This window comes from Colossoma macropomum, unplaced genomic scaffold, assembly GCF_904425465.1.
Source record: "Colossoma macropomum unplaced genomic scaffold, Colossoma_macropomum, whole genome shotgun sequence".
Lineage (NCBI taxonomy): Eukaryota > Metazoa > Chordata > Actinopteri > Characiformes > Serrasalmidae > Colossoma > Colossoma macropomum.
In genome coordinates, this window is record NW_023494788.1 from 13385943 (window position 1) to 13458031 (window position 72089).

Below are 72089 nucleotides of genomic sequence, written 5' to 3' on the forward strand. Positions count from 1 at the left end.
GGGTTTCGAATTCAACCACTAAATAGGTCATATTAAAAAATCTCTGGTCTGTGTAGAATGCCTATGTTTTTATTTAAATATTGAAATATTGCCTGAAATATGTGTCTTTTGTTTCCAGTTCAGTTAAGAGTGAAATCATTAGTTGTTTTGTTTGTTATTTTGGCGAGTGCTCATCCCTGAAGCCATCACCTCAACTTGTCTGAGCTTTGAAGAAAATAAACCTGTCATTTTCTGGTTTAAATGGTGTCCAGTGTCTGGTCTGGCAGCAGGTCTGGGGAGAGAGCCCACTCTCACTCTCTGTTACGGTCTGACCCTAGACCGGGTCGTAACAAGCACTTACAGTTGACCAGGGCAGCTCTAGCATGGCAGAATAGGTCATATAGGTTATGTTATGTAAGGAAAATAAAGAACATTGTAAGTGAAATGAAATTTAGCTTCAAAAATCAGCTGAATTTCAATTTCTTTAATGTACTGTAATTTTTTTTAATTGATACCTTATTGGGTGAAAAAAATCATCAGTCAAATCAAATTATCATCTCCTTACCCAAATAACACTGCGATTAAAATGTATTTAGTCTTCAAAATATTGTACTTCTGTTTGGATTATGATTCCAGTCAGCCTTTCCTTGGACTGTGGCTCTAGGTTCAGACCCAGTTGGATCGCATTAATGGAGCAAGAGGAAATAGAGCAAGAATCATTCCTTGATATTTCTTTCAGACATTGCAGCATTTAAAATGCCACACAGTATACCATTAAAACCTTCAAAATCCACAGGGGGGATTGTGCAGTTTTAATACAACCCACAAATCCACTACTGTAAACCAATACACACACTAAAGAGTCTCGCTGAGAAACTAGAGCTAATAATTAAATTAATGTTGATTCAGTCAACCGCAAAGTATTTGCTTGCAGGGGAGGCACTGCCAAAGCAACCAGAAGATGGTTTGAGAAAAAAGAAGGTTTCAAATTGAACATGAACGACTGAAACTGTACAGTATTTTGGTTCTGGGAAGTTTTTGTTCCTTCAGATAAATTTCCACAGGGCCAACACGGCAGTCGGGTTAGGAGAGTTGACCCATAAATCTACAACAGCAGTTCCAAAAGGCCTCTCTTGTTCCCCTCTATTCCTTCATAATGGACCATTAGCCATGTGGTATTTTCTTGGGGGCTTCTTCCTCCCCCATAGTAAGTTCCAGTAGGTACCTGTTTCCTAAATCTTATGTGCCTTCTCATTCCTCTGACTACTCAGACCTAGTACATGGATTATAAGCTTACTAGAGAAACAAAATGAAGCTGGCAAGATCCCAAGATACTGCATGATGATGGACTGCTGCGATGCACGTCTGTCACGTCAACCACCACACCACACATAAAACATCAATTGAGCTCTTTTTGTTTGCACTCCAAGCAACAAAAAATGAGGAATCCCAATGTATAGCTGATATAACTAATACAGTCATATATATATCTAAATAAATGCAGCTTTACCAGCTTATTGATATCATAGGTCAGAAGGGAAAAAGAAAATATCATGCAAAGATCCTTCGAATGCTCAATATCAGTTGTCTCACATTATCTTTGCTTTATGTAAGCCTGCAACCACATAAATAACCAAAAAAATCTAATTTTTATGCTCAATTTCAGTCTTATTGTGCCATGCAGATGTAATTTCAGTGTTAGTAATGAATCAAGTTTCCCTTCAATATTGGATATCAATTTAGTCTAATTTTAATTAATATCCAACAGATGTACTCTTTTATTTTATAAAGAAATAGAAAAACATAAAGATAAAACTGACAAATGCTCACTTTTGTATATTTAGCAAATGAGACTGAAAGTAGATTGACAGTCTGATCTATTTAGTCATTAAGTATTTCTTATTAGTTGTGCCAAGGCAGAGATGAAATATGACATGTTACCCTGTGGAGGTCTGTTTCTCCTATTAGTTTTTTTATGGCCAGGTCCAACAGGCATTGCCATGGGGCCCTATGTTTAATGTTTAACTCAGCTACAGCCAAGGAAGCACACATTCCTTTTCACAAAATACTCTGAGGGGAGCAGTGGTATGACCGTTTTTCCTTTGAATTTTGATACCATTCTACCTGTCAATACCTTGGAGTCCTAAACAAAAATGAATATAAGTGAAATTGCTGCATTCCACATTAAGATATTTGATATATTGTTTCATATTTTTTCAGTTTGCCATTTAAAGTATTAAAACATCAAGGCTTTCTTCTGATGCATTGGTTTCAGGGTGATTCTTGCGCTCTCTCTCATCCACCTACGTCCTTTCTTAATGTCAGTCTTCTTTGATTTATTAGGACTTTTGAGTATCCCTCCATTGACCTTATGTCATCAGTCTTAGGGCTTAAGAATAGCCCATGCTTTTTTGAATAAGCTGCAGCATCCGTATCACTTGGTGGCTTTTCCATATCATACCATATGGGTTGAAGAATGGGTTACCTTAAGGGGAAATAATCAAGTGTGTTTTTCCAAACTCCTTAGAGGCAGAGAAGGTCTCCCTACTGTCTGGCACTATTTCCTGCATTTATGTTTATGTTAACTGGAGGACAATGTAAGTTACCAAGGTGCATCGTTCACACTAGACTAAATAAACCGTATCCAGTTGAGTTCATGGCACACAATAGGATCAGTAAAGGTTAAACCATGTTCACTAACCAGACAAAGGTGGCTAGATCTAGAAGTTCTGCAAAAATGAAACAGGTGGCTTTGTGTATAAGAGTACATTCATGTGGTCACCCCATAATTCTAGCGGAATCCCTCAAATAAACAATGGGAGAGCATCCTTCCTGTCCAGTCCATGAATCCTCTGCAGAAGTCGGAGCAGTTGACATTAGATTTCAAACTCAACTATGGTCAAGGCACTGAAGTCCTCTTGGAGGCCTTCTTTGTTATTTTTCTAGCATTTTTCTTGGAATGGATCACCCCACTTATTGTCTGTGTTTATCTGACTACTTGCATTTGGCAGCTGAGAAGTATGCCTTTTAATGCCTTTTAATCTAATCAATTATGAGCTTTAATGCAACCAGTGACATATTTCTGGGTGAGTAAAAGACAAATTCCTACAATACTACAACACATGGTCCTAACCATGACATGATGTTGCTAAGAGAAGCTCACCATTTAGAGTAAAAAAAGGACTCTGAAGACAGCAGATGATAAGTGTGGATAGTAGCAGTCACTTGGCAAGGATTTGCCATGTGAATCACAGGAGCTGAAGGCTGTGGCATGTCTTAATGAAATGGGCCTGAGAATCAGCGTAAATGGTACTTTGTGGCTGACATAGGATTAGCTTTCTTGTGCAGATACCTTGAAGCGATAAAGGTTAATAAGCAAAAAGAAATGGGCCTGGAGGCGTACTATTTTAGCATTCCACAAAGCAGTTACTTTGCACAGTTGAGACAGTTTCTCAGTATTTTACCATACAGAAAAGAAGCTCTCCTCACGCTTTACAACATTTCTACTAAAAAAGAAAAAAAGACATATCTGGAATATAATTTTTAACACATCTCTGGTATGCTCTGGTATTTTGTATCTCTGGTATGCTCCATCCTGCAGTGTAACTGGACCACATCAAGGAATAGGAATAGAAAAGTAAGAAAGCCTGTGTACTTTAATGTTCCCATCACATGGTGGAGGATACTGAGGCCACTTCAAGACATTCCAGTAGGTTGAGAGGCCAAAGAAAAGCCACAGAGACCTTCCAAGACTGACTGCTGGCTACAATATAATGTGCATGGTCAGAGACTGATGCAAGCAGCCTTTGGCTTCCAAACAAAGTTTTGTTCTCAGAGGGAAACATTTCACTTTTGCCATGAATCCATATTCATAATTAACTAATTCAAAAATGTCAAATGCTAGATCTAACAGCCTTCTTCAGATTCCTGAGTAATTTCTTAAGGGAATGGTTCACTGACATGCCATTGCCTCAAGGCATGGAGATGAAGTTAATTATTATGTTGTGCCCAGGTTCAAGATGCTAGAAGTGCATTGTAAATCAGCTGGTTGGAGACCTAGAATAAAAACATGTTTCTCATAATACAAATGCCATTATGTAAACATCTCAACACAAATCTGAATAAAAAAGTGCTGGTGTTTTGCATCTCAAGGATTACGTTAATTCTGTGGAAAGTGTGATGAGTCCTTGGACCCCTCAGCACTTGGCTGTAAAGCAGTGGAACTGTGTTATCTGGAGTGTTAGAGCTCCATCTAATACCTTTGGGATGAGGTGGAGTGGCATTTGTGATCCAGAACTAATCATCCAACATCAGTATGTAACCTCACTAATGCTCTTGTGGCTGAATGCAATCAAATCCACAGAGCAATATTCTAACATTTAGAAGCCTTCCCAGATACTGCAGCAAAGACATGTTGGTGAGCAGATGTTTTCAAACTTTTGGACATGTTGTAACTGGCAGGACAGTAATAGAATCATGCCTGGTTCAGTCATTCTATGTAATCAAATATTCATATAAAATTTTTTACCAGGGACAAGAGTTTTACAGCTGCAGAGTTAGTGTGTGCCAGTATCTGTTAAATCTATAAAACAATATATCTTTAATAATGTGCTACAATCAAAGCATTTGTACATTCTTTGTACAGTCACTCAAAGCTAATTATTATGGTGTTCATAGTGATTCACTATGTGTGCAATTCAAGTACTAAACTGAAGATATCAGCCCAATCAGTCATTTTAACATGGGATCCAAAGGAATCTAGCCTGAAAAAGCAATTTCTCACATATTCCAATTGAATTTACTATTATGAGACATTCCAGATTTTATGAAAGTAGTCCCCTGAGGCCAAATTCAGACAAATATTCTGACATACTCTTCTATTCTATTACCATTTTTCCACATCCACATGGAACAGGTCATTGTTCCCTATGCTACATTTCTGAATCAGCCTTGTCTTTCAGTTATCCCCAGAGCAGAATGTCCAGTAGTAGGTGCAGTACCAACTCCCCAAGACTGCAACTTTTTCTTTTTTAAAGTCATACAAGAATACAAGAATATATAATACAAGAAAATCTGATAACACAGGAGAGGCAAGATTCCACCTGAGGACTAATGGGAGCACGATGGGAGGATCTAGATTAAGTTTAAACTCCACCCTTTGGGCTTTTGTTCTGCAGTGATGACTACTTGGTAGGATACCCTCAGCAGAGTGGTGCAGTGGTTAGGTTGTTTGCCTCTCAGTACAGGGATCGCAAGTAGTCCTGCACTGGGTAAGTTTGCACAGTCTGTACGGGTTTCCTCCAGGGTCAGAAAAATGAAATAAATCCTCTCAAGTAGCCAATCAGACTGTTGAATTTAAGTAGCAAATCAGATTGCAGGATTCAAGTATCTAATCAGTATGCAGGAATCAGCAAACCAATCATAAGGCAGGGTTCAAGGGTTCAAGTGGATTTAATGTAGCCAATTAGAATGCAGGGTTAAAGTAGCCAATGAGACTGCAAGGATTCAAGGAGCTGTTCAGAATTCGGTTAGCCAGTCAGAATGTGGGAATTAAAAATCCAACTAGATTGCAGGTTCAAGTAGCTAATCAGAATGTGGGGTTTAGCTAACCAATCAGAATGCAGGGTTCAAGTATCAAGAAGCTGGAAGAGGTTGATGGAAAAGTGGACATGTGAATGTTAATTAAGTAGTGGCAAGAACTGTGCTATGACATTATTGCCATGATACCTAAAAGGACTACTGCAGCCTTTTAGAAAAAGAGATAATAGACGTTGTTTGTGTTCATAGGTTGTTAAAAGTATGTTAACATTAGCGACACTTCATCTGCTAACAAAGCCTGAGAATATTCTCATCTTGACGTCTGCTGGCCAGCAGCCCTAATCAATTCCTTGGTTTGCTTGCCCTCTGCCTTCTCACAGAGAGACAAATTATTAGCCTGTGTGCACCTGCATTAAGCTTCAAAACTGCCAGAAATCAGCTGAAGCAGGCTTTTCTACGAAAGCACATTTTCACTATTTGAAAAAAAAAAAGCCATTTAGTGAGTCATAAGAATAAGATAGCTTCCCACACTTATGACTTAGTATCTCATAATTATGACAAAGCATCTCATAATTATGACTTGCTATCTCATATTAAGGAGTTTACATCTCATAATGATTTCCCATTTAAAAATGATAAATGTCATAATTATTTATGACTTAATTAGTCATAATAATAAGATAATAACTTGTGATTATGACTTGACTTACTATTTCATAATAATTGGATTCTATCTTACAATAATAAGGTTCTATCTCAAAATTTTTAATCTCATATGACTTAATATCTCATGATAATGAGACTCGTTTCATAATTATGGCTCATTATCTCATAATTATGACTTAGTATACCATAATTATGACTTACGACCTCATAGGGAGATTCTATCTCATAATTATGATTGGTATATCATACTCACAACTTGCTATCTCATAACTATGACTGTCATAAGTATGACTTAGTATATAATAACTCTGACTTTGCAAGTCATAATTATGACTTAGTATCCCATATTTACGACTTAGTGTCTCAATAATGAGAAAGGTTAATTATGACTAAGTGTTTCACAATAATGACTTAGCATCTCATAATAATTTAACATCTCATATTCATTATTATGAGACATTAGTCATTTTTATAGGATAGCCGTTATTATGAGATACTAAGTTATTAATATGAGAAACTTTCTCATTATTATTAGACACTAAGTAATTGTTATGACATACTGCGTGGGCTTTTTCAAATGGGTTTCCATACTTTTCAGACTGGGAGGATGTAAAGGTGGTAGAACAGGAACAGAGACCACTATGATGAAATAAGAGAACAGCTGACATGTTCCACCCCACCCAAGCTAAACAAATCATGCTGTTGAATAGACAAACATGACACCTGATCCTGGGATCATCAGTCAGTCTGACTAAATGAGCCCGTGTGGACTGTCCCACCTGAAAAACGGCATGTCGGTAACGTGATGCCGCCCCTTTAAAACGCAGAGCGTCAGCCACGGATGCTAAAGCACACCTGCTCCCTGTTAGCCTCTACCTGCCAGAGCGGCTAGTGTGAACTTCAGGCTGTCTGAGTACTAAAACACGAATTCGCCTGCTGACACAGGTAACTCAGGAGAGTTTTCCACTTGAAACACAAACACAGGAACTGGCAGCGGTCTGTTTTCTAAACAGCCCCCAGCAAGACGTTTGAGCGGACCGGTTTATGAGAGAGGGACCTTCTGCTGCTGTGACCGGGTTTTTTCTCACGGCACTCTGAGGCAGCATGCCGGTCCAGATTCCGGACGACACCGATTTCGCCTCTTTCAAGGAGCAGTGCGAAAGCCAGGAAGGATGGATAGCACGGTACAACAAAGGAGGAGTGACGGTCTGGTGTAGAGACGAGGACACCAACACAGTGCAGAAACTGAAGGCAAGTGAATGAGGCTTCAGTAGGCTAGCATAGCTGCACTGCGGAGGCTACTGGACACGTAGCCTAGCTGGGCTGAAAGGGTTAATGAAGAGAGTGAGAGAGAATACATTATATTTTAGAGATTTTTAGACATATTTGTATTTTACATTCTATAGCTACAAAATCAAAATTAAAGCTTCGGTACAAGATGCTACTGAACTAAGTGCCGGTAGTGATACTGGAGGAATAGTTAGTTGTTTTGCTGTAGAACTTCTGGTTTTAATTCAGACATCCCTAAAATTAAAGCTCATTCTTATGGTCACAGTCTGGTTCTATATATATATATATATATATATATATATATATATATATATATATATATAAATAAATATATCATATAAATATATGAATTAAATAAAAGATGCTGCTTCATATTACATGGCACTGCTCTAAGTCACTTAATAAATGATTAAATGATGTGGATTTAAATATTTATAAGCTCACAGAGAGAGAAGGATGTGGGCACTGTGACAGTATATGAGTAGTCAATTTCACACTACTATGTGAAGAGGCAGAAATATCTCGAGTGCAGTGAATTCCCACGGCCCTCCCCCTGCAGTTAAGTGCTACTATAACCAATCCAGCTTGCTGTGCACTTTATAGTCCTCTGCAAACCCCACACTCTTAGTGCGGTATACTCCAGAATATGCCTCACTCTGAATATGGCACTGAAATGACTTGCTAATTTAACATTTTTAAATGTGTTAAAATGGAGAGTTTCTCGTATTCTCACGAAGAAAACCAGGAAGAGTGTTAACATAGTCTCTTAAAGGATCCAGGATATATGCTTTGGACCCAGGCCAGCTCCTACTACAGCTAAACATTGCATCTTGTTTTCAGGCCAGCTCCTAACCAGGAGTAAAGGAGCCTTATTCAGGTTTAGTTTGATGTATTGTTGCAGAGGGTGATTTGTGGCTGTGGAGGAAATAACAAGAAGAGTTAGGTGTCAGTGGCACGAGAACACGTGATAATTAATGACTGGTCCTAAAGACTTTGGAAAAACAATAGAGGGCCCAGTTCTGAGCTTTGTGGTACGCCAGTTGTAAAATATTGAGAAGATGAGTTGGATGCTGTACAGGAAACTTGAGAGGAACAGTTTTGTAGGTAAGAGCGGAACCAATTAAGTGTTTTGCCGCAGATACAAAGAGATACCAGAGATGCTAGAGTTGATAATTGCCCAAATCTGGATTTGAGATCAAGAATACATTTCTTTCTATTTAGGAAGTTAAACGAGTTGAATGAAGACTGTCCAAAAGACTCACTGTACACGCCAAAAAAAAGTTCTGCAGCTGTTGTGTATGTGAGAGCAGCCATTATAATTCAACAATCTAACTAATGCAAGCACAAAAAGGCCCTGATTTGACTTTCCAGGGCAGGGACCGTGTCCTGTGTCTTCACGGTAGCATTTTAATGAGGCGTCTTAATGAGGTTGTCAAGGGCAGTATCATTGGCCTTTTTGTAGGTCCCATCTTTATACATGTGTTTGATAGTGTATTTAAGACAGAACGTTCCCACAGCAGCCTTCCAGAACAGTTTCCTTTCAGAAAAACCTTAGAGAAACAAACCTTAGAGAAGCAAACATGAATGTGCATATGGTCCATTAACGAGGGCTCAGAGAAGCTCACTGTGTACATGGAAGCAGGTCATGCCTGACCATGGTAGCTTGATGTGCCACAGTATCAGAGATGAAAGGCTCGTCTCTCAGAGCTAGGCCATACCCATGAGACGCGCTGAAAAATTAAGAGCGGAAAAGCATGGTAGCGACAGGCTCAAATGCTCAGATGAGGAAACCTGAGTCCCTCCTGCTGACTTGCCAGAGTCAGACTTTTTTTTGACATAGACGGATGCTGACCTCTCTGCTGGTGCCCAAAGGTCACTGCTGTGAGAACAGTCATGGATGAGAGACCTTTTACTGGGGCTGTGGTTGAGTGGGAAATTTATTTAGACAGTACAGCCAAAAGAAGCAAAAAAATTAAAGATGATAGACCTTTGTTAATAATTCATGCAACTTTCTGGGGCGCCGATGCGCTGCTTGCCATGAATAATTGAGTTTTTGCAGGCTTTGACGACATTCCATTCATAGAGACCGAATAGAGCTTGCTCTGGAAGCCACTGGAAATGGGGAAGGCCTGTTCACCCTGGGGTTGGACAGAGGGTGTTGAATGAATTATTTACTTTACGTCAGGGGTAGAGTCGATTGGGTTACATGGTTGCTTGCCTTCCAGGCCCATACAATATCTGATCACATATCACTTGATGTTCTCAAGTATTATGTGACCGACAGACCTATAGAGGCAGGGTTAAGGAATAAGAGTGGGTAAGTTTAGAGTGGAAAAAAACACAGGTTTCACTTGGCACGCTTTTACCTGAGAACTTTCAACCCCACTGTGCATTAACATATGCAAAGTCTTGTCCCGTGACATGCCTAGATCGTACAGTAAAACAAGTGCTTAAACAGCAGCAGTTTATTTCTATGGTGTGTGGGTTGGACCTGGAGTTACAATTAACTATTTTCATTCTGGCATAACAGACAGAAGAGAAGGTGCTGGAATTTTCAGTGAAACATATAAAAACATTTTCCTCTTTTATTTGTAGATGAGAATTGTGTGCAAGGATGTCCGAGCCGAAACGCTGTATGATGTCTTGCATGACACAAGCTACCGGAAGAAATGGGACACCAACATGATTGACACATTTGATATTGGGAGACTGACAGTCAACGCAGATGTTGGATATTATTCTTGTGAGTCACTGCAGTATTCACTATTCTCTTTACTCTGCTCTAAATCCTTATTTGTCTCTAAAGTAGCTTAGAAATACATGACTAAATCAATTTAACATGGACTAGAGGAAAGGGGTGGACGACAGACTGCATTTGGAACACACAGAGTTTGTGGTCACAAATAATTGTGCAATTCAGTTGCCACGAGTACAATCAATAGACAGTTTATTGCCAAAGTCTCTCTTATACACACAGTGCTCTCTGTAACTGTGTTGTGCTTAGTCTAATTCATAGAGCATAAGCTGTAGACCATCCAAAGGCTACTGAGTTGTGTTACAGATGGAATCAGTAATGTGAGAGGTGTGTAACGGGTAATTTCAACATTCAAAATAGGTCCATGAAATTAACCTCCTCTTAAATGGTAATGGCTTGTATGTGGCCTGCACTTCAGTTCCTCTATCTGTTAAAGCTGAATTCCATTATATTTTCAAGAATTCTGCATAATTTAAATGTTCATTTAGAACATTCAACATTCAGTCATTCAGAGCGGTTTGATGTGAAATGGTGCATTGTGGGGACACTTATTGATTCATATTTTCTTTAAATGTGTGGTTATAGGAACCAAGGGATTACATTGTCTACAACACTAATTTGGACATTTTATATACTTTCAAAATATAGCCATTTCATTTGCTATCAAAATGTTGATAATGCTAAAATAGTGGTAAATTTGAAAAAAAAAGTTTTCTTTGGGTACTGTTTTGCCTTACGACTCCCTTGTGTACCTCTGCACAATGAATGGATAAAAAAACATTTTAGGCCAAAACATTATCTCAAAACCTTTGGAAAACATTGTCTCAGGCATCTTTTAGTGTAGGTGATTAAACACGTCAGGCATCTGGTTCCTATCACCACTGCAGTGAAGTTTCTTTCGAATGGTGCATTTCACATCGAACCACTCTGAATGACTGTTTATGTCTTAACAATTTAATTATGCAGAATTTTGGAAAAATTTCCTTTAATTACATAATTGACATGTGTCACATTCATTTTTGAATATAGTAGTTATTGGATTATAAGATTAATAGGCTTGCATTTTAAGGAGTTAATTATAAAGATAAACTTGTGAATATTCAGTTGTATGGTAAAATTGGTTAAGCTACATGAAAAGAATTTTGAAATCAACATTTAAAGGAGATTCAGTTGTATAGAAGTTTGCACACAATATGTTATCACTGAAAAGATATAATCAGAATCAAGATGCAGGTTATTTTGTGATAAATAGTGCAGGTCACTAGGTAATCTATTTTGCAGATGAGGGCTGGAGCCACATAAAACAATGCTTTAATGTGATCTCTCATTATAACTCTAAATCATGTCCTTTGTGTTCAAAGGGAAATGCCCGAGTCCACTGAAGAACAGAGACTTTGTCACTATGCGCTCATGGCTTCCCCTTGGCAATGACTACTTGATAATCAACTACTCGGTCAAACACCCGGTATGTCTGTGCTCAATCTGGGCTGAGAGCGGTGCAGATGTTCTAGTTTTATGAGACACTTTGGCTGAGCCAGAAATACAGTACTGTGTATTGTGTAAGTTGGCATGTAGGACAGCTGTCTTGGCCTAAAGAAGGCTGAAACTGAAGAAGCATGGGTCAGTGGGAAAAGTCTGACTGAGCTATCGAGTAAGTGGCCAGGCGATTTGATCCCCATGTTGTAATGAATAATTACGTCTAGCGTCCTGGGAATGTATTTTCTGTGGTTTTGTCACAGTAATGAAATAAGTAATCAGTGTAACACAAACAGAAGAATCTGCATCATCTCTGTTGTAGTAAAACGTGTGTGGATGTTAGCTAGTAATGATTAGAGTTTAACAACTGTGTTTCATTATTTTTATTTTTATTGAACAATTTACTGTCAATTCTTTTCAGCAATACCCTCCAAAGAAAGACTATGTCCGAGCTGTGTCTTTACTCACTGGCTACTTGATCCAGTCCAATGGACCAAACTGCTGCACCCTTTACTACTTAACACAAGTAGATCCAAGAGGTGAGCTTTTTTCATTTACTTTTTCCTTAAACTGTAGTCTTATTATTCAGTCGTTAATCTTAAAGGAGAATTCCATTGATTTTTCAAACTTCTAAGATGTAAGATGTTAAGATGTACACAAACTCATTCAGAGTGATTTGATGCGAAATGCTCCATTCTAGATAAACTACAGTCAGAATTGTTCACAATGGTGGTGATAGGAACCAGACATCTGAATGCCTCTAAAAGCTACCTCACAGAAAGTTATTACACAAAATGATTCCAAATACACTGTGTGATGTCTGAAACAGTGTTTACCAACAGATCTAAGAGAAGGTTTTGGCCTAAAACGCATTTTTAAAATCCACTCATGGTAGAGAGGAACATATAGTGCATAAGGCAAAGTAGTGCAGAAAGAACTTTTTTTCAGATTTACCATTATCAACATTACATATAAAACTCAGAAGACACATGTAGGTTCACTGGTCATTTTTTTCGATAGCAAATAAAATGTCTATATTTGAGTTATGGCTACAATAGACATTGTGACAGCTGGTTCCTGTCATCATCATTGTACAGAAATCTGAGTCAGTAAGTTTTTCTACAACTTAACCATTTCACATCAGACCACTCTGCATGACATTATTTACATCTCAATGACTTTGTTTTGCACAAAATTCTATGTGATATTTTTTTATTTGATTTTACATATCCGCTAAAGGTGTTACATAAACTTTTCTAAAATATAGAAGTCAGGGCTTCATCTGCCTGAATTAGCATTATGGAGAAATATAACTTTTATTTATGCAGGGTTAGAAATGCAGTAGAATTTATAAAATGCATTAATCCAGTATTGCTTAAACTCTTCTGGAGTACAATAAATAAATGCAAACGTGCCTGATGCTGATATTTCATGCAGTTCTCTGCTGATATCTATAATAATTAATAGATATTCCATTATCATCATGTATCCCTAATGATAACTAATATGTTAATTGTGTCATTAAGTAGAGTGACCAGTAGCAGTGTGGGCCTACATACAGTCGTCATAAAATTTTGAACACCACTGGTCAGATGACATATTTTGTTGATTTTCTGATTGAAAATAAGTTAACACATCCTCTACAGAGAACACACTCAAATATGGCATTTTCTGCTAATTTTAGTGCACAATTTCTGCTTGCCAGGGAGGACTACTTCTTGAATGAGGCACAATGCAGGCTAGCCGTAACTTTGTGACAGGCCACATTTTATGTTTGAGTTTTTCCCAATAAGTTAAATTCAATAAATAAAGATTAAACATGCTCTAAACTGTAAAGAAGTGTGTTCTCTGTAGAGGATGTGTTAACCTATTTTCAATTAGAAAATCAACCAAACATGCAAAGTGACCAGGGGCACCCAAACTTTTGCATATGACTGTACTTGCCATTGTAGTTTAAAGGGTTAATTTGTTGAAGTTGCAGCAGCATTTAGATGATGTTGGGCCACTCCTCATTTGCAGGGGAAAAGTGCATAAATGTTCGTTTAAGTTGAGGGAGTGTACATTTGCCTGTTTACACAAGACTTAGAGTGTTTAAGGCTCCAGCCATGTAGAAATATTGCCCTGTATACACAACAAATGCATTGCATACCCTATAAGTCAAAGTGTAATACCACTTTGGTACAATGATTCCTTTTAAAACACTTGTCTTTTAGATATATAGTATGCATATGTTGCAGTTGCTTTTCCTGGTATAGCCTGGTTACCATGTGAGTTCTTTTTTTTTTTGCATTCAGTCCTCCTTCTCTTCTTTGGAGTCAGTGGACAGATACCTAATGATAAACTCCAGCTCATTATGAGTCTGCTGATGTCATCCTTTCTGCTCCAAGCTGATAATTAATGTCTTCCGCTGCTGTGTCCTGACAGCTGTTTGTAGCCGGTGGGACAATCTCCAGATTTTAGTTTAAGCGCATTTGCACAGTAGGCTCGGGTCTTTTCCATGATAACAGAGACAAAACTACAGCTTGCATAATACTCAGAGGAGTGATTGTGTCAGTAGTGTTGGTTGAAACCAGACTTTACCTCCTGTACTCTTTGAACTTTCCTGCTTCCATGCTGACCAAGGCCTCAAGCTAAAGTACATAGACATATGTTAATGTCCCATTAGTTGAAATGTCTCTGTGGAATTCTGTGTTTGGTAAAACTAGTGATCTTTTTTGATTTCTCTAACAGGTTCTTTACCCAAATGGGTAGTGAATAGGGTCTCTCAGTTCGTGGCACCCAAGGTAAGACTATACATATTTGCTTAATAGTGTGCTCAAAGAGGATTATGGTATAACACTTGGTATGGTATAAATGTTATACAATAATCAAAATTATAACATCACAATACTTCAAGATATTGTCCCGATACATGTTATTTAGTTTTTCTGGAATTTGATAAGTTAGAACAAAAAAATGCCAGCAGTGCCACATTTTAAAATTGATATTAAAAACTCAACATAATGATTTTTATTCAGCATTTCACATGCTGCACTACTTGACTAAATCCAATTATACAGGGCTAATTACACTGTCTTTGTAATAAAACTATATTAATATAAACTAATATAAACTATAACTACTGGTGATGTAATATATCATGTTAGTAATGTATATCATCATATTGCCCACCCCGACTTCAAAAACAAATAGGCAACTAAAGTGATATGTAATGTGGAATCTGCCACTATATAAACATATCTTTCTATGAGAACTGTAGGTCTCATCTGCAGTTCAACTTTTCAGAAATGAGGTTTCTGTTCAGGCCGCAGTGGACCTCTGCTGCTATCTGGTGGTCATAGATAGCAACAACAATTGCTTCCTTGGAAATTCTTGTATTTTTCTTAAGGCATAGGTTCCCAAGTCTGGCGTACACACTGTTCTGTACATTTTAGTATTTCCCTGAATAACTACACACACTTCAGCTCAGGAAAGCCTTTTTTATCCACTGGTTAGTTGGATCAGGTGTGCTTAGAGCAGTGAATAGACTAAAATGTGAAGGGCACTCCAGGACCAGTGTTGGGAGGCACTGTCTTAATCGATTTGCCTTGATCCCTTGAAGTCTGTGTGTATTTCTAAGTCATTAATCACTTATCCAGTAACTAATATGGATAATTTAATAAACCTTATGACACTAACATGTAATGTAGAGCTATCAGGATTCCTCTATTAAACACAGATGAGATTAGAAGTAGAGATGGCACAAGACCATTGTTTCTTTTTTGATACTGAAACTGAAACCTTGATTATTGGCCAGTCCAATTTTTCTCCGCTAAAGGGCCCATACTTCTGAAAGTATTAAGTACTTTAAAGTACCTTAGTTAAGTACATTAGTAAAGTAAATAAAGTATTTTTTCTACCTTTTTGAAATAAAAGCAATTTTAGTATGTAAGAACTGTTAAAGTTTCAAAGCAAATTGTTTTACTCCCAGTCAAAACTAAGCAGCAAAACTAATGAAACGAAGCTGCAAAAACAGCCCATTTTGAATTCACTGTTTTTTTTTTTTGTTGTCATAAAAATCAATATATTCATTTATAGTCAATCACTACTTGGTCTTGGTTGGGCTTAATCTTACTCTGGGAATGTGGCCCCAGTGCTTTTGCTTATTCCTTGTTTACACTAAAACCACAAAGGCTGAAGTTTTGATCTAGTGCTATTTGAACCAGCTGTACGTAAGTTCAAATGTATGTCTGTTATGACCTAATTGTTTACTAAATTCAGCTTTATGGATTACTATATCAAAATGAGTTGTACCAGTGTTCCAGTCTTTACACTGAGCTTAGTATCTTCTAAATGTTTACACCTCCCTCTAAGCAGTGTATGTTTTAGAGAAAGCAATATAAACCACACAGATAGCACAAAAACACCAAAAACATACCTGAATTTTTGGTTAACTAAGCTAAAACACTAAGTATATACTTAATATAAGTATACTTAATATAATTTACTTAATATAAGTATAAACAAATAAACAAACAGTTACTACACGTATTCAGTTTTATTCAGCTCAACTTTGTTTTCAACACACAGTGTTGTGTTCTGTACCAGATATTTTTTCCATGGAATGCAAAAAGTCAAGTTTTCATGGCAGCAAGTTTATTTATTAGTTATGAACGTTATCCTCATGTTAAAGTGATGCACGCATTGGTTAGTTGGTACTTGATAAGACATGATTTAAAGGGGAATTCCTCTGATTTTCTAGAATTTGTGCGTATTTCAATCAATATCAACAAACTCATTCAGAGTGGTTTGATGTGAAATGCTCAATTCTAGAGAAACATATGGAGTCAGAATTGTTCACAGTGATGGTGATAGAAAGCAGCATTTAATTCTTCTAAAAGCTATCTCACATAAAGCTAGTGCACTAAATAGTTTCAAATGATACCTGAGACATTGTTTTTATGAATGTTTTGAGATAAGCTAACATATTTTTTAAATAGATGGAGGGCGGAGGGGTACACAGAATGGTGCTGTAAGGCAAAATCGTCCCCAAAGGAAACTTATTTTTTCATATTTACATTTTTAACAATCATCAACATTGCATATAAAAAATCTGAAGATATGTGTAGGTTAAGTATTTGTTTTGGATGAAACAGTGCCAATAATTGCATTGTAGACTTTGCATCCTCTCGTTCTGATCTCCACCACTGTAAAGAATTCTAAATTAGATAGTTTCTCTGCTGTGTACTATTCCACATATAGCCTCTCTGAATGACTCTGCTTACATCTCAATGATTGAATTATGCAGAAATATTGGAAAATCAGTGGAATTCCCCTTAGTAAAGACTTAAAGCATAAACATAAATAAACACGCAACAATGTTCTGATTAACCCCTTAAAAGGCCAGGGCCCACTGGTGTTTTGTTACACACTTTTATAACGTGAGAAAAGCTTGATCAGTTTTTTTTTATTGTAGTCCCTGTAGTTACTGAATCATAAGCCTCAGTATGTAATAAGCCTGGGATTTTAAAAGGGTTAAAACAGTAACCCCATGTCTATGACTTACATGGATCTGCTGTCCTTCATAGGCCATGAGGAAGATCTACAAGGCTTGTGTAAAATACCCAGAGTGGAAGCGGAAACACAACCCTAACCTGAAGCCGTGGATGTACCCGGAGCAGAACACTCTCCCCTGCATCAACGTGGCTGACCTCACCGTGCAGAGAGCTGACTCGCTGGAGAACATTGACGAGAGCGGCCTGAGTGAAGAGAAGTCCCAACACAACAGCGATGATGAGGAGACCTAAGCCTGCAGACTTTGTGCATTTACATGAGCGTGTCCGAGTGTGTATGTGTGAATGTGAGTGTGGATAGATATACACAGGTACTTCTGCTGAATGTGACCCAGTTATTAGTTGTCAGTTGCACCTTATGCATTCTTTGCATTTGCATTACTGATGACCTTAACAATGCAATGTTTCAAAGTTTCCATATATTTTTGACAATAATGATTGTGAAGCCAGATTTAGCAGGATGCTGGACCTTTAACATCACATTGCACATATCACAACTAAGTTTGGTGGTTGAATTCAGCATTTACACTTACGCATTTATACATAAACACTTCAGCACATTGTTTTAGGTTAGAGTTATGTCTTTGAGTTACCCTTGAAAAGCCTCTCAGTTAAAGTGATTGTTTAGCGAAAAATCAAATGTACACATTTTCCTCCTACCTTAGATGTGGTCGCTCTTTCAAGACAGGACTGTGGCATGTGGTTTGTACAGCTGTAATATGTAGGTTATAAGCTTTAATTACTTATTATCTACATTAGCTTTGTAGCTCCAATGCAAATCTAAAACGCAAAATTCAAACACCAAATTTGTCTTTGTTGATTGACTATATTGGAGGTAATTGTGTACATTTGATTTTTTGCCAAATTATTGCTTTAAACTGCTGTGACTCTAGTGTAATTCATTGCTTGTGCATCAAGTGATCTCCATCTTTTTTCAGGCATTATGCTACTTGAAAACTATCTCATTCAAGTGTCATTTTTCCAGTTTTTACCTCTTCTAGGTGACCAGCAGTCTTCGTTCCAGGGTTCTCTAACAAAGAGAAGTGAGAGTTATACAGAACTCTGTGGCTAGCTGCAGGGATTTCCACTTCATTAGCTTAATATTTGCATCAAACCCATACCTTACAACAAGATCTCAGGAGATAAAAATGGTAAAAATAGTGCTTTTCACTGTTTTCCTGTTACAGTATGTGTGCTTTCAGCTCTTTGAGACTGGATCACTTTGTGCTGTAATTTCCCACCATCACATTAAGAATAAACAGTTTTATCTTGTATTTCTGGGAATGTTTTTGTGCATGTATGACATTGTAATATGAAGGTGGAGCATGGCTGTTTTCTACAAAAATCACACATCAGGGCAAATCATTCTCTGCAGAGCTCAGTCAAACATGCTTGGACAAATGTTCAATGCATTTCTTTTGCACGGGACCGTTTTTTGCATGTAGCACTGTCACTTATGGTATGATCCTTGGTAAAGCTCTTGTGCTGAGCTCATCTGATCTGGACACTTTGAGGCATCTTGATGAAATGAGCATTTTTGATTTGCATGAAAAACAGGTTCTTCTCTTTATTAAATACAGCTAATTCAAATATTACTATTTTTACTGCTTTTTTAAAAGAGTGCTGAGGGAATTCGCTTTTCCTTTCTCCTCCATTGGGCATAAAGGGAGGCTTATGCCTGCCCACAGTCTTTTTCATCCAAATCCTACAGCTGGCGGCCACTCCTCAAAATCTCTATTGTCTCAGACATTTCCTGCTTCCCATTTGAAGCAGTTCCTGCCTACATCAGTCAGATTGTTCTGTGAGGAAGGAAACTGCACAAGCACAAGCCCCTCTTGATTTCTCACACCATAGTCCTACGACTTCTGCAGCATTCATAATTTTCTCCATCAACACTATGAGTGTAAATAAAATTTACTTCCTATTGTCTAGAATGTTATTGTCTTGTATGCTTGTATATTTGGAATTATTTGCAACACCATATGGAAATTAATACCCTTAAATTCACATAAGAGATTGTGCATGTCCAAGTGGATGTGTGTTTATACTTAAGCAGGACTTTGCCATAAACACCTACTTCTCCAGAACAATCTTGTCCTGCATCCAAAACTCTATACCAGCAAACTAGATAGTATGTTTGAAACAGTGCACCATCATTAGCAGTGCTTTCTTTATTATAGAATGTATATAAAAGAAGCAACATGGCAAAAATATAGCCTTGCAATATTTCAAGGCATTTATAATACATGATAAGTGACACAATGATTAGTTTTTCTGAGGTTTGATAAGTTGGGACAGACAAAATAAATAAATAGTGTCTGATTCAAAACGATGTTTGTTCAGAGTGGTCAGTGCTTTTTTAGCACTGATATCCACAGATGACACAATGTGATATAATTTATCACACTGACATATATCATCATACTGCCCACCCTATTTTATAGTATAGAAGTATTTGTTTTTGGACGCAGCCTTAGATATCTTAAAGGGGAATTCCACAGATTTTTCAAAATTTCTGTATAATTCAGTCATTGAGATTGAAAGCATTCACAGTACAATGTGAAATGATGCATTGTAGAGAAACTTGCTCGCAAAAAATGCCATTTTATTCACTATCCAAAACAACAAGCAAACCCTGCATAGATCTTTTTTTATATATGATGTTGATCATTGTAAAATAGTGCTAAAGCTGGAAAAAGACATTTTCTTTGGGTACTATTTTGCCTTACAACGCCCTACATCTACCCCTCCACCATGAACGCCTTTTAAAAATATATGTTTTAGGCCAAATCCTTCAATCAAAACTTAAGTAACATGTCAACATATTCGTAACCGTATAATGTAGTAACTTCCTGTGAGAGAGCTTCTGGAGGCAGTGACCTCCTCAGACGTCTGGTTCCTATCACCACCACTGTGAACAATTCTCACTTGGTAAACTTCTCTAGAACGAAGCATTTCAAATCAAAACCCTCTAAACGACGTTATTTACATATTAAGCATTTAATTATGCACACATTTTGAAAAATTGGTGGAATTGCCCTTTTATGTCATAGCCTATAATTCGTCTTTTATTCAAAATCAGGGGGTTAGGTAATAACCTGTACCAATTGCTACTCACAAATAGTAAAAGAGTAAAGTAGGCCCTGCTATAATCGATTATAAAACTATAAATTTGAGGTTAAGTATAAGATTAGCCGTTGATTGTTAGCGAGTGCTGGGGCGCAGTCGGCAGACTCCTACACGCCCTTCCCTTTAAGAGCTCAGTCAGTTTTCAGAGTTGAGCAGCTCTCCGCTCTGAACTCCTCACTCTCTCTCACTCACTCCGTCTCTCTGTCTAATCACTCCGCCGCTTCAATACTCTTTTCTCGTGAAACGGTATGTACTAAACGGATTTCAGTCTCCTCACAACGTCAACACTGAAAATGTAACAGAATAAGGTAAGAAAAAGAGTAACGTCTAATAACCTGTTTGTGTTTTAAATGACAGCAGTTAAAACTCAGATAACGGGAACCTTCATAATGAGCGATTTTGCTAATGGTCTAATAGTGTTGGAGCTGTTTTGGTACCGTAAATTAGTCTAACAGATCCTGTAGGAGTCCTTTTGGTGAAGTTCGCTGATACAGTCCTGCTCTTCATCTGAACTGTTTTTCTCACGGTAGCACTGTGGTAGTTTCACTGTGTTACAGTCACAGCTTCTCATATTAATGTTTAGAAATAGTTCATTTAATGTAGGTGATTCGAAATGATATATTTAGCTGTTAAATAGACTGTATTGCACGATAGCCGTGATTTATTTTTAGCTAAAGTTAATAAATTAACCTGGGTTTAGTGAGAACACAGTACATGTTTAGTGGTGTATATGCTAATAAGCAAGTTGCCTTTAGTGTTGAATGAGTTAATTTGTGGGTTAATATTCAGTTGAATTATTTTCATTAGATATGCGTTTGTAAACTATTTGTCAGACTGTCTAATTAATAAACTTGTAATAAACTTTGAAATCAGTCTGCTGTCTCCTGTTGTGATGACAATGTGCCTTTTTTGGTTCCTGACCTGAGAGAGTTCACTGAAAAACTAGATTTAGCTGTGTTGACCTGGTAACTCTGTTGGTACTGAACGTGGGCTGGATTTCTCCCACAGCTCTGAATGGGAGCTGAGGGATGAGGAATGTTTTCAGATCTTGCTGAGATATGACCGCTCACAATGGTCACTGCAGTATTTCCCGAATGATAAGGGCCCAGAAGAAATGAACTGACATGTTTCTCTCAGAGAGGCATGAGAGAAACTTTGTCTCCTGTCATGTGTTTGAATGCCTTGTTTTGGACGTGTCACAACATGACATGTTTTGTTCACTGTGTTTGTGTGTGTGCATCTATGTGTATATATGTGTGAAACAAGCGCTGAAATATTACAGTTGAAGTTACAGAGTGGAAGGGTTTTGTTTATTCCTGTATGTTTAATGTAAATCTCATTAACTGTTTCAGCCTATGGAGCTTTAAAACATCAAACATGATGGTGGCTGAGCCGCCATCAAATTCGATGCACACTGCCTGGAGGGTTTTTTTGTGGAGAGTTTCGCAACATGACACTTGTTCGGTTTTGACAGATTCCGTGTCACACCTCGAAGTTAGGTATCAATATTTTTGGTAAACTCCTTAGAATTGGTTTTGAGACACCCTTGTTTTACAGGCAAGTGTTGTAAGGAAAGCTTTAATTTCTCATCCAAGCTGTTTTTGATATATATAATTTTTTTATTGTTTGTGCATTTAGAGCTTCTTACACGATAGGTAATTGGCAAAATATGATGACAATGTTGTGAAGTCTTTAAGCTATCGCTGTTTGTCTTCCTGTGAACCCCAGTGGGATGACACTCCTTACTTAGGAAAGCGTGTTTTCAGAAATTATCTCCACAGTTTCAAGCCACTATTTTTAGAACACCAAAAATGTTTCACAGCGGCTGTTTACCACACCATTTCCTGTAAATATGCGGCACTGTTTACTTTCTAAAATGGGTTAGATAATTGTATGGAGTGCTACTAGTAGTTTGTAATTGTGTTTTGATTGAGATATCCTACAAACAGCAGTGTAGACATTATGTGTGTGTTTGTGTGTTGGCAGGAGTGTGGATACAGTCATATGCAAAAGTTTGAACACCCCCAGACAAAATACATTTTTTGTTGATTTTGTTAAAAATAAATCAACTCATCCTCTACAGGGAGCATTTAAAATATTCATTTTTGGGCAAAATTTTAGTGTGCAAAAAATAAAACATAAAATGTGCTATAACTTTTGCACAGCACATGGAGAAGTGTGTTCTCTGTAGATGATATGATAACAGAAAATCAACAAAACATGTCATTTGACCAGGAGGAGACCAAACATTGGTGATCAAACAGTGGTGTAGATAGAGGTAGTGTGTAGTATTTAGGAAACATTTTCAAATGCACACTATAGCCTATTGCTGACAGCAGTGCAAACATCATCCTACCTAATCCAACCAAGACTGCAACACCCTTCACTATAATGACATAACTGAGTTCAGTTGAGGACAGCTGAGATGAGAAAAACACACAGCAAAACACAGCAAACCTAAAGAGCTAACCTAAATCACCAAGCATCCTCGGCTTAAGCATACTGCCATTGCAAGCATGAAAAATGTTGATGTAGGTCTAGCTTTTCATGACTTGTTGTGTGGAAGTAGATGTAAGATTTGACACTTTGACACTTTTTTTGCCGTTGTAAAAGAAGAAGTTCTAAATTAACAGACCACTGATGACAGTGACAAAGCAAATTTTTAGCACTACCTGACATTTTTGAATTTTTCTTTTGACTTTAGTTAGAAAACAGCCTAATGTACTGTGGGAAGGGGATCTCACTTTTACAGATCTCTAGGCATGTCTTTTGACCATAAAATGGAGCTTCAAATTCAGAATCAATGGGAAATAACTGTGGGCTGCTAAATAACTAAATGCTTGGCGAGGCAATGGTGGATAGCCAGTGGTGAATAGCCACTGAGGCAATGGTGGATAGCAGCGGTTGCTAAATGGTGATTGTAAGGCTGAGAAAATGAGGCAGAGCTTTAGACTGGTCAATTGGACTGTACCTCACACATTCAGGACTGATGCAGAGAGTGTAATTGTGGTCATAATACAATGACTGCACTGGGGTAGCCCTGTCATCTGTCTGGATAGGCCCAGGCTTACCCATGGATAAGCGCCTTACTTATTCTAGGGGTACATTAATGCATTGTGACCGTGATATCACTGTTAAAAAATATGATAATGTGCATTGCAACAGAATTGACATTCTGTTATTTATGCCATCTAATACCATCACATTATCTGAATGCCAAAGTTCATAAATTACTAGCACTGATCAACAATCCACTCCACTGCTTTCATGTTATACACTACACCATTCCCAGCTCTAGTCTCTTTAGTGGGCTGTGCACCAACAATACATGCATAATTTTTCTTCATTCACATTTAAAATTTCATAAAAATGAAGAATCTTTGACCCAGTATAGTGAATCACCCCTACTTTATACCTTATAATGGCAGAACACTCTCTTCCTTAAGAGTGAAAGTGTAAATGAACCTAAAACAGAGTGGTTTTAGTCCAATCTGAGGAACAGAGTGACAAATATATGGCCGAGCGAGGGGCCATATTACCACACAAGTGAGTTCTGTCATCTTAGCAGTGCTGATCAGCCAGCCCCAAACAATGACATATTGTGTCGCACAATAGTTCTTCACTGTTATTTATACACACCCCCAGCAGCCTGCATCCCAAACTCCTCCTTGATTTCTCCCTTTCACAAATTGCTTTTGACTCTACAGCTTCCACTAATTGTTCACACTGGAAGCACTGGGATGTTTGAATAGGATATACAAGTGGAAGATGTTTGTGGATGTTTTTGTACTTTGGTTACATCAGCGCTGACAAGGCAGAGGCATCTCTAGGTTATACAGTGTACAGAACAAAGTCACGTGGCTTCGAGTGGTTGTTGATGCCGAATATCAAGAAAGAAGGAAGAGAATGCCATGATTTATTTCACCTGTGACTGTCGCTGGAATATGGCATGCTACAGCTTGTCTACCTGGTCCTTTTCCAGGTATTCAGAGCAGTTATCACTCAGGCTAGTGTTTAGAACATGTTGTTGCTGTCAGAACAAAACCTTGAATCTCCAAAATGGTAACTTTATAGGAGAGAGAAAAACTGTGCTTAACTTTGAATGGAAGTTAATGACATTTCATTCTAAGTCATTTTGACTGAAAATTTTGGCATAGTATAAGTGACGGCTGACATGTTAAATTTATGTACAAAAAGGCAAAAATAAAGATATTAGGTTTTGTTCTGACAGCAACTGTGTAGTGATACATTCTAGGTTGTCAGCAAATAAACAAAGAAGAGCTAAGAAGTTCTGCAAAGTTGTGCTCAGAGTTTTAGCCCAAGTAGTTGCCACAACTATATGCAAAAATCTGTTCAGTTGAAATGTTTGCTTATGGCTTAATAATTTAGGGCATAATAAGACATTAACTCAATGTCTAAGTCAATAGGAAATTTAGCCAAAAAATGGAATTGACTTTAATAAAAATTATTATAACTGATTATAATAGAGTAACATTGTAGAGTCAGTGCAGTTGAATCACTACCTTCAGATCACTGCATCACTCTGCATTGATGCATTTTCACACTTCTGTCTGCTGTGGTGTTATGTTTGACAGAAGTCAAGTTCAAAATAAGGCACATAACCACAGAGACAGTGTTGCATGCAGATTTCACATTGCCAGAATGAATAAATAAGAGACCAGCTATAACCAAAACTCCATTCAGAGCAACCTAAAAACCAGTACTTTAAAAGATCCCAGGTTTCTACTTAATCATTTAATTAAAAGCAGTAGTTTGCCGACATTGTTGTCATAAGCAAAACATCTTACCATTGTGTTATGTATGGATAAGTCTCTATTTACATACATGTATGCATAGCATGAAAAGTAAAGGGAAAGTATCTTCATATGTAGACTCAGATCTTTCATTATAGCTACAACCCAGAGTGAGCGCTGATGTCCCGTCTCAATGAAAGGCCTTTATTGTGTTTGGGACAACTACTTTAATTTGTAGCACTTAGATGCTTATTTGAAAATAGGGGTTCTAAATAGGGTTCCTGAGGCTGAATTCACAAAAACCTTTTAAGAAAACATTTCAGAATGTTCTTAGGATAAGTTATAAGCATGTTCATAAATTTATTTTTTAAAAAAGCTGGATTATTCATTTAACTGTTAGGGTGTGGTGCAGGCTAACTGGCTCAATGCTGTGGTTGTTATATTGTAAACTCATCTGTCTGCTAAAACACAAATGGTTTCTGTCTGTTGGCTAGATCGTAAAGATACTATAGGCTATATTAGGTGACCCCTCCTCATTAGTCATAATTGACATAACATTTAGTCGTAATTGAGAACTTTTTTACTATTAAAATATATATATATATATATATATATATATATATATATATATATATAAAATCATTTTCAAGAACCTTAGTCATAGTTTATTTTTGGGAATCTTGAGAAAATAAAAGTTAAGAACAAATAAGTTAAGAACATTTTGAGGAACAACAAACATTCTTAGTTAAATCAAAAGAAGAAAACAGTCAGAGACAGTAAGATGAGCTGTATAGGGGTTTAAATCTGAGTTAAGTGACATTTCAGTATTACATGCAGTAGTTTCTCTCAACAGCTCAGTTCCTGCTTGTAGCCTCTACTTTTAGACTGGGGTTGGATGAACTCAGGTGACTGAACTGTTACAGTTATTGTGGATAAAAAAAATTACATATTTACAAATTGCTCTAACTGCAAAATTATAAGACATAATTTTGTAAATTGCTTAATTTCTCAGAAGTCTGTGGACTGTGCTAACAGTGAACAATTTAGCTGACAGAGGGTAAAACTGAGAGGTTTTAGAAAAACAAGGTTGTTTATAGCAGTGGTTCCCAAACCTGATCCTGGAGGACCCCCTGCCCTGCACATTTTAGTGTTTGTTCTGCTCCCAACATACCTGATCACAACTAATCTGCTAATTAACAAGCGCTTTTTGAGTTGAAGTGTGTGTGTTTTGGCAGGAAAGCACAAAAATGTGCAGGGCAAGGGGTCCTCCAGAACTAGGGTGAACATCACTATGTAAGATTTGAGTATTCGGAGTCCTTTCTGGTGAAAATTTGTAATTGTACACGGCGTCTGCAAGAGCATTTTGTAACATGGGTCGAGCTTCATACTCTCTCAAGCAGATGAAACTGATGATTGCAAGCATATTGAAAGAGTGTTCAAAGAGAACTCACTTAATGAAGTATGTGTCTTCTAAAGATGTAATCTACTGTTGTCATAATATCTTTATCAGTACAGCTGATAAGCCGTACAAACATCGAGCCAGACCTTCTTTTCGACACTGTGCCTGTTACATTAACAGGTAAAATGTATGACATGGTCCAATAAACTTCTGTAAAGTTCAACCCAGTGCTAAAAGCTACTATTTCAGACTTTAAAAGGTGACCCGCAGCAGTGCACCAATGTTTTAGCATGTTTTTTTTTTCTCTCATGTCTCAGTATTGCTACTTTTTCTATTGCAACGAAAACATCTTACATACAGTGCTTTGAAAAAGTATTTGCCCCCTTCATATTTTCTTCTATTTTTTGCATATTTGTCACACTTTAACGTTTCATCAGACTACTTATAATATTTGACAAAGATAACCCAAGTAACACAAAATGCTGTTTTTAACTGATGATTTCATTTGTTGAAGAAAAACTGCAACCAAGCCCTGCATGGCACTATGTGAAAAAGTAATTGCCCCCTTAGCTACTAGATCAACCAGTTTACCGAATTCAATTGACTATTGGGTTCAATTTCACTAGCCACACCCAGGCATGATTACTACCTGACCTGTTGAATCTAATCATCACTTAAATAGAACCTGTCTGGTAATGTGAAGCAGGTTAGAAGGTCTCAAATAGCAGCACATGATGCCACGTTCTAAAGAGATTCAAATACGAATGTGAAACAAAGTTATTGAAATCTGCCTGTCTAATAGGTGTTCCAAAGTCATTGCTAAGGGTCTGGGACTCCAGCACACCACAGTGAGAGCAAGTATCCACAAATGGAGAAAAGTATTGATCTTTCCCAGGTTGGTGGCCTACCAAAATTTCACCAAGAGCACGTAGACAACTCTACCAGGAGGTCACAGAAGAACCCAGATAAACATCTAAATCACTTGCCTTTTGCTCTCTATCAGAAAATCCTGAAGGAAAATGTCCGCCCCTCAGTTCATGACCTAAAGCTTAGGTGCAGGTGGATTATGCTGCAGGACAATGATCCAGAGCACACTCGCAAGTCCACCTTTGAATGGATCAAAGAAAACAACATTAAGGTTCTGGAGTGGCTGAGTCCTGACTTGAATCGCATTGAGATGCAGTGGCAAGACTTTAAACAGGCAGTTCATGAATGGAGACCCTCCAGTGTAGCTGAATTAAAACAGTTCTGCAAAGAAAAGTGAGCCAAAATTCCTCCACAGTGATGTGAAAGACTCATCGCAAGTTATCATAAACAATTGATTGCAGTTGATACTGCCAAGAGTGGCACAACCAGTTACTAGGTTTAGGGGCAACTACTTTTATACATGGGTGATATAGGTTTTAAATAAATGCTTATCTTCAAAAATCATAATGATCATTTAAAAGTTGAATTTTGTACTGTATTTTTACTTGTGTTGTCTTTATCTTATATTAAAATTTATAAACGTGACAAATTAGCAAAAATAGAAGAAATCAAGTGAGGGGCTACAAAAACATACTATTGCACGTAATTGCTTTACCTATTTAAAAAAGCTCATGTTTTACAGAGCATTTAAACTGTTTCATTAAGCTCTGATCTGAATTGCCTGCAGAGCTAGAGTTGTACTTTAGTGTTAGCAATAAAATGTCTGTGAGAGACTGATAATTAAACTCAAGGTTACTGACAAAGAAATGTCTCTTTGTGTTATCTGTGTTCCATGTTTTGGTTTCAGTGCAAGGTCCTCCTTATATCGTTTATTAGACATTTCTCAGCTTCCTATTACAGCTTGCAGTAACACGTAAAGGGTGTTTGCCCTCAGTATAACATTAGGAGACTGTGTTGATGTCCAGTTTATCTACACATCAGGGGCATTATCTCTCTTCCTCTGTAGCGGGAGAGAGGAGGGAGTGGGTCTGTGTTTGAGGGACAGCTGTATCCTGTGTTTTCTGTAATGCTGAGAAAATCCAGATTGGTCATTAAGATAACTATTGGTTGGACAAGAGGAGGACGGTTCATCAGAGCCCAACTTAAATGCTTGAATGAAAACATGAAATAGTCTTGATTTGAAAATGAAAAGCTGATGTGATGTGAAAGTGTAAAACTGATGTGGTGTGAGAATGTAGAGCTCATGTGGTGTGAGAATTATAAAAGCTGTTGTTATTCTCATGCCATGCAAGTCTGATTTCAGCCACCATCTTTATTTTCTCCACAGTCAGCCTGTAAAGGCCTCTATTCTCAGAGTTCTTATCTTCAGACACCCTTCCCCCCTCCGTCCCCACAGCCGTCTGTGGAGGGAATGTAGTCACCAGACAAACATTGTCCCATTTAAACTGTTGTCTCAACTGCTGCCATCACTAGATGTTAGAGATAGATGCTTCTGACAAAGTCTGACACACTGCCATTAATGATGAAATGCAATTACAGATAGGCCTGTTTTTGTCTGTTAATGCTTTAAAATGGTACATGCAACTTTTTGCATGGTAGAGATTTGTCAGTCATCACTGTTTTTCCTCGTGTTCATTTTCACAACATAAAAATTCGCTTTAGCCAAGTCTAGGTGATTCACATCTAAAAATGATAAACGTAGAAGCTTTAACATTCGCTAATTTGTTGCCTTATTTGAATACCTGAACAAGTAAACAAATGCTGTAATAAGTTTGGATATACAAATACAAATATTATGTTGGGTTCAAATTTACCTGGTCAACCTGTGTTTCTGTCATATATTTAAAAAAATGTGGGTGAGTCATTAATAGGGACGCCCACTTGGTGCAGCTGTCCAGTGCTTTGCCTTACTATCAGGAGATTGTGAGATTGAACCCATGCAGTGCTGTGACCTGAAAAAGTCAGTAATTATCAGCAAATTATCAGTGATATTTTCACAGGTACAGATAAAAGCCCATGTTGGCAGCCGATGTATCAGTTGGGCTGTGCTACTATTGCAAAGAACATTTTGAATAATTTCAAACATGCACATTTCTTAATGCAGACAAATATGATTAACATAGAATTAGGGGTGGACAATGTGATGATATTTATCATTATCATGATAAATTACATCATATTATGCCTTTCTGAACATATTGCTCAGAAGCGTTGCTATTGGGACAAAACCTCTGCATTTTTGTATTTTTTTCAGTTTTTGACATCATTTACATAGTGTCAAAAGTTTATGATAAATGGACCAATACAAAAGCTTCAGAATTAATTGGAATAAATAAATTCTCCAATAACTTCTATTAAAAGTTAAGATTGTTTTTTCCTTCTCCTGTTGTTTTTTTGCCATGTCGCTCACCTCTATATAGAATAGATCAGGGGTGCACAACTCCGGTCCTGGAGGGCCAGTGTCCAGCACAGTTTGGTTGTTTCCCTACTCAGACACACCCACTAAACCTGGCAATTAACAGGTGAGTTGAATCAGGTGTGTTTGAGCAGGTAAATCACCAAATTGGGCTGAGTTGTGCACCCCTGGAATAGATATTCACTTTCTGTGGGAGCCTTATTTACCAAACTGTCAAAGTTATACTTTAATATAAATTTGTACACACCACATTCACAGACAATATATTCACACAAATACAAATGGCACTAAAGCACAACTTTCATTCTGGTATATTTCATTAACACAAGTAATGTTGCACGTCCACTGTGACTTCCAACTGTAATGTGTTTTTCCCTTGTCTTTAAGTACATAACTGAAACCATTAGCTTACTACTGTAATGTTTTGTCTAGGCAGAAGTTGTGGTTTTGGCATTCCCTGGTATGAGTCTGCTTCTCCTTATTGAACAGTGGCAGTCTATAGCTCAGGCACGTTTTGCTATGTGTTTGTTTCCAACGTGTGAGAGCCCATGCAGGTCTGATAAGGCCGCATTTGTAAGGAGGTCTCTTTGTTGTTCATGTGAGCTCTTAGCACTAACAGGCCTAGGCACTGATTCAAACACATGATGTGGTTAAGGTTTGATGAACTAAAACACAAAATCCTGTGACTGTCTGGTTCACCGTCTGGCTGCTGAATATCATCAGACTTTAGTTCCTGAGACCAAACCACTTTTGATCCAGTTGATCTAGCCACAGAGACTGCTTTTAGTGGTTATTTACCAAATATGGAGTATCAACTACATTTTCACTTCAGTGTTCTGTTACCTTTCTCAGTGTCTGTTGCACATTACGTAAATCCCAGCATTCAAAGAACATAACATGGATGACTGATTTAGCCCTGTGATGACAGCCTTGCTGTTGAAGGGAGATTTGTGCATTGCTAGTAAGACAGAAAAAGACAACACCCGGCCAGTGGCTTTCCCCAGGTCAGACTTTATCTGCCTGCTTCATGAGCTTCCTGCCTCCCTGCCCTGCGTAGAATCCGGTGTATCAGTGAGCGGGAGCCAAAGGTTAGCGTCCAGAGTGCAGACAAAGGAAATCTAGGATATGACTCATGGCCCTTTTCAACGGCCACCTAGGGTCTGCTTTCTCGCTCACCCTCAGCACTGGGTGATGGCACTGACGTTGACTATAAGCTACTGCACTGACTAGCTTACAATATGTATGGCATAAAGTTTGTTCTGCTGCTTTATCTTTTGTCCTAAAATATCTATGTTGAAGAAAAACACAAGAGTGATATCATGTTTTAGACATGGTGCCAAATGTGGAGTCTGGTACCCTTGATCCTATTATTTATGGATGTGTAAGAGTGAAACTCTGCTGTTTGTTCTGGCTTGTGTGGGCTTATTGAAGTCGAACCGCTCATTTGGGATGCACACCGAGCCTTGTAAATCCTTTGTCTGTAGTGTGACACATCTGAGGGGAGGCCTCCACCCTTTGATTAGAGAGAGTTTGAGGGTTGCTGGAGACTCCACCTCTTGGCTAGGATAGAATATAGCTGCTCTCTGTTCCTCCCCTTGGTCGGGCTTGGCAGCGGTCCACTCGTACAGCCTTGAGATTCTCCTTAGGGCTGTGTTCTCAAGCACTGTCAACCTTTGGGACACAGAAGCCAGGAAAGTATCTCTCCTATGGCCAAGCACATTCCGAACATTTTGCAGGAAGTGTCCGCACAGGGGGCTCACAGAGTCATGCCCTCCCCGCCAAGTAGCCTTTTCCCGCCCATGTAAAGCCTCTTCCTGGATAGCCCCCAGTATAGTTAATGTTTCTCTCAAATGCCCCAGTGCCTCATGATTTTCCTTGAATGATTTTCCAACAGTCCTGTTTCTATAAAGGGACTTTCCTAAAAATAGATAAGCAATGAAATGCTGTGATGTCACTTGATATGCATATGTGGTCTTTTTGTGATTCACTACTTTTCTAGGTTTGCATTTGTGTTGTGTTCCCACATGTTCAATATGGAATGGCTGGTTAAATGGAACAAAGATGTGCCTTTGTTTGATCAATGACATCAGTCTTTGTTCTAAAGCAGTGGTTTTAAGTGGTTGGAAGAAGGGTCAGGGCCTCATCTGGAAATGCCAGAATGATGCACATTTCAGTCTGCTGAAAAAAAGCAGTCTGTCATGAAAGGCCATTAACTCTCAGCCGCGCCTATCCGCCACTCATTTGTTAAGAATTAACCACATATGCTTTTATGCTACAAATAAGTAAAAGCATATTAGTATTAAGATCTTCATACATACATTGCTACAAAAATAATGCTAGGCAATGGGAAAGACATACAAGCACTGATGCATTGTCTTTGCTTCCTTTCTTAGATGAGGGACTGGCCTCCTCCTCTCTTGGCCAGTGTTACAGCTGCTTTACATGCAGGCTAATCCCATAGCCCATGTACACTATGGCAACAATTGATCCGGGCTCAGATGCAGAGGACTTGTTGGCTTCCATTCACCTTGAGCGGTATCTGGACGACTTCAGACAGGCAGGCTTTCTACTGGCCCGGGACTTCTGTCATGTTGACAATACAGCTCTGAACAGGCTTGGCGTGACCGCCACCGGCCACAGGAAGCGGATCCTCAAACTGGTCGAGCACATTCAGCTGATCTGCCAGCATCAAAGGAAGGACTCCCTGTTGGACCGCTGTAACTCAGAGTCAGCCATTCACGAGGTGACGCCTGACGAGTTAGCGCCTCTTTCTCCTCAAGGCAATGTAGACACGACCTTTGAAGTCATGCGAAACAGCTCAACTCCGAATCTGTCTGCCCTTGTGAAACGTTCACACTCAGAGCGTAGCTCTGCCGTTGTGAAGCCAGTTCCTAAACCTAGAACTGTATTCAACAAACAAAGGGTGCAGCAGCCTTCTCCACCCACACGACAAGCAGCACAGATCTGCCGGAGCTCCTCTCAGGATTCTCAGAGTCCTGTAGTACTGGAGGTTTCTCCCACTGAGGAACCCATCCCTGGGTCTGTAGGCCCAAGACGGAACTTGTGTGGAGGCAAGTTGACTAGCAATATCTCAGCCCCAGAGACTAGCGGACCACTACCTCCAGTACCCCCAAGGTTCAACCGAGGGGTTCCCCCTTTTAACTTCAGAAGAATGTCTGATCAGGATCAGCTACGCACCCCTCCCCTGTCCTCCTCGCCTGATTCCCCTTCCAGTTATCAGTGTTCTCCTTTCACCAGTACACCCGGATCTCCTCCTAGCCCTCCATGCTCAGGCCTGGAAATGATCTCCAATGAAATCTACTGTGGCACTTTACCTAGCACTCCACCCACTCTTTGGAGCCGCTCTGTACCCATTCCTCCCCCACGACAAGAGCTCAACACATCTACTGAAAGCAATAGGTAAGCTTACCACAGAATTAACATTACAGTCAATGATTTGGTATTAACCCAATGCAGTTATCCTCAGGGTTCAACTTCTAACCTCCAGATTTGTATGTCTACAGCACTTTAAACCACATCTCACCAGAACCACCTAAACGGACATTTGGTAGGTTCATTAGATTTACCCTAGTTAATGTATCATAAGCGCTTTCAGTTTTCTCTCTGTTTTATGTTCAACGTTCATTAATATCATTTTTGTCTAAAATAGCGCCTGCAGACGAGCAAGATGAACTTATCAGTCCATACTGTGAAACTGTTTTCCAAAGCAAGCGACAATATCAACATCCTGAGGTGGGTGTAGGAGACAAGTAGATGATAAATGAAAGGAAATGGTCCTGCTGAAAACCATTTGAAGAAGCTAATTTACTTTTTCTGTGTTTTATTTTGCTAAGGTTGAAAGGCCCAAGGGTGGAGAAAAGGTTGGAACTAAAGAGGATAAGCCAGGAGAGGATCATGGGTAAATACTGTTTTGAAGCCAGCATGAAAAACAGATGTATCAAGCCACATTTAAAAGCTAAAAAAATTCATCTCATGTAGTGAAATGTTCCCAGTTGACTTATGCATGCAAATGTTACAAGAACAAGCTTAACAGAACACTGGCAAAAATCCCATTCAGCATTATGAGAAATATACAAGTCAGTTTTTTTTATCTAAATATGTAAATTTAGTATGTTATTAAATTAAAAAAATATATTTATTTTGTATGCATGTGAAAGGTCACACTCAGGACACACTAGCTAAGTATCACTTATGTCTACATCACTTGCTACTGTAGCGTGGTGGAAGTTACTCTAATAGATTTGCAGACATTTTCTATGTCATACACTACTGTTCAAAAGTTTGCAATCACAGTTTTCAATAATGCAAAACCTATTTTGTTGCAGATACATATATAAAATGATTTTAATATAATGCTTCTGCCCTACAACTTTTTGGTTTCAGCTAATTTGTAGAAAGATATGAAAATTGAAGAAATGTTAGATGTGTCTAGAATGATCTATAGATTATTCCAACATGATTGGTAAAGCAGTATAACACTGAGATTGAAGGTTTAATTAATTTAACATCCGCAATATCTTGTATGTGAATAGTGGTGATTAAGTCCCAAGGTAGATAACATATCAATGAATTACAATGAATAGATAATTACAATATATATATATTTTTTTTTTTAATTTACTAACGTCTTGTTGTTCCTAAAAATTGAATTATTAAATAAAATATTCTAGCCTCTCTCTGCAGGCCCCCTAGTAGGCAAAATTGACTGAAATATTTTCATTTAATATTCTCAAAATATTGTTTTTTTCTCTGTAACTCTGTAATCACATTAGCTAACACTGTTTGCTTTCTGAGGGTGGAATATTGTGACTGTACTGAGCTGCTAGCGAACAATGAGGAATGAAAGAGGAATGAGGAATGAAAGAGGAGCTGCTGAGATAAAACCGACAGCACCGCAGCAGCTTTCTTTATATTAAAACACTGTACATCTTCAATAATAAAAAGAAATCATTTAAACACACAACAAAAACACTTTCATATAAGTTGACTTGCTTGCTGACCTACAAGACCAAAGTCCAGTTCGCTTCAGGTTTTGTAAATCATTTGCATCTAAACATATGTCCCATCAGTGCTGCATGGTTGAAATGAAGGACCTCCTAAACAAGTTTAATGGCTACTATGAAAAGGGGTTAAAATACCATCTGATGTCTAGCTTACAGTACTTTCAGCCACAGAAGTGCATTAGTGAGGTATTTATGTTTTATGATTAGTTCTGGATCATAAATGCCACTCTAACTCATCCCAAAGGTATTAGATGGAGCTCCATCACTCCAGAGCACAAGGTTCCACTGTTCCACAGCTCAGTATTGGGGGCTTTATACTTCTCTGACGTTTGCCGTTGGGCATGGTGACCTTAGGCTCATGCTTTTTGTGCACAATTGAATGCTTGTTTCAGCAATGGGTGCACCCCACAACTTCTAAATTCACTAATTAGGACTGTCTGGATACTTTTGGACAGATAGTGAGTTTATATGTAAATGTGTTTATTTTTAACCAAAATTAGTTGTTCACTTTGATTTCTCATTATGTTGAATTGGATTTTTGCTCTGTATAGCTTGTCCAACTTTGCATCAGTAGTTACAAAAGGACACGTTCATTGGTGGAGCATGTGTAGGTCAATTGCACTGGATGCTGACCTACAACCACCCTGTAATGTTAAATCTGTCTGCCTGTTGTTGCTGCCTCTTCAGGTCCAGTCTCAAGCGTCATTCACACACTTCTTCTGGCGACTCTCCAGGCTACTGCACAGTGGGTGATCCCTCGTCTGCCTCACGCTCCTTCTCACTGCCTCCCCGCACCCTGTTCCCCAGTGAACTGGATGAGGATCAAACCATCTCCCCTTATGCCAGCTACACCTCACTGTCTGAGCGGGCTGCGCCTATCATCAGTGGCTGGCTGGACAAGCTCTCCCCTCAAGGGTATGGCCTATCAGGCCTACTACTCTCATCCTGTCTCTGCATTTCCTCCCTTCTCAAGGCCTGTCTCTGCCTCCTGTCCGTACTTTCCTGCCGGTGTGTCTACATCTCCTTACCTTTTCTGTTTATCTTAGATAAAAGCCTTCTTTCTTCTTCCTTTGTGCATCAACTCTTTTTTGTATCCCTTACAAAAAAGTCATGCAAATTTCACATTTGACACATGGTTTTAGCACACTACACATGTTCAGAATGTGTTACCACATGAAAAAAAAGGTGTGATTACTTGTTAACACGTGATTTTTGCACACCTCACATGACAAATAAATGTGACTTTTCTGTAAGAGTCTGTCTTCTAATTTGACCTTGTTGAATTGTTGTGTATTTTACAATGAGATGGTTTAAAGTAAGCTGTTGTTTTAGTGGATATCTTTGTTCTCTTTGCCAGGCCACAGCTGATATCTTTGTTTGTCTGTTTTAGGAATTATGTGTTCCAGAAGCGCTATATAAAGTTTGATGGAAAAAACCTGATGTACTATGGCAGTGAAAAGGTATGAGGAGATAACAGTAGCCATGATTGCATTACACTGTGAAACAGGTTTTAGGTTCATTAAGCTTACTTTATTTGCACTGTCAATGTGGATTTTCATTTGAAACCTTTTGTAGTTTAGGATTAGTTTTAATCTGTGGCTTGATAGCATAACTAAATGAGTGAGAACTGTTACCTATCAATTTGTCGTCAGAAAACAAACAAACAAACCAGCATAACATAGCACTATGTTTTTAGCAAGTTGAAAGGTTGCAATGTTCTAATTCCTCACACAAATGGCCTTTCTCACTATCTCTCTTTCTTAGGACATGTACCCAAAAGGTGTGATTCCTCTGGCCGCTATACAGATGGCTCGTGTAGCTAAAGACAACAAGTTTGAAGTAGTGACAAGCCATCGGACATTTGTCTTTCGTGCTGACAATGAAGGTAAACACAGTCCTCTCAAAGCTGAACTCCATTCCAGTGATAAGTAGTGGTAATCTCAGTATATACCATGGGCACCTTCCGTCCTCGAAGGCCTTAGTTCAGCACGGTTTGGTGGTTTCCAGTTTTAATGTTTAGTAGATGTGTTCAAGCAGGGAAATTACCAAAATGTGCTTGGATCCTGGCCCTCCACGACTGGAACTGGGGGGCCATGGTTTATACAAAACAGAAAATTCCTTCTCCATGGTCCTGTTGGAGGCCTGTAGCACTAATGACAGAGAGCACCAATGCTGTGTCACCTCTGCAGTGCCATCTTAAAATTAAAATGATTATTTAATTATTTTTCTGTGCCAATTATTCTGGCCTCCACAGTCAAAGCCACTTTAGAAACCAATATCACACTGAAAAAAGGAATGCAGTGAATTTGTGAAATGTGTACATCATTTGTCCTCATTAATAAAATATATAAAATATATGTAATTTATGGTATGAATATTAAATATATAACATGTAAGCACATTAAACTAATTTATATTAATGTATAAATACACAAATACAATTTTAACATTATTTTGTCCTTCGGTTTACTTACTTTTCACAATTATTGTGTTGAATTACATGTACATCAACAGTAATATACACTACTGTGCAAGTCAAACATCACCCCTCATTAATTTGATTTCCAGTCAAAACATCGATTCAGTACAAGTTATTCATTTTTCATGAAATAGGTGATTAAATACAAGATGAGCATAGCAAGGGGAAAGTCAAATGAAATGAAGTGAAAAAAATATTGAAGGATATAGATTAAATGGGACTCCACCAAAACTGTCACCATCAGATAAAAAATACTTTTTTTTAAAATATTTTTTTTATGAAAAAAATCCCACTGTGAGAAGACAACTCAACACAGTGGGTCTGAAAGGATGTGTAGCCGTCAAAAAGCCCTCACTGAGAAAGGAAATAAGCAAAAAACATTTTCAGATTAAACAATGAAGGTGCTGATGTTCTTAGAACAATGGACTGGCCATCCCAGAGTCCAGACATTACTGAATATCTTCACTGATTACTTCAGTGATGAGAAGCAGAAAATGCAACTTCTAAGACTGAACCTTGGAGGTATGAAAAATATCTGTGCAGATTTCTTTGAAAAAACTGAAAGCAAGTCTCTTGAAAAGAATGCAAGCTGTAATAAAGGCAAATGGTTGACCCACTACATACTGGAAAAAATGTATATTATATTCAGTTGTTAAGGCCTCTTTTTTCTCATGAATATGTTTCTTTGTTTCTTGATGCTCAAAAAAGTAAATAATAAAAAATGAAGTGGCAGGTTTGTCTGGAAATTAAATAAATGAAGGGTGGTCTTTGACTTTTGCACAGTACAGTATTGATTTATTTTATTTATGTGGAAATCTAAAAAGTAAATTTAGTGCATCGTATTCTTCTGTGCAGAAGGCTTGGATTTGAATCTTTTCTTTTTTTTCTGTTTGGTTGGACTCTTTGAATTTGCCCATGTCATTGCTCACCACAGTACAGCGGAGCAAATGGTGCAGTGTGCTGCAGGAGCGAGTGAAGGAGCAGATGGTGTTTGGCAGGCCACGCTTTGGTCCGGGCAGCCACTGCCAGAAAAGCGGCTTCTTAGAGCTCAAAGGGACCAAGTCAAAGATCTACACCGCCATTATAACAGAACAGATTTGGCTGTACAAGAGCGAGCAGGTGATTTGGTGTTCACCACTCATACAGCACAGCAGTAAGGCTTACACAACTGTCCAGGAAATGCACCCAGGCACAGCATTCTCTTCTGTTGTTGTATACACTCTTCCTTCCTCAAAGTGTTCTAGGCCATTGCAAAATTTCCGCGTCTTGGTAGCCTAATTTCTCAATGATGTGGTAGGTGAAGTATATACTGGAAATCTGACATAAGAGTACCAGCATTCTAAATGTTTAAAGTGTTTTTCTTACACTCTGTGTGGCTTTTTGTAGTGTTTTAAGACTGGAATTGGAATCAGTGTAATAGAGGCCAGAGGTGCGACAATCCGAGATGGCAAGGGCAAAAGCTTTGACCTAATAACCCCCTACAAGACATTCAGGTAAATGCTTACTGTTATGTTATGTGTGCAGTTATGCTCACTTATACATTTTTGAACCCTCATTTATTTTTGCATGGACAGCGATTATGAAGTCTAGAAAATTCTATTTTAAACCAATAAACAATGTGCCGTGCATTACATGATACAATACCATCTAAGATGTTATGCAGTATTGGTAGGCAAAATCAATTTGATTAATAATCAAGTCATTAATATGATTTAATAATAAGCACAATATACCATTCTTGCACTAAGCCAGAGTTCTATAAATCCAGACCTTGAATCCAGATTCCAGTCCTGGATTTTGTAATTACTGATATTTAACTTACTTGTTGATGTAACTGGCCTACCTGGAAACTGGATTCAAGTTCTGGACTTAAAGATCTCTGCGCTAGGCAGTATGGTTGCCAAGCAACGTAATGGTCAGAGATTGTTCCATGAACAGCACAGTGTTTTTTAATACTGAATTTACCTGATCTGTGTGGCCAAATATGCCAATCAAGGACTTCTGAAGAAGTTAACTAGCTTGTGCAGGTGTGGCAGATTGTGGTTGAAACTAGACTTTGCTGGAAAGTAGATCTCCAGGACCAGTGCTGGTGACTATTGGCTTAGAAGATGGGTCAGCCAATCAGATTTTAGAACTAGAATGGATCTGTTTAAAGGGCCCATATTGCAGAAAACAGTTTTTTAAAATAACAGAGTAAGGTGTAGTGTGTAAACACTAAAGTTTCAAAACATTGGATTCATTCCCCAGTCAACACAGTTATATATATCACACAGGGAAGCTGCAAAAAAACCCCACATTGAATCCTTTGTCTTATCCTTTTTTGTCTTAGGCAGTTGCAAAAACCAACGCACTTGCATATATCCACCTACACCACTTTAGTTGGAAATGGCCATGTAAAAAAGAATTGTGACTGTGAAAACTGAACCCAGTGGAAAAAACAGAATAGAAGAAAATGTAGCAGATTTAATAATCTGTTGTATAATTCTGGACCTTATGTTGCATTATAAAGCTGGTGTAGCTAATTTATGAAAACCCAGATTAAATAGATATTGTAGTAGACATACTCATTTCCACAATGTATTATTTTACTGACTTGCAGGGCAGAGAAGAAAATTGTGAAACTGTGAAGAAGAGCATTTCAGCTAAATGCCTCCTGCAGAAAGGAAAGCAAATAAGCTCTAGGAAGTGAACTAGTTTTGCAGTATCTGAATAGCTGACCTCCTCTCTCTGCAGCTTCACGGCTGAGTCAGAGCGAGAGAAGCGTGAGTGGATGGAGGCTTTGCAGGAGTCCATTGCAGAGACGCTCTCTGATTACGAGGTGGCCGAGAAGATCTGGTCCAACCGCTCCAACAAGGTCTGCGCTGACTGCAAAGCCATCAATCCTGATTGGGCCTCCATCAATCTCTGCGTGGTCATCTGCAAGAACTGTGCAGGTATGGGAGAGCTGGTGGGATACTTCTACAGCCCAAGTGTTTTTATCAATCTGATGGATCTTACAGGAATGGCTCTCCAGACATGGATAAAGGCCAATCTTGCAGTGTCAGTGGTGATGCACAATCAAAAATCCTATTAGTTTAGGTTTAGACTCTCAAAAGTGCCACAAGGGCTTATTGGAGTATGGCTATAGACAAACCACCTTATGTTTCCTAATGAACTTTTCAGTAGATGGCTATTTAAAGGAATATTCTTACCTCAGACTGTAATTTCTGTGCTTTTTATGTGTACAGAAAACAGAAGACACACTGACTCCAAAAACACTTATAATAGAAGCCAGTGTGTAGTCAATAGGTTTTCTGTTTTTTTTTGTGAGTACAGAGAAAGTAAATTATTGCCTGTGGTAATCAGCCGGATGCAACGGATGTGGCAGATATAGATTAGGTTGGGGTGATGCCAGAGATAGCATAGAAAATTGTTCCCTTAAAGGGGAACTCTTGCCAAAATGAAAAATTAATCATTGCAGCATCTTTTTTGAACTAGCCTACTCTCCTCCTACAGTGTTGCCGTGGCAGTCTCTGAAATGAGATTTTCTTTGAAAGACTAGGAAACCCCCCCTTCAGATGATGTATCTTGAAGGTGGGGGGAACTTTTTGAAGGACTACAGCCACATACAAACAAACAAACAAACAAATGAAGGTGTTTTTTCCACTGGCTTGCTAATTCAGAAGAAAGCCAGATGGCTAATGTTACAGCTAAGAAACTGAACATCACATCTATATTGATTAGCCTCTACATCAGTGCATTCTCTTGTTTTGCAGGAGGGATTGCTAATGGTTGATGTACATTCACAGTGCACAACAAGTATTGTAGTAAGAGAACAATGATGGATCAAAATGCAAAAAGCACACAAAATTGTGAATCATGTTAAACTGATGAGGCTGAAGGATGCAATACTGTGCTACAGAATATCATCTTATATGACAATAACAAATTACATGCTAGTTTTAGGCTTATTTAAAAGAACATGTATTGAAAGGTTCTTTAGAGAACAAATTATGATACTTCTAAGGCATCACTCCAACGAACCCAAACCTTTGTTTTAAGAGCTCTGTTGTTTTATAAAATGCTAAATATAGTTTTTATTCAGTGGAACTGCTGGGTTATATGCAAAAGGAAAATTGTTTGAATTATTTTGCATTGTATACATATAGCTAGTGCGTTGGGTTGGAAATATGGCAGTAGTTAAGAGAGCTTTGAACCCTTACCCGAGCGACTCCTGTGTGCCCATCACTAAAGATAAGAAGTGGCTTGGAGGCAGCATCTTGGGAAGCCATTCCAGGCCAAAGAGAGTGAATGGAGCGTGGCGAGTGGTGTGATGGCTCTTTTGTTCTGTCTTCCCGCAGGCCAGCACAGAAGCTTGGGCACAATGGTGTCCAAAGTGCAGAGTCTGAAACTGGACACCAGCGTTTGGAGCAACGAGATCGTTCAGGTGGGGGTTGTGGGCGGCAGAGACGGGTCATGACATGGGCCTTTGCCTTTGAAGCTCCTTGCATTTTCCCTCTGTAGGAAGTTTCTACGACTTTCTGATTTTTTTTTGTTAAATGACACTGACTTCTAACAAAACACATCCAGGGTTATGCTCACTGTTACTAATACTAGAAGACAATATATGCCCATCCCAATTTTAATAAATTCATTCATTTTTAGTTAACTGTAAAAGAAGTGAGAGCTAAGCATTTATTCACTACCCCTTAGAAGTTTAGACTTATAATTATCACTTTGCTATATTTTTAAAATATTATTACGAACGTCAGTTTCAAAAAGGTGGGACAGGATGTGAAATGCTAACAAAATACAAAGCAGTGATCAGTAAATTTCATATGTTACTCTATGAACTTTATGTAAAATCTAGTCACTCTATGTTACTTTGTGAACTATAATCTTTTTGGTTGTAAATGTACACTCAAAAAGTTTGGATATGAGCATGTTTACCACTGTGTTACATCACCGTTCCATAAAGCAGCTTATGTTGCTTCAAAACGTGTATATGGATCATTTGACCGAATTGGGTAAAAGTTAGAGTTGAAAACACATTTCAGACTTGAAACTGATTGGGACTTCAGAGTAAAATACTTTTGCTTTGAATGAATAACAAAACAATCATAACACTACTGGCTAACTTCACCAAATGTTTAAGTACTAGTGGCTGTTCGGTAATGACAAAGCACAGCTCAAAAATGCTAGTCAGTACTGGAGTAGCAGACAGTTTTGAACAGCTGTACACACCTAAAATCACAATATTTTTATTAAAGTGCACAAAAGTTTACTTAAATGCAGAAAATACAGAGCTGTCAAAAGTATTTGCCCCCTTCCCAATTCCTTCTGTTTTTTGCGTATTTGTCACACTTGAATGTTTCAGATCATCAGACTACTTTTAATCCTAGACAATGATAACCCAAGTAAACACAAAATGCTGTTTTTAAATAATGATTTATTTGATTGAAGAAAAACTGCACTCCACCCTACATGGCCCTATGTCAAAAAGTAATTTCCACCTTAGCTACTAAATCAAACAGTTAACCAAATGCAATTGACTGTTGGGTTTAATTTCACTAGCCACACTCAGACACTTAAATAGAACTTGTCTGGCAATGTGAAGCAGGCTAGAAGATCTCAAAGGCAGCACATGATGCCACATTCTAAAAAGATTTAAAATACAGATGCGAAACAAGTCATTGAAATCTACCTGTCTGGAAAGTATTACAAAGCCATTGCTAAGGCTCTGGGACTCCAGTGAACCACATTGAGAGCCATTATCCACAGAAGGAAAAAACTTGGAACAGTGGTGAACCTTCCCAGGAATGGCCGCCCTACCAAAATTTCACTGAGAGCGCATTGACAACTCATTTAGTAGATCACAAAAGAACCCAGACGAACATCTAAAGAACTGCAGGCCTCACTTGCCTCAGTTAAGGTCAATGTACACAATTCCACAATAAAAAAGACACTGGGCAAAAATTGCATCCACGGGAGAGTTGCAATGCACCAACCACTGCTGACCAAAAAGATCACAAAAGCTTGTCTCGCATTTGCCAAAAAAAACCTAGATGACCCCCAAGACTTTTGGGATAATGTTATGTGGACTAATGAATCAAAGGTGAAACTTTTAGGTAGACATGGGTCCCATTACATCTGGTGTAAAGGTAACACTGTATTACACCATAAGAACATCATACCTATAGTCAAACATGGTGGTGGTAGTGCGATGGTCTGGAGCTGTCGGGTTTTGCAGCAGGATAATGATCCAAAGCACACTCGCAAGTCCATTTCTGAATGCCTCAAAAGAAACAAAAAAAAGGTTTTGGAATGCCTGACTTGAATCTCTTTGAGATGCTGTGGCAAGACCTTAAACGGGTAGTTCATGCTCGAAAACCCTCCACTGTAGCCAAGTTAAAACAATTCTGCAAAACAGAGTGGGCCAGATTTCCTCCACAGCAATGTAAAAGACTCATCGCAAGCTATCGCAAACATTTGATTACAGTTGCTACTGCCAAGAGTGGCACAACCAGTTATTAGGTTTAGGAGCCAATTATGTTGTTACATGGGTGATATAGGTTTTAAATAAATCTTTATCTCTAGTAAATGGAATGCTCATTTAAAAGCTGCATTTTGTAATTAGTTGTGTTGCCTTTATTTTATATTAAAATTAGTTGGATGATCTGAAACATTCAAATGTGAAATAGAAGAGAATAGAAGAAATCGAGTCAGGGCACATTCTTTATCACAGCACTGTATGTGTTTCAGTAGTGACAATTCTTGAGTGTTACACACTGATTTTTAGACTTTGAGATACATTTACTTTAAAACAATAAGATCTAACTGCTCACCATGTGGCCAAGAGGGACAGGGATGCAGTGTCACCCCCTCTTAAATGCAGGGTTGTGTCTGAAATAAGGTTCTGCCTATGGACTGAAACTGTTTTGTGTTTCGGTAGTGACATGAAAATGGGGGACAGCATTTTTTGAGTTTTTTAATTTAGTTTAAGCTTATGATATCTTTAAATCTTAATTTTAAAAGAACAAAATATAGACGTATTATTTTTAGGGTTTGGGACAGCCACCTTGGTATAGAAAGTAACTTTGAGTTATTTTGTATATATATATATATTATATATATATATATATATATATAGCTTATTACTATCTCAGTGAATGCCTTGGGTTTGAAGAGATCATACAATAAACCATGTAAACATCTAAGGTCTGTAGACTTAATTGTTTTTTAATTAACTGCAGTTTGAACTTATTGGGAGAATGGTCCATATAGCTTTTAGCATTTAAAGTGCCTTCACAGATATACAAGTTTTAAATACACACTTTTCACAGAATTTTCTCTACTTGTGTCAAAGAGGTCTGAGTAAAATCACACTATAATATAGTAAAATAGTATAGTAGTATACATTGTTGTTGTTGTTTGTGTGTTTATATGTTTCAGCTTTTCATAATGCTGGGTAATGACAGAGCCAATGAGTTCTGGGCTGCTAGGCTGCCAGTAACTGAGGAACTGGACTGTGATGCTTCCCCAGAACAGCGAAGAGAGTTTATCAGCCAGAAGTACAGAGAAGGACGCTATCGCTACCCTCACCCCAGCTTCAGCACACAGGAAGAGTTACTTAAGGTGAGTTATGTACACAGAACAAAACAAATGATTAATTTATACAATGCCACTGAACTTGAAAAACTTATTTTTGAAGCAAAGATGGTTCAAAGACAGTTCATTAAGCAAAGTCTATCTATAAGATCTGTCTTTAGCCATTGTTTTGCTTCAGAGCGCGTGTTCCTCTCTGTCTTTATTACTAAAGAAAACCTCAGTCCACAGTGAGTTGCTTAAAATAGCATGACCAAGTACCATGGTCATTGCTTGACATGCATTATGTTTTTTTCAGTGTTTTGCCATAGTTGTTACCATAACCTAATAGTCTGACGTGTCTTTCCAGCATAAGAGGACAGATGCGCTCTGAATTGTGAAATAAGACCACTAATAATAGGACAGTACTGAATAAAAGAATTTTTGGAGGACTGGGCTTTGGATGTCCTGTGGCTGAATGTGCTTTTAGTGATGCATTTGACTGAGTGTGTGTGATCCTGCAGGCACTGTGCACGGCAGTGACTGAACAGAACCTCCTCAAGACGGTCACGCAGATTTTCGCTGAGGCGGAAGCAGCTCGTCTCTCCGACTCTAATGGCCATGAGAAGCACCTGTCCATGCATTACTCCTACATGCAGGCTTCAGGTGCTCAGAGCTTAACATTCTTTGCTTTCTCAAACATTCACAATGCACCACCCACTCAACCACTTCCACTCCTCACAGTCCAGTCACTGACCACTACACCGCAATTGTCATCCACCACATTAGAAGTGTTGCTTTTCTAGATTGCACCATAAAAGCCTTGAATGAATCAATTTGTACAACTGAATGTAACTAAAACATAATCTGCAAGCACACGGTGAAGGGTAACATAGGCAGTAGGGCTGAAAGATTAATTGCTTGAATATCAAAATTGAAGTTTCAAGTGACAATTTTGTTTATGTAATAGCACAGAGCTTGTGAATTGTCTGTAAAGGAGTTAGAACAAACAGAAGCCACAAAACACCCACATGATGTGTGGATGACAACACAACCAGAGCTGTCTGGCACACTATGTTTAGCACTCGAGCTTGTAAAATTGGACATGCTTGTCACAAAAATCACAATTAAAAGTTTCCCCCAAATCGTTTAGCCCTAGTAGGGAGTTCATATAATATTTTCTAGGGCCTTGAATAATATATCCCAATATAACAGTTTGTTTGTTTTATGTTATAACGAACATGCCTGTATATTTATTATATTTAGGATTTTATGAGTTTCTGCTGTTTATTTGAGTTTAATGAATCTGACAATCATATTCAAGAGATCACAGTTGAGAACTGACAATCATAACAGTCTGCAAAGTGCTGTTTAAGTAGTATTAGAACTATAAAGTACTATTAAGTATTAGAGCTTAATTTTTAAATATAAAAAAATATAAATCACTAGTCCAACTAGTTATTCTAACATGCAGTATTTTACCATAATAATAACAGTAACACCCTTTTAAACAAATGCAAATATATGTTAAATAAGGGTGATAATTTGTTTTTGTGAATTTATATTATATTTTTGTAAATTAACAGCAATGTTAAAATACAGCATATGTATGGTTTACTTACATGCATTTAATTTTTTTTTTTTTTAATGGGTCTAATTTTACAGTACTTTGACAGCAAAAATCCTTTTTTTGCAGTGTATTTAGTGGTGGAAATATGTCTTGCTACATTCTGCTATGTTTTGTTGCAGATTCCAGTGTGTATGATGAAATCATGCAGCCGGTTCTGTATTCAGGCTACCTCTACAAGTCAGGCTCCATTAACAAAGGCACTTTATCCCGGCGAACCAGAGAAGGTAGGCGACAATGTGGCAAACACAGCCCTTGGCAGGAGTTTAGGAGCAGAATGTTCTTCAGAAGGCAGTGGAATAAAGAGCCTTTCAAGGCCCACTTCACCGATATGTACAGTAATGATCAAAAGTTTAAACACAGGTAGTCATAGAAGGTTTTTCTTTTTTTTCAGATTTTCAAAAATACTGGTGCTCTGTGGAGAAGTCCCTTTTGTTTTATGAGTCTGACAGGTGCCATGAACCCAACATGAAGATTGATCTCAAAGACATCATCTGTTTAGGAGTTAGCAGGCCAGACTCATGCAACAATAACAATGGCTTTATTGACAGGTACACCACTTTACACCACAGCTTTACTGTACATTTACGCATCATATCTAATGTGAATGGATTTTAAATTGTTTTTTCTTTTTGTTCTTTTTTTTAAAATGTTCTTAGGTTTCGATACACTTTTGAACTCTACCTAACATCTGAAAAGCTTATTCAGTTTGGCCTAGAGACTCCAGATGCACTGCACAGTTGGGTAAAAGCTATTGGAAAGGTAAAAATGAGACTCTGTATATGACCTTAAAGGGATGATGTAGCTGAAAGATTTAATGTACACTATCTCCCCTCACCCCAAATGTAGTTGATCATCCTATATGAATAGCTATATCTTGACTATATTAGCCTTATCAGGTATAGCTTGTCTGAAGTTTACTCTTCACTTTGGGACAGGAGCTATGAGGCTAATGTAATTAGTTAGTAGAATGCAATGCAACTAATTAGTAAAAACTTGTAGGCGCCTGCTATCGTTGTGCAGACTGCATGTCTAAATTGTCACATGCTTGCCTCAAACCATGTGGAATTGTTAGGTAATCTCAAATAGACTTACGTATCTAGTTTCTAACACTGTATGACATAGTATTATTTATAAAAATGGACAAAAGTACATATGTTTACATATAGTATACATATACTAATTGTTGCTATCAGAACTAAACATTGTCTCCCCATTTTTGTTTTTTAATTTTTTTTATAGTTTATAGAATTTAAAAATGCTAGGTAATTTGAATTACATCCTAGGTAATTAATTAAAATGTATGATGATTTAGGCATGCAGATGGCATGATACTAATTGGTGGTTGAAAGCCTTCATTTCTTGTTAGCTACGTTGGCCTTGTAGCTCCGGTACAAAACTTGTCTTGGTCGATCAACTACATTTGAAGTGTAAATTTGATTTTTCACGTAGTTGTTGCTTGAGCATGTTTGAAGAACTAGTTGCTATGCTGCTGTCCCTCAGGCCACAACTCCTCTGAGCTGCCACTGCTTACTGGCGCGAGAGTTTGAGCGGGTGGGCATGCTGCGCTATAAGGCCATGCTGGACCCGCAGCAGTGGAAAGAGGGCTTCTTTGTCCTTCAGAAGTCCAACCTCTTCATCTGCCCCGGAAACGATGGGGCCGCAGAGGACATCATCAATCTGAAACGCCTGCAGGAGCTGAGTAAGTCTCAAAATCCCACTGCACTTTAGCTATGAGGGTGTGTCAAATTGCTACAAAGCTACGTTTCCAAAAGGCTTTGTTTTTCAGGCTCGTGTCTTGTATGTGGGCTGACTTTCACTGTTTTATTTGTTAAAGGTATAGCATCTGAGACAGAAAACCACGAAAAGAGGGACATTTTGGTTCTAGTTGAGAAAGGAAGGTGAGTTTTTATGTTTGGACACAAAATATGTGTAAACACTCTCATGGCACTGATTTATCCAGGTTTTTGCACTCTTCAAATGTGTCTTTTCTGTAAGAGATAGTAGAATCCAATTCTGAGTTGAATATAATATTAATTTTTCACTTTTTATGGCTTGCTTAAAAGATGCAACACAAACTATCGACCAAAGAAACAGTGTTTGTTTGTGTGCTTAGGACTCTGCACCTGCAGGGCATGGGGCGGATGGATTTCTCTCTTTGGTACACAGACATCCAGAAGGCAGCGGGAGGGAAGGCCAACACACTGAAGGATCAGCAGCTCAGTAGGAATGACATCCCCATCATCGTGGACAGCTGCATCGCCTTCATCACCCAGTATGGTGAGAGCACAAAGAAAGTGTACATCAAACATATTTTGGCTGATCAAGTGCATGTTCAGATCAGGTAAAGCCATAGTTTGGTAGAAAATGTAATTTATACATTATTATTGAAATATTATTTTCGACTTTCCCCTCACTATATAGTGTTCAAGATTTTATATATGTGTATGTATAATGACGCACTGTTACATATAATAATGGAGAAAAGTATGTTGTAAATATAAAAGCATATGTAAAAACAGTGGTAGGAGCCAGCTTTATGCCTGAATTATTTCTCTACTTTGTGATTCAGGCATGCAGTTTTCATGATGCTACTTTCTGAGGTTAAGGCTTCCTTCATTTAGCTAGCCCAGTTAGCTAGATTGGGCTTTTAGTACTTTTCATCATAAAACTAAAGAAAAAAACCTTTGGGCACAAAACTGGCTGATTGACCTCTGAAAATTACCCAAATTTGAGTGTTTGCTGAACATTCATTTTAAATGCATGGCTTTAATGTTTAACTTCAGTTCTTGTATACCACGACATTTTAGCGGTTTGCTCTATATCTTAAGTAAAGCTACTCCTATTACTTCATCAGTTACACACCTGTGCGGCTGAAAACCCCATCTGTTTTATGTACACAGGCCTGGGCCATGAAGGGATCTACAGAAAAAATGGAGCCAAGACCAGAATCAAGCTTTTGATGGATGAGTTCAGGAAAGATGCCCGCAATGTGAAACTGCGTATCGGGGACAACTTCATCGAGGATGTGACAGATGTGCTGAAGAGATTCTTCCGCGAGCTCGATGACCCCATATTCATGGCTGACCTGCACCCCTACTGGAAAGAGGCTGCCAGTCAGTGCAGTTTATCATACTTAGACTTCTATTATGGCTTTGCCTCATGCCTAAAAATGAAAGAATATTAGATTTCAGTGGTTGCTGAGCTTCGTTATTGATTTCTCTTCACCTCTTCACCCTCTGCAGAGACATCTAATAAGACCCAGAGGTTGGATAGATATAAGGAACTCATCCGTGGTTTGCCGCGGGTCAACCGGACCACTTTAGCAGCTCTCATCAGTCACCTGTACAGGTATGCTAAGTTAAAATATGCAATTAAGATTTCAAAAAAAGCTGTGCTCTTTCTGACAGTGATTTGTTAACATCTCTCTTTCTCTTTTGGTCTCTCTCAGGGTACAGAAGTGTGCTGACCTTAACCAAATGTGCACTAAGAACCTGTCCCTGCTGTTTGCCCCTAGCCTCTTTCAGACAGATGGGAAAGGGGAGCATGAAGTGAAAATCGTAGAGGATCTCATTGACAACTACCTCTATGTGTTTGATGTGAGTAGAGGACTTCTGACCACTGCATTTTCAGTGCTTTTTATACAGTTGTAAACAAAAGTTTGAACACCCAAGGCCAAATTACATGTTTTGTTGATTTTCTAAGTGAAGTTCACGTGTCTTCTACAGGGAAGAGACTTAAAATTTGGCCTGTGCAAAAGTCATGGCAAATTTTAATTTAATTTTTTTCCCCAATGTTAAACTCAGCAAATAAATAACAATTGTGCAATAAAATGTGCAGGTGTGTGTTCTCTGTAGAGGAAGTGTGCTTCTTTTACTTAAATCAACAACATGGAATTTGACTGCCTAAACTTTTGCATTTTGCACCTGTAACTTTGTGGTGTTGCTGTTATAAATTGCATTGAAACAAAAAAGCTTAAACGTAGCAGCACAAGTCATGCTACTTTATGGTGGTGTACGTAGTTGTACATTGAAACAGTTGTATGTATTATTATTAATTATTGCTTCAGATTTCTATACTGTTGCTAATGTAAAAAAAAAAAACATGTCCTTGCTCGAAGTTGGAAACTTTACAGCAGAAGGGGAGAAAATTCTCAGCTTTGTATGATTTAACAGTACATTTGGGCCATTTCTTTTGGTCCACTCAGCAAGAAATGTTTACACAGTGTAAAATAAATATTTAATATAGCAGCAACAATATTCTTCTTTACTTTGAAGGTTGATGAGGAGCACCAAACCCAGATTGAACTGGAGATAAGTCTCATTACGACCTGGAAGGACACACAGGTACCGTAACATTATGTACTGCTAAAAGCTACTAAAACTAAGTTGATAACGTAAGTGGGCTTAGTTTAACAAACCTGTTCCTTTACCGCGTTCAGCTCTCCCAGGCAGGAGATCTGATTATTGAGGTGTATTTGGAGGAAAAAACACCAGACTGCTGCATCACTCTGAAAGTAAGTCTAGATTTATCCTGTGTTTTCTCTCAAATATTTCACTGTTCCATTTTTAACAACATAATGGTGTATTTTAAAATAGCTTTTGTGGGTGTGCTTTTTTGAATGAAACATGCAGTTTCATGTTACAGCCACCTGGTGGCATATGTGAACTATCAAAGTGGCCAACTTGATGCTGCTCTGACAGAACATGGTACAGGCTTGTGCTAAGTCGGCCTTTCTGCAGGTCTCTCCCACTATGTGCGCTGAGGAGCTGACTAACCAGGTGCTGTATCTGAGAAACGTTCCTGCTGGCGAGAATGTGTGGATGACCTTTGAAGTCATTGAGGATGGAGAACTTGGTAAATAGGCCTTTATCTGCCTGCTCAAGCAAAGGGCATTTTCACATCAGACAGCAAATACAGCTATACTGAACCAAAGCCTTAATGAAGGTATAATAAAATACCTTGTATTTAATATAGCATATTAGTAAGATATAGTACAGTACGTAAGTGCATTTAATAAGGTATAGTGCATTTGCACAAAAACTTACAGTTCACTTACTTAAAAGGATCCATATCCTACATTTTTCCTGTTTTTTTTTTCCATGAGGTCCACTTACAATTTTTATGTTGGTTTATGTATCAAAATCAGTCGTAATTCTTGTTTGCATGACCATATTCCCACTTCTGTTTCCACTGTAATATGCTGTATAATATATACTATACTATAAATAAACAGGCTGTTTTTGTTAAGTTGCCTTAACGACAGATTACCTCTGATTGTTCTGATTGGCTGCTCTGCATTGTGCCTCTCTTAAAAAGCAGTCCAGGCTGAAACACTGATTATTACTTCAGTGTGAATGGGTAGGGAAGAACTGCTGTAGGCTGAACAGGTGTATATATGTAAATATGGTGATGTGTATGACCTCACAAACACTATCAATTCTAACTGGGCTGTTTTTGCAGCATAGTTTCCGTATATGTATAATTCTACCGAATTGGTTCAAAATCACATTTAAAAACACATTTCAGACTTTCTACTGAGTTTAGACTAAAATCCTTTTACTTTGAAATACCCTAGACCTTAATTATGTTTATTTTATTAACATAAATGAACATTCCAATTTATCGCTAGCAAAACAGCCAAAACAGTCATAATACTATTGAAACCTCACCAAATGTTTCAGTGGTGAGAATTTTAGCTAATTTTGAGTAGAAATTTAAAAAAGCTAGTCAGTACATGATTAGCAAACATAGTCTTGAACAGTCCACACAAAATTATAATACTTTTCATTAATACACAATGAAATTTTGTGGCCATAAGGGACAGGGATTCAGTCTCACTTCTTGCTCTAAAATGCAGGGGTGTGGCTAAAATAAGGCTCCGCCCATGAACTAAAACGCTCTGTTTCAAAAGTGACATTTTTTTGTATGTATTTAGCTTATTACTGTCTCAATTAATACCTTGGGTAATCCTTGTAAATAATCCTTGTAAATCTCCAATGTCTGAATACACTGTTTTTTTTAAACTAGGTTTTATTGTGGGACTGCAGTTTGAACTAATTCAGTAGAATTGTCTATATGGATTCAGTTTTCCATGATATGGGCTCATTAATTATTATAGTGTGGTATTATGCCTTACAGTTCACTTTTAGTATTTTACTCCACTGTAAACAAAAATGTGTAATGTTTTAATCACAGAGCGGCCTCTTCACCCAAAAGAGAAAGTTCTGGAGCAAGCCCTACAGTGGTGTAAGATGGCTGATCCCAGTTCAGCGTACCTGTTGGTAAAGAAGGCGCCAAGAGGAGAGGCGATAGACATCTTTACAGGTGATTACATACAGTATTATTGACACTGATTGTGCTTACAACAAATACAAAACAGTACAATGAAAAACAAAGTAATGATGTACAAAGTGATGATCAATGTACAGCTAAATCTTGACTGAGCACTTAGAATGTACATTTATTCTGTTTTGGGCTGTATTTTTTGATTTCAGCCTACAAGAGTGAGATTGTGAAGTTTGGAGTTTTGAAGTGCCGAGAGGAGCCGCCCAAACTCCTGCAAGGGACCAAATTCCAAGAGCGCGCCTTCCTAATCCAAGACCACAAATTACTCTTAATGAAGGACAAGAAAGTGCGTCCCCTGCTCATCAACAGATTCTCCACATTCCAACATATTAGGACTCTGAGACCAGAAAGATCAAAATGAGAGTGTACTGAGCTTTTTTCCGTATGTGTTTTTCCTTCAATTATTACAGAGCAACAAACCAGAAAAGGAGTGGCTACTGAAAACCATGAAGATTTACATCGGTATAAGAAAGAAGTTAAAAGCGCCCACAAAGTAAGACAGAACTTTCTAATCCATTTTACTTGTTAGAAAGTGTTTGACGTTCTTATTAATTAACAACATGCCTTACTGCAGATGGGGTTTCACTGTGATGATAGACAAACATCAGATGTGAGTGTTTCCTGAACTGAACTGGTGATTCACTCATAGCAGATACATTACAGATAAAGTTTGTATGTTTGCGTAATGGGTAGTGATCACTTTCCTCACCTTGGCAGGTACCTCAGTTGTTCCAGTGAAACAGAGCTTTGGGATTGGATGACCAGTCTACTAAAAGCGCAGGCATGAGACATCATCCTTTGTTTGGATATCATTTTCAATATCAAATGCTCATTGGTAATCTGAAGCTCCATTTACTGAGCTCTGATTGTTTGGTTGGTTTCTCAGAACGATGACTTGCGGCCGCCTGTGTTGAGACGCCACTCCTCCTCAGATATCTCTAAGCAGAAATTTGGCACCATGCCCCTAGTGCCCATTAGAGGAGAGGAAAGCAACACCAACTCCACTATGCTCTCTGCTAACAAAACTCTGGTAATGCAAACTGATTTGTTTACTGAGGTTTGGTGCCCTCTACTGGCTCTGCATGTGCAGCACACATTGAATCCTGTCTTGGAGATTTGAGACTCATACATGGTTTTGTTGTGTGTGTTTGCAGCGGAAGCTTCATGATAGAAGGACACTTTCAATGTACTTTGTAAGTATGCTTATGATTTTGATCTGCTGGTTGCATGCACTTTTACCAGCGTTTGAATGCTATTACATTAAAGATGTTCTGGGGTTCTTTTGAGCGATGCCATATAAGAACTGCTTTTGGTGCCCTAAAGAACCTTTCACATGGCAAAAATCTTGGCAAGTAAAAATATCTTAAATCTAGACGGATTATAATATTTATGGATATGGATATAATAATATGGATATGGATAATATTTCTCATTATGAGATTGTTGTAGAAAAATTCTAAGATTCTGTTTCTAGGTGTTTGTTGCTTCTTTGAAGTAATTCTATCTAGAGAAGTTGTCTTATATTGGATGAGAAATTTATTTTAAAGTAAAAAATAATAAGAAATAAGGAAGTAAATGAATAAGTGTTTAACCATTTTAAAACTGTTTAAAAACTATATATATATATATATATATATATATATATATACACACACACATATATATATATATATATATATATATATATATATATATATATATATATATATAAAATAAAAATAAACTGGAGGGTCAAATACATATACATATATACATATAATGCTAATCTGCCAATAAAATAAGACTAAGACTTTAAACAAATAAAAATGTCTAGGATTAAGAAAGTATAATAAATAATTTTATAATTTTATATTCTTACAGCAATCTCTAAATGAGAAGTATTCATATATATATATAGATTTAAGTTGATTTCACTTGCCAAGATGTCACTTTTGCAATGGTTTTATGAAGAACCATTTTTATGTGAACAACCTTTTTTAAAGTTTAAAGAACCTCCACATGGCATACAGGATCTACACCAATTACAGTTTTCCTGTAATCATATGTTCACAATAACAACTGCTTAGGCATTTTTAATAATGTGTATTACTCTGCCTTAATCAACTTAGTAACATGTAGATCTTTTTATGGACTGTAAATACTTCAGGTAAGGATATCTAATGTGAAGAACCTTTTTACACGTCGTATATTCACAATGTTAGCTCAACTAGAATCGAACATGCTGAGTCCTTTTTGAGTTGTAGTTGATGCGCATGCAGGACATCTTTGCAAAACAGTTTCTCTTTAATTGCGGAATTCCATCTGATTTCCTAAACCCTCCCGTTCCTGTTGCGAGCTGAGGTTTCCTGATATGACAGGATGTTGAGTTGAATGTCTGAAGTGAAGACAACAGGATGCGCAGGGTGGAAGAATTGTTCCACTGCATTGTTCTGTGGCCATAGCCTTGAGGGCAGGCTGGGGCCTCTGCTCAGTGCTTGTGTTTTGGCGGGGAAAATGGTATAGCCTCTGGTGGGTCCCGAGCCTAAAGCATTTGCAAGCAAATTGTTTGCAGGCTTTTTTCTTTTGTCTCCAGTGTATTTGGCAATTATCTTGAGGTTGTCACTGTGATCGTCACTGTGATACTGAAACAATAGATTAAAATGGGAGAAGGAAGTCACTTGAATGCCGATGAACAGTGAATTTCTTCTGTCAATGTCCAAATAACCACAAATAAAATCCCATAATTGTAGATGATCTCTTAGAAATCCTTACCTGAAGTATTTATTGTTAAATCAGACAGGGTCTCAGTGCCTTTAACACCTTAAACCGCAAACGCTCACTCTCATAACTACATACCTTGCATATTAGTTTCATAGTCATTTCCAAATAATTTATAGCACTTTCTGAATAAGATTTAATATAAATAACTGAATAATTAAGGATTATTTAAACTATGCTATCTGCTAGTATCTGATGTCAAGCAGGGAGGATGTGTTCTTCTCTTTGAGTTGTGGTTCCTCTCAGTGGTCTTTGCTCTTAGAGAATTTTCCTTGCCACTGTAACTTGGCTTGGCTTGCTCATTAGGGGTTTGGACCTGGACTTTTGGAAATTACTTGTCTCTTGTAAAAACCATATAGAAATAATTTTGAATTGAATTAAAGCCTCAGACACCTCTTCTTATATACATATTGCCATTAATGTTGTAAAGATTGACATTAGATTAATTTAGGAATAGCATTAGTTTAAAGTAATAGATTAGATTAAAGTACATTAAATTAACATTAGATCACACATGATTATATTAGATTAGGGCTGCCAAATGAGTGGCCTATGTGTAAAAGTTATTGGCCCATGAGTATGTTTGATGTAGCCCATTAGAGAGTCACCCTAACCCCACCTCCTCACTCAGTGAGAGAACAAGCATATTTTTATACTATATACAAATTTCTGAGCTTTTAGAAATGTAAAAATGTGGTTTGAAACCTACACAGTTTCTTCATTATCTACTCAAGGCAATTGAGAAAATTAGAAATATAAAGCTTTTTACTGGGGCGGTAAGGATTTTTTGCTCAGAAAAAAACACTAATATTAGAATAAATACAAAGAACACTAAAACAATAAGTAGTAATTTTACTTATGTTGATATATACCATTAAAATCTGGGAATGTTCAGGAGAAATCTGGAACAAAATTTTGTTCTTCAAACTATCTCACAAGATATTTTTTCTGTAGAAGAATTTTTGTTACTTTTTTTTCTTACAGCAGTACTTACAGAACTGTATATATATTTTATATATATGTTTTAAACATGCCCATGTTTTGTACCTTCTGACCTCAAGAGGTTAAGACTGAAATGATGATTAGTGTACATCCATGTACCAGTTGATATGAATGTTATCACAATAAATTATATCATGAGCTTTTCTGAGAATATAGTGGTCATGGTCAGTATTTAAAGGACACTAATTTTTTGTTAAATGAACACTAATGTTTTGTTAAAAAGAGATTAAACATGGGCTCGTAAATTACGTAGCTGTCTATGAGTTTGAATTGTGATAAGGCTGGAAGTCTATGAGAATATAATCGGTGCTGTTTAATTGGATTCACTGTTTTCTGTTCCAACTTATTAAACCTCAAAAATACTATATATAAATAGTAATTTTTTTTGTATGTATCATGTCTCATGAAAGTCTCTTGAAGTGTTGTGATATTGTATTTTTGTCATACTGCCTACCCTTACATCAACATTAACCTCCTGTTTGCTGGCTGTGCTGTCTGTGTTCAGCCCATGAAGGTGCAGCAGGACTCAGTAGAGGAGCGTGATGAAAGCCCTGAGCCGCTTTACGAGGAGGTGGGCGATTTCAGCCTGCAGGTGCTGAAGTCTCTGGAGACAAGTTTCCGGACCAGCGCCCACGCCGAAACCCTAGAAGTTCCGTCCCGGCCCACCAGCCTTGGCCAGAGAAAGACCGGCTCACTGGACCGCATGATCGGTCCAAATCCTGTGCGCTCTCTCGGGGGAGAGGGCCTGCTGACCCCCGGGGGCTCTCTGGACACTCTAGTGAAGGAGGCGTCCCCCACCAGGCACAGCCAGGGCAGATCGCACAGCCCCTCTCGAGAGCTGCTTCTGCAGGAACTCTCCACAGTGTTCAAAAAGCCACCGGCCGAGGAACACCATAGTACTGAGAGCCTGAACTGAACTGACCAAAACGTCTTGAGTAAGACTGCGCTGTTGTGTCCATTCAACTGAATGTACACTCAAACTCCAAAGCAGTCTTTTCTGCTAGTGAGTTGAGCACAACTGTTAAACTGTTATATAATGAAGTGACTGAAATGTGCCAGTATTATAAACATCAGAAAACGTACTTAAAAGAAACCTGTAAACTTGTACCAAAGCACTAACAATATTAGTATATATAGTAAGTCTGTGTTATATAACTGAAATATACTACTGTACTGTATATATTTTGCTCTTGCTAACAAAGCCTGACTCAGTTTTAAGCAACAGTTTCTGTTAGAGTCGCAAGTGTTTACCTGAGAGATAAATTTTACAAGATCTTTTTGAACCAAAACTAAACTAGATGTCATCTTACTTATAGTTAAAGGGGAGTTTTTCACATTTTCTGCATATTTCAATCTTTGAGATTGTCATTCAGAGTGGGTTGATCTGAAATGGTGCATCATAGAGAAACGTATCGTCTTGAATTTCTTTACAATGGTGATAGGTGCCAGATGTTGCGATGTCTACAATACAGATATAGCCATTTTATTAACTAGCCAAAAAGAATGCATATGGGACTAGTGAACCTACATGTGTTTTCTGAGTTTGTATATGTAATGTTGGTAATGGTAAAAGTGGTAAATGTGTTTTCTTTTGGGACTATTTTTCACATAAAACACCCTGCATGAACCTCTGTCATGCTTAAAACAACGTTTCAGGCATCAGGCAGTGTATGTGTAACGATTTTGTGTAATAGCTTTTATGATGTAGCTTTTAGAGGCATTAAATACTTCAACATCTGGTTTCTGTCACCACCACTGTGAACCGTTCTGACATGGTAAGTTTCTCTAGAATGGCTCATTTCACATCAGGTCCAGTAGGCATGTCAACAAAAAAAGTTGGCAAATGTTAACTTGATATTGTTGTAGCAAATTTAAGAATATATATAGAGTTCTTTACTAGGCAAATGTATTAGTTTTGGGATTTTCACCTATTTGCATGTACAATTTGTTGTATTTATTAATTTATTTATATACTTGCCAGCATTCCTCAGCATTCAGACACACTGTGAAGGAGTTGAAGTGGACGATATGTGAGTAGCTTAGAATTTCTTACAGTTTGACTCTGAGCAGTAGAGGGCAGTGTAGATCCAGCACATAATGGCTTGACAATCTTGAAACTGCATTGTTGTATTCCACTTAACCCTTTTCTACAGACATTTACTTTGTACAGTATGCCATTGCCTATTAATTAGATATCTGTATGCTCCTATGTAATATTAATTAAGCCTTTTGTCAATGCATCATTCTTGTATGATGTTATTTTTATATTTTAAGTCATTGTAAGTGCCACCCCTTGTTGGTCATCAATGTTTTTGTTTCACAGTTTTAATTAACTTTTTGCTGTGTGGTATATCAGCATGCAGGTTAGTCAGTATTGTGATTAGTGTTGTATATGGCAGCATTCATTCAGTGTTTTAAAGCTTGTGGTAGGATTAAATGCGCTTGTACACTGTAAAGGTTGAGTATCCTATAGGACTAATTGCAAATGTTTTGGTTTTGCCAAACGTGTTTCTGAAACTGGAAGAATATATTGAAATATATGACTACTTTTGAAAATAGACTCCATGGTGGTTTTGTTGGAAGTGAACATTAGTAGAATTGGCTTTCAGAGAAGTACACTATGTGGACATCTGACCATCAAACCTATATGAGCTTACTGGACATCCCATTCCAAAACCATGGGCATTAATGTGGAGTTACCCACCAACTCTTTCCACAAGATTTTTTTGAGTGTGTTTGTGGTAGTCTGTGTCTGTTCTGTCAAAAGAGCATCTGTAAGGTCAGGCACTGGCTGATCACAATTGACATTCCAAATCATCTCAAAAGTGTTCATTGGGGTTGACGTCAGGGCTCTGTTCAGGCCGCTGGAGTTCCTCCACACCAAACCCATCAAACAATGCCTTGGACATTGCCTGGAATCATATAATTGCATTATCCCTCCTTCACCAAACTTTACTGCTGACACTATGCATTCTGTTAGGCAGCGTTCAAACCCAGACTCGTCCATCAGACTGCCAGGTGGTGAAGTGTGGTTCATCACTCTAGAGAACACATTTTCACTGCTCCAGAGTCCAGTGGCAGCATGCTTTACACCACTGTAGCCGACACTTGCACAAAGTGATCTTAGGGTTGTATGCAGCTGATTGGCTATGGAAACTCATTTCATGATGCTTGTGATGCTCAGTTGTTGTGCTGTTTTGTTTGCAGAGGCAATTCTGACATGCTACACACTTCAGCACTCGCGGCCCCCTCTGTGAGTTTGCGTGGTCTACCGCTCCACGGCTGAGCTGTTGTTGCTCCAAGACACTTCCATTTCACAATAAAAGCACTTACAGTTGATTGGGACAGATCTATCATTTCACAAACACACTTGTTGGTATCCTATGACTGCCATGTGTAAAGTCACTAAGCCTTTCACTATAACCCATTCTCTTGCCAATGTTTGTCTATGAAGACTGCATGGCTTTGGGCTTGATTTTATACACCTGTTAGCAATGGATGTGGCTGAAGCACATGGTCTCAATAATTAGGAGGGGTATACTGAGGAAAAAAGATTGTTATTTGGAACAAGAACTGTTATTCATGAAAAATACAATGGATCAGTCAATCAAAAGTGGAGATTTAACTTAATAGTTAAGAGTAATCTCAGTGCCTTCACTTTTAACTGGACACCTTTAAAGTAGCTTCTCACGAAACAGTTTCCTATCCTGAATGAAACTCTCCCTTTGAGTAATGTTTTTGGTTTTAGTCAACACGTTTCTTTATAGATAGAACATTGCTTTTTTTAAAACAAACTACAGGCTCAGAATTACACCAGTATAAAAGTTGAAGAGATCCAGTCTTTTTGAAATTGCTCTCAAATTTAGTGCTTTTAGACATTAAGTTTTTTTACCTGCACATTTATTTTAAGATCTAGATCATCAGATCAACTATAACCCCACTGGGATGCTGTGCAAAATGTAATTAAAAACAGAATGCATTGGGCAAATTATTTAAATCCTATATTTAACTGAAAGTAGTGCAATGACAACGTATCAAAAGTTGAAATTTTATTTAATATTTAATTCAATATTTAATTTATTGTTTTTTTGAAAAACATATGCCCATTTTAAATTTGATGCCAGCGACACATTTAAAAAAGTTGGGATGGGGGCATGTTTATCACTGTGTTGCATCACCTTTCTTTTAACAGTACTCTGTAAGCATTTGGGAACTGAGAAGACAGGTTGCTGTAGTTTTGAAAGTGAAATGTTTTCCCGTTCTTGCTTGATTTATGTTTTCAGCTGCTTAAGAGTTTGGGATCTCCTTTGGTTTATCTTCATTTCATAATGCGCCAAATGTTTTCAATGGGTGACAGGTCTGGACTGCAGACTATTCTACTACAGAGCCATGCTGTTGTAATATGTGCAGAATGTGGTTTGGCGTTGTATTACTGAAATAAGCAAGAATCTCCCTGAAAGAGACGTCACCTAGATGGCAGCATATGTTGCTCCAAAATCAGCAAATATCGTTCAGGATTAATGATGCCTTTACAGATGTGTACGTCACCCATGCCATGAGCACTAAGGCACCCCCCCATACCTTCACAGATGCTGGCTTTTGAACTGTGTGCTGATAACAAGGTGGATGGTCCCTCTTCTCTTTAACCCAGAGGAAGTGGCGTAAATGATATCCCAAAACAATTTCAAATTTAATTTTGATTTGATGGACCACTTGATGCTTTCCCATTTCACCTCAGTCCATCTTAAATGAGCTTTGGCCTAGAGAAGGCAGTGGCATTTCTGGAGAAGAACCTGTCTGGCAATGTGAAGCAAGCCAGAAGGTCTCAAAAAGCAGCATATGATGCCATTCTAAATAGATTCAAATACAGATGTGAAACAAAGTCAGTGAAATCTACCTGTCTGGAAAGGGTTACAAACCACTGCTAAGGCATTGGGACTCCAGTGAACCACATTAAGAGCCATTATCCACAAATGGAGGAACAGTGGTGAACCTTCCCAGGAGTGGCTGTCCTATCAAAATTTCACCAAGAGCGCATCAATGACCCATCCAGTAGGACATAAAAACCCCAGACAAACATCTGAAGAACTGCAGGATTCACTTGCCTGGCTCGTCATAATTAATGGAGCCATGAATTCTGTTCTCTATCAGAAAATCCTGAAGGAGAATGTCCATCTGTCAGTTTGTGACCTAAAGCTCAAGCGCAGTTGGGTTAAGCAGCAGGACAATGACTTGAAGCACACAAGCAAGACCACCTCTGAATGGCTCAAAAGAAACAAAATTAAGGTTTTGAAGAGTCAAAGTCCTGATTGAATCCCGTTGAGATGGCCAAAACGGGCAGTTCATGCATGAAAACCCTTAAATGTAGCCAAGTTGAAACAATTGTGCTAAGAAGAGTGGGCCAAAATTCCTCCAGAGTGATGGAAAAGACTCAACGTAGGTTATCACAAATGTTTAATTGCAGTTGTTACTGCCAAGGGTGGCAAAATCAGTTATAGAGGGGCTATTACCTTTTCACGTGGGTAACATAGGTTTTGACTAAATATCTTCAATGAATGAATCGATCATTGAAAAGCTGCATTTTGTGTTTTTTTGTGTTGTCTTTATCTTATATTAAAGTTAGTTGGAGGATCGGAAACATTGAAATGTGACAATTTAGCAAAAATAGAAGTAATTGAAATACTTTTTCCATCAACGTACATGGTTTCTTCTTTGCATAGTAGAAATGTAACTTGCATTTATGGATGCAGCGACGAACTGTGTTCTCATACAGTGGTTTTCGGAAGGGTTCCTGAAGCCATGCAATGATTTCCACTACAGAATCATGTGTTTTCAGTGCAGTGCCACTTGAGGGCCCGAAGATCATGGCCTCTGATTCTCTGACTCTTTTAATGATAGTGTGTACTGTAGATGATGAAGTCCCTAAGTTCTTTGCTATTTTATATCAAGAAATGTTATGTTATTCTTAAATTGTTGCACTATTTGCCTGTCTTTTACAGAGTGGTGAGCCCCTCGTCATCTTTATCAGCCTCTCTGGGATCATCTTTTTATACCAAATCATGTTACTGACCCACTGCCAGTGAATCTAATTAGTTGTGAGATGTTCCACTGGGTATTTTTTTTAGCATTACAAAACTTTATCTCTCTTTTGTTGTCTCTGTCCTAACTTTTTTGAAATGTGTTGAAATTTCTTAATTTCCACATTTGATGATATGTTGTCTTTGTACTATTCTTAATTGAATATAGGGTTTAAATGATTAACACATCATTGCATTCTGTTTTATTTTCATTTTGCACAGCATCCCAACTTTTTTTTGGAAAAAAAAAAAATCCTACAGAAAAAATACTTTTGCCCTCTCTTAAAAAATTACTATTTTGGAGATTTGGACAGCGGAACTATGTTTTCTGCTTTTTTTCTGATGCTGAAATGAATCATTTGAGCTCAATGGCTTTTATGACTGGAAACAAAATAAACAAAAAGTGGTTTCTGACTTTTGCACAGTACTGTAGTTTTAGCATAGTCAAACTGCTACATGTACATTGCAAATTAAAATTGCATCAGTATTTTTTACTATAGGTAGTCATGTGGCACTGTATTTCTGTATTCATCAGCAAGAACTACAAGTTCAACCCTGCAAATGAGCCTTGGCAGACACTTCACACTGATTCCATAACTGCAGTATAGAACTTTTTTTTTGGTGTTGCTTGTTTTTACTGATTTAGTCAAACATTACCAATGTAATTTAAAAGATCCTGCAACTTTCCTTTCCAGGTGGCTCGACTGTGCATAGGGAGCTTTTTTTTTCTGGGAGGTTGCAGGAGATTCAAACTGGGGGCTCTTGTTTGAGTCGCTTTGTGAGGTTGGGGTCTTTTCTGGGGGAAGGAGGGAGAGCAAAGACAAGCCCCAACAAGAGCTTAGGGGATTAAGTTCATTCTCACTGCCACTTCATCACCTTCTTGCTGCCCTCTGCCAGGGCTCTCAATGTGCTCCAGTGTTTTGTGATGGCTGATTCACGCCAGTGAACAATTATAAGAACCATCAGCCCCTCCAAAGGCAGCAGGAAAAATATCCTCAGGGTGGTACTCGCTCACTGAGAACAAGAGCGAAAAAGCTCTAAATCATGAGCCAGTGTGCAAGTCGCTTGGCTGCTGATGAACACAGGGTCCAAGAAAACTAGTGACCGCTTGTCTCCTGCAAGTCTGGATCTACTTTAGTCTGTGCTGAACTTTTAAACTCGCAGTGTCCTTTAGGAAGTACTTCTGTAAAGGCTTATTGTATGGCAGGTCAAAATGTTGATCCATTTATAATACAGCTGCTTTGATGCATTGAAACAGTGATGTCTTACTAGTGTAGTCTTCAAGGAATTGTTGACAAAAAAAATCACAATTTTCTCCTATTTTATTCCAAACATAGTTATCATTAAACGTAGTCCTCATCCAAGCGTTTGGTGTCCAAAGTTTGTTTCTTTATTTTTCCACAAGAGCTACAATGCTAACGTAGCTAGTAAGTGATCTAAAATCTAAAATCTTTTTGTGTGACATACACTTGTGTACTGTGGTGAACCGTGACTCTTACCTGTAGGCCTTCAGTTTAGGAAATACATGTCAAAACTCAGTCAAAAGCAAGGAAAAGTAATAACTCTACGATAATGCTACTAGCACCTCTATGAGGGAAGTATTAGTATGTTAGCGCCAAACTAACGGCAATTCACATGAACATTTTTGTCCATTTTAGATTAAACACAGACATTTCAACTTTGTAAAAGACATTCCATGTTTTATCTGACCTTATTAAGATATATATTAACATATATTTTAACTTGTATGCAGCAGCTTTACAGTAAAGAGTCATGGCATGGAGCCACTATCGCTCTTTTCTATTACCATTATTGTTTGTTATACTATTTATATATATATATTATATTATTTAGGTTACATTATTGTTGTTATATCATTTGCAGCCAGTCCTTGCAGGACTTCCAGGCCTAGAGTGATTTTTTTTCTAAATTGGTCCCACTCATTGTAAATCAGAATGTGATTGGATGGTTCCACTGTGACTTTCTAATTTTGTTAAATCTAGCTTCTAAAGGCCTATCCAATAGGAAAGCTAGCTTGATTGTATCTACCTAGATACCAAGGAGAGAAAATCCTGATTGGATAATTTTGCATTGGGCATTTTAAGAATTTAACCCTTTTGTTTCCAACCAAATCTTGACAACAAAATAAGAGTCTTACTAGAATTAGTACTAGAGTTTGAATGTAACAAGCATGATGATTAGATTACATGAAAATGAAATATACATATTTTGTTTTTATTTCACAGATATCATTAGGCCTTCTCTGAAAGAAGAAAGCCCAGAGGGATTAGCTTTGTAGCTCCATTGCAAAACTAAAGAAAAAACTTTGGACACCAAACATGTTTTATCCAGTCAACTATTTTAAGGGGAAAATGTGTAAATGTGATTTTTTAGGTGAACCATTTAAAAAAAATTGTCATAAAGCTTGGAGGGCTGCTATTGACTAACCACTATTGGTTCCAAAAAGAACCTTTTATTAACCATCAGTGAACCATTTTTATTCTCAAGAAGTGTGAGGAACTTTTGCAAAGATTAAGGAACCTTCCCATAAGGCAAACGTTCTACAACAATTAAAGATTTTTCCTAGAACCGTACATCCAAGCCAAGAACCATTTAAGAACCTTTGTTTTGAAGAGTGTAAAGGGCCCATATGTCTACAACGGAGGTTAAAGAAGACAGAAAAGTCAAAAGCATTTGTATTTCGAGTCTCATTTTTTCCAAGTGTTTTGGGTCCTGTCTTTGATTCCCTTCAGAATCACTTCACAAAGACCCATGTTGAGATGATGGACAGTTGTCAAGTGATGACACACAAGGCCGGGCATTCTCATACTAGGCACCCTCTTGTGAGCAAACACTTGTTAAGTCTGTCGGTGTATGAGAAGCCCTGCTCTGAAAGGCTTCATTGAGTCCATGGATGAGTAAGCTCGGCACTCTCTGAACTGCCTGCACACCCTTCAAAAGGATCCGCTGGTGTCTCTTTGAAAGCAAACTCCTTCAGTGGGAATTGGAAGAGGACTCCACACCCTTCCGACTGTATTTCGGCAGCAAGCCTCACACTTGGGGTGCCTTATCCAATGGGGAGATAGGAGCTACAAAAAAAGGTGATGAAACCACAGGATTAGCACCAAACAGGATCTCGTTTCAATCTTGAGAAGGCACTGCCTCTTTCCAAGCCCCATGACAATTGGGAGTAATTGGGACTTTTGTCTGAGTAGCATTTCTTCAAAGACAAGGGAGCCTCTCAGATAACCTCCATTATAGCTGTCCATTGGCTTGGCAATTAGGAGCCGAATTGGATGGCCACAAACCAAACCCTCTTAATCTGACTCTGGTGTTTGATTGGTTTTAGGACAAATGTTAATATGGTAACACAAAGGTACATTTATTTTGAGATTTTGCCTCATACAAAGAGGCAAACCTAGTGTTCTAATATCTTCTCTAATATTGTTTCTCTAGGAAGACACTGTAGATAATTCTTTTAAAAATTCAAATGAGCCCAGTCTTTATAGGAAAACTTTGCTTTTTTTTTTTTGTTTTGTTTTTACCTTTTTTTATTTTACACCAGTTACATTTTACATTGTGTGACCATCTCACAAAGAATAGACCAATAGAAATGGTCAAAAATGTCTTCACCTTATGTTAACTCATATTTAAAGCTAAGAACAGGTTTTCCTTCTACTGTAAAGTTACCATTTCTGAGAAACAAGGTGTTGCCTGTCAGAATATATGATGAAACTTTACTGAAGGGCAGCATTCATAAGGCTACATGACAACTACATAGGCCTTTAATGACAACTGACATAAACCAACCTAAATATTTATAAAAGCTTATTCCAGGAAATGTTGATTACATTTGCCTATTTTAATGTCATATCACTGCAGCAAGTGTTATGGCAGCTGATGCTTATTGGAGTTTCATGAAAGGCTTATGTAAGTGTCCTGATATAAGTAGCCTTATGAATGCTCCCTCAGTAGAAGTATGCATATACTATACATATCACTGACTCATTCACACAAGCATAATATTGATGTGATATGAAATGACTGAAAAGTCCATATTCATGCATGAGCTCAGTATAAACCTGGTAAATTTTTAGCTAAATCCACAGGCACATTTGTCTCTATTCTGTCCTGTGCACACGTTAATGAGAGTATGATTTGTCTTTAGTTAGTTGCCCACTTAGACAACAATTGCATCCTGTTATTTGCCCCAATTATTTAAAACAACTTGGCTCTGTTTAGACGAGATTGAGTTATGCAAATCTGCAATGGACCTGCATTGTTGCACACACATATCCCAAGAGAGCGGGGCCTGTAAATACCATGGAGGCATTCTTCTCCTGTCCCAAATATCCCCCCCAGCACCCAGTCCATAAATAAAAGCTATGTTAAAGGGGTCTAATCCCGGCGATGACCTCGCTTTGTCACGTCACCTTACCGGAGCTTAGGGGGGACGGGCAGAACAGGGGACAAAACCGAAAAAAAGAAAAAAAAAGAGGGGAGAAACACTCCACATTAAATCCACAACAGTGAGCGTCTAAGCTGTCACCTCTGTAAATGACCTCAGGGTTTGAACGGGGAAGATGGGGAAAGGACACACTTTATAACTCGGACTTCGGCCCTGACGCGGGGCTCCGAATGCCCCTCCTTGTATTTTGGCTGTGCGGTGTGTGTTATTGCTGGCTTCTTCGTACATTAATCTTCAACCCCCAGCCACCGCACCCCCATCTCCTCTTGGCTGGCTCGCTCTATTGTAGCCAGCCTCATTGTAATGTGAGCCTGACTCCATCTCTATGCACCGGCAGGCAGGACTGTCTTTTCCTCTGTCCTGTGCTTCTCTCCCCTGAACCCCTCACCCCCTCCCACCCATTCCCCTGCCTTAATTGCCTCAGACCACCAGTATGTTGCGGCTGCAGATGTCTCGCTCCTTAATTTGCGTAGAGAGCACAATCAGCCCCATCTGCTGCAGTTTTTACTTTCCACCACCACCCCCTCCACCGAAAAAAAAATTACCTCAGCACTCCCTTAAATCTCTGTGGTAAGCCCCCCGCCCCAACACCAAAAAAAGCCACAACTCCTACTCCTCCCAAAGAAAACCTTGTCAGTGGGGCTGGGATTGAAAGCCTATCAAAAAGCTATAGAAGAGTGCTTTGGTTTGGAAGGGCACAATCGAGGATTGGTGCAAAATGAAGGCCCCCTACCAGTTTACTCTTTTCGTCGCTACTCCCTGTCAGGACTCTGAAAGAGGCTCAGGCCGCAGAATCGAGGGACAGATGGGAGGACTTTAGGGAGGAATAATCAGGACGCAGCACGACCGATAAAGGTAGCGCGTAGTGCCGTTGTTTATACAAAACAAAATAAAATACACAAACATGAATCTCCTCAATGGGCTGGGTGACACTTGGCCAAAGGCGGCCTCCCCTCCTGCCGGGCCTGTCTGTTCACACTTTGTAAAAAGAACATATTAAACTATCCATCCACATTACATGCAGCTGAGGCTGCTCACAGACTCATTTTTTAAAGTCAAACTTAAAAATTAATCAAGAAAAGAGAAAAATTATCAATTTGAATACATTACACTCTCTTTTAAAAACACTGAACCTAAATATCACACACAATAACATTCAGTGACATGGTCCAAAAAAAATGACTGATGCAGCAATTACTCTTAAAGTGACAGATGAACAGGATGGGCATTTTGAGTGATGTCTCAAGCTTTTAAATACCTTTAGATTGCTTTGGGTTGGTGACTGGAGACTGTGGAATGATTGATGGTGCATTGGAAGAGAAGGAACTCCTTCTTTTGGCTCATTTTCATAATTTTGAGGGGCAACTTTTGTTCTTTCATTCACACTTCTTTCTATTTTTAAGCCTTTGTATCCCAGTCCAAAATAAGGCAGTGAGATGAGTAAGGCCACTGACACCCGCTCCAGCCTGCATTGTGGAGGATTCAATGAGCATTCATGCCAATTCATGTGTGTACTTATCCACAACTTTCTCTCGTCTTGGTTTTTCAGTCCTTCGATGTTTTCCAAGTACCTTGTGAAGCTGAATATTTTGATGAAGTCCACTGGCAAATTCAGAAACCTTTCTTATTGAAATATTTGTCATGTACAGAAAGGTGATATTAAGCTTATCGTTGTTGTCTAAGCAAAATGTTGTATCTCCATTTTGGTCGTTTTTTTTTCATAGTTTTTACGCGATTTTAAAATGCCAGCTGCTGTATACTGGGGCAGCCTCTTATGTCAGCCAGCATTACAAGATAGACCAACAAAAAATGATCCAACATGATGTAGCATAAAATCTTGTTACATTAACTTACAATGAAAGTTAAGAATTTTTTTTTCCTTCTAATACAATATTGCTTTTGTTCTAACAGTAATGCTGGAAAAAGTACACAAAGTGGTACAAAATGGTGAGAAGAAGCAAAGCTAGATTAAATACACAATTGGAACATAAGCCACTATTCCACAGCTCCCAAAGTCAAGTTTACTTCTCCAGAGTCTGAACTGGTTTAGTGAAAATAGATTTCACATACCTCTGCAAAATCACATGCTACAAAAACAGTCCGCTGACACAAAAAAGCTTTAAATTTGCCTCCCTGTCTGCCTCAAACTTAACAGTCCATTGAGTATGAACTGTGCGTGCTAAACACAGTGAAAGGGTATTGTGGAGGGCTGTTTCGCGTGTTATCTGTGGCAGCCTCTCATGTCAGTCAGCGGCCCTGAAGAGCGCAGAGGCTCAGAGAGTCAGGGGCCCAGCGCACGGCGGCCCGCCTCGTTACCCGGCCCCCCTGCAGCACCCACAGGAACTGGAGAGCAGCCCACCACGGCCCATCGTCATGCTCCCTTCTAATTCAATGACAGTTTGTTCTCAATTAGATTGCTTTGTAAAAAGGTGAATGCCTTTTTTGCGAAATTCTTCGCTGCCATCTGGGGAGGGCTTTCATGGGTATAAAGGATGGCATCCGCACCATAATACCGATGTTTCGCCTCTTTTCCCCTTGCCTGTCCTTTTAAGATCCCCTTTTGGCTAAACTTATACTGAAATTTCCTTGGGGATCAAGGATAGAGAGGTCTGCTGGCCCGTTGTTCAGTCACTTGGTTAAAGGGATAGTTTGGCAAAACTAAATTAAACAGTTTCCCCCTCACCCAAAATGTAGTTCTAAATTATACAGTTTCCCCCTCACCCAAAATGTAGCTGATCAACCGAGACCAGTTCAATGTTGAAACTTGCTTTTGCACTCGAGCTATAAGGATAATGTTGCTAATAAAGTTAGTGTCATAACAAGTTAACATCATGTAAACCGCATGCCTAGATTATTGTACACTAAACCATATTGAATTATGTTTGCTTGCTTGCTGTGGTTTCTGACATTGTATGTTATAGTATTATCTATAAAAATGAACAAAAGTGTGCAGCTTCAAAACAACTGGTACTGTTTTTAGCTAAATGACATAGTTTTGTTCATTTTTATAGATAACAGAATGCCATACCGTTGTCAGAAATCAAATAAGTAAGCTTAATTGAGATTATTAAACAATTAGATGCAGCTTGAGGCAAGGATGCAGTGGTTTAGACATGTAGTATACACAGTGCTAACTGGTGCAATGTAATATTCCATTACTTGTTATCTGCATTAGCCTTGTAGCTCTAGTGCAAAACTAAAGATGCTCATTTTGGACACCATACAAAAACTGACTGGGGTAAAGTGTAAACTGTGTACTTTTTTCATTAATTCTTTTGATGAAGATCAGCTATTATTGTAATTATCAAAATTCCAGATTCCAGATTCATCCAATTTGTAAATCCTGTTTTCTATGGCACTTTTGAAACATACTAATGCTTTCATTGGGCGTTTCTATTTTAGTATGATGTCTATTCTGGTGCTGACAATGACATCCACTGAAAGGTTCAGCAGTGGCACACCAGATAACTAATTAATACCAAGTCCACTACATGACTCACTGTAAGAAATGGCACCACTATAACTGTTTCGATTTCCACTCCAGTGGTAACATTTCCCTTCTGAGATGATGATGATGAATATTGTCATTACCATCATATTCATCATCATTATTTGTTATTTCTTTCATAAGGCAATGCGTGCAAGAACAAGCAGTGCTCCCTATATTCCCTTTACATCTTACTGGGCCAGATAGTGCTGTTAGATTTCCATTACACATATAATGTAATGATATAAAGTAATAATTGCACTATACTGTAATAATTTTGCTTGTTAGTCCAGCAAAACATACTTTACTTCAATAATAATTTACTTAAAAAAGAGATATTAACAAATGTAATATTTGATTTATATCGTATGTAAAGTGTAATCTCTGTAAGATTTGTACTATACATACATACGTACATACATACATCATCTAAACCGCTTATCCTTCTGGGTCGCGGTAGAATTGTACTATGACAATACAATTATAATCATATTAATAGTGTTATCTATGGAATTATCTACAGTTATATTGCTATGCTTTATGCTTTGTTTAATCTTCAAGTTAATCTTATCTGTGTACATAAGATGCTTGATTTCTCTGCCTGGATCTATGATTTATGAAGTATCATTGCTGCCATATCAAAACTTCATGACTTCATTTTTTTGCATTTATTTTTTACATTATTTGAAAATGCCAGCTATCCTTTCATCACAAATAATGAAAGAGAAATTGCAATGACCCAAAATGACATTACAATGAATGTTTTTTCCTTCTTCTATATAGTTATTATTGCAGAGACTTTGTAATAGCAGCAATAAAATTCATATGTTTGAAAAAATACAACAGTGCTGATTCATCTAAAGACATTTCTGCCATTTTGAGGAGCTGTTTATCCTTTGGTGTTCCTCTGGGAATCGTTATCATATGATCAGGGCACTAATTGTGCCAAGTCCTCCGCGAGTCCCTGTGAGTTTGTGGCAGTCTGGCAGGTTACTTGGAGGGACATACACACTCTGCGTAGGTGAGACACTGGCACGGTTGTCGTGGGGGTCTGGGAGCCTGGCCTGGTCTCAGGATGTGAACCCCCCACGGAGCCCGCTTTGCTGTGAAGCACCGCCTTTTGTTTGCCATTTGTTTACCTTGCTTGCCCAAGCCATAGTGGTGAGCACAATGAGGTCTAGATCAACAGCTCCTTGAATAGGCTGCGGCTTCTTTATCCCCAGCCTCAGAACACTGGTTACCTCGGAGAGGCAGTGATTAAGAGCCCGACAGGCTATCTCCAGTTCAAAAGCACAAAGGCACTCCACTTATCCAATAAAAAGAGTCCACCACTCTGCACCCGATGCTACTTGCCCCCAGAAAGAGCTGTGTGTGAG

At 38.2% G+C, this 72089-nt stretch overlaps 2 protein-coding genes across 2 annotated transcripts; both read left to right on the plus strand.

The window, feature by feature from the left end:
• Nucleotides 1–6940: 6940 nt before the first annotated feature.
• On the plus strand, nucleotides 6941–19116 carry stard15 (StAR-related lipid transfer (START) domain containing 15). Its single transcript, XM_036568540.1, has 6 exons — nucleotides 6941–7434; nucleotides 10069–10216; nucleotides 11590–11693; nucleotides 12126–12243; nucleotides 14435–14487; nucleotides 17272–19116. Exons 1-6 carry the CDS (start codon nucleotides 7288–7290, stop codon nucleotides 17488–17490), a joined length of 789 nt encoding a protein of 262 aa, XP_036424433.1. The 5' UTR covers nucleotides 6941–7287; the 3' UTR covers nucleotides 17491–19116.
• Nucleotides 19117–20515: 1399 nt separating this feature from the next.
• Nucleotides 20516–59237, plus strand: arap3 (ArfGAP with RhoGAP domain, ankyrin repeat and PH domain 3). The gene is made up of 34 exons (XM_036568542.1): nucleotides 20516–20693; nucleotides 32275–33301; nucleotides 33406–33449; nucleotides 33552–33634; nucleotides 33736–33800; nucleotides 35593–35820; nucleotides 36296–36365; nucleotides 36670–36790; nucleotides 38319–38503; nucleotides 38771–38877; nucleotides 40118–40317; nucleotides 41725–41810; nucleotides 44816–44998; nucleotides 45472–45613; nucleotides 46697–46801; nucleotides 46969–47125; nucleotides 47234–47336; nucleotides 48078–48276; nucleotides 48412–48475; nucleotides 48691–48854; nucleotides 49478–49690; nucleotides 49820–49925; nucleotides 50026–50173; nucleotides 50852–50920; nucleotides 51016–51090; nucleotides 51317–51431; nucleotides 52773–52901; nucleotides 53072–53208; nucleotides 53333–53415; nucleotides 53497–53532; nucleotides 53640–53703; nucleotides 53809–53952; nucleotides 54077–54115; nucleotides 57187–59237. The coding sequence occupies exons 2-34, from the start codon at nucleotides 32346–32348 to the stop codon at nucleotides 57595–57597; spliced, it is 5031 nt and encodes a 1676-aa protein (XP_036424435.1). The 5' UTR covers nucleotides 20516–20693; nucleotides 32275–32345; the 3' UTR covers nucleotides 57598–59237.
• Nucleotides 59238–72089: the final 12852 nt, after the last annotated feature.

Bases quoted from the DNA above. Each gene is read 5' to 3' on its own strand.
- stard15 (XM_036568540.1), top strand. From the start codon at position 7,288: ATGCCGGTCCAGATTCCGGACGACACCGATTTCGCCTCTTTCAAGGAG. The intron at 11,694-12,125 runs GTATGTCTGTGC...AATTCTTTTCAG, and splicing joins ACTACTCGGTCAAACACCCG to CAATACCCTCCAAAGAAAGA. The intron at 14,488-17,271 runs GTAAGACTATAC...TGTCCTTCATAG, and splicing joins CTCAGTTCGTGGCACCCAAG to GCCATGAGGAAGATCTACAA.
- arap3 (XM_036568542.1), top strand. From the start codon at position 32,346: ATGTACACTATGGCAACAATTGATCCGGGCTCAGATGCAGAGGACTTG. The intron at 48,277-48,411 runs GTAAGTCTCAAA...TATTTGTTAAAG, and splicing joins GAAACGCCTGCAGGAGCTGA to GTATAGCATCTGAGACAGAA. The intron at 53,704-53,808 runs GCATGAGACATC...TTGGTTTCTCAG, and splicing joins CCAGTCTACTAAAAGCGCAG to AACGATGACTTGCGGCCGCC.